The sequence below is a fragment of the Lygodium microphyllum genome, chromosome 6 (assembly GCF_053477565.2).
Source record: "Lygodium microphyllum isolate KBCC chromosome 6, Lygodium_microphyllum_v1.1.10, whole genome shotgun sequence".
Lineage (NCBI taxonomy): Eukaryota > Viridiplantae > Streptophyta > Polypodiopsida > Schizaeales > Lygodiaceae > Lygodium > Lygodium microphyllum.
Genome location: NC_141140.1, coordinates 4,467,929 through 4,540,017, shown reverse-complemented (window position 1 = coordinate 4,540,017; position 72,089 = coordinate 4,467,929). Strand labels below are relative to the sequence as shown.

At 41.8% G+C, this 72,089-nt stretch overlaps 1 protein-coding gene across 2 annotated transcripts; it reads left to right on the top strand.

Moving 5' to 3' along the window:
- Positions 1-27,191: 27,191 nt before the first annotated feature.
- Positions 27,192-65,875, top strand: LOC148034249 (THO complex subunit 4A-like). Of its 2 annotated transcripts, XM_087679216.1 has the most exons (6): positions 27,192-27,604; positions 28,162-28,323; positions 28,410-28,478; positions 28,669-28,862; positions 64,618-64,783; positions 64,885-65,875. In XM_087679216.1, exons 1-5 carry the CDS (start codon positions 27,350-27,352, stop codon positions 64,745-64,747), a joined length of 810 nt encoding a protein of 269 aa, XP_087535342.1. In that variant the 5' UTR covers positions 27,192-27,349; the 3' UTR covers positions 64,748-64,783; positions 64,885-65,875. The 2 variants fall into 2 exon arrangements, with proteins under 2 accessions (XP_087535342.1, XP_087535341.1); XM_087679215.1 differs by having other exon boundaries at positions 64,618-65,875.
- Positions 65,876-72,089: the final 6,214 nt, after the last annotated feature.

The following is a 72,089-nucleotide window of genomic DNA, read 5'->3' as shown; positions in this document are numbered from 1 at the left end:
GTATGCCACATGAGTCTATGTCACATAGATGTAACCTCCTTAGTTATGGAGATGGTGACTTTAAGGCCTACAGATTATGGGATTTGGATGCCCAGCAGGTCATATGCACTCGTCATGCTATCTTCTATGAAACGCAGGCACCTCTCAGGCCTCTTGATGAGCGTTCAGTATGCTTTATGGCTAATTTTACAGCAGCTACAGTGCCATTACAGCAAGCTGTTTATGCTGAAAATGAGGCAGTTATTGGCCCAGATGACATAGCTATACATAGCAGTCAAGGTCAGGATGTTGATAGTTAGTTGTTAGACCTATTGCACGCTCATGAGAGCCGTTTTCTTGTAGTTTTGCACACTGAACAGCCATCCATATGTCAATCTTCTGCTTCGCTAAGGCCACATGTAGTCTTGAGACCCTGTTGGATGAGTGCCCGGGATGTTGCCTCTCTTTCAGTGGTTGACTCTGGAGAGTTTGACTGCTCTCCGTTGTCTTGTATGCACTACGGTGATGCTATGCATGACTTTGATGCTTTACAACCATACACTGATGAGTTGTGCTTGCTTCATGAGAAGCATTCTTGGATTGATCCATTGTATGGAGCTGCGGAATCGCTTATCTCTTGGATGTCATGGACTTGGGGATGCTTGACTCTTCTTCTGCAGAGGTTCCCGACACTTCTTGCACACCAACTCACTTTCTGATTGGGTGTTGGGTGAGATGTCATGATTCCTCACCTTGTCTTTTCTTTTCTTTGTTTTCACTCCCCATCCACATTAGCCTTTTAGTGGGAGATTGTTGGGGTAAAAGGCCTCTAGGCTTGCTCGTGTACACTGTGACTGCCCATTCTTTATTCATATATAATATGATAGTGCAATAAGACTATCAGTTCATTTGGACAACACCTACATTATGTGTGCTCTTCTCTCCTGCATCTTCCTCTTCTCCTTCTCCACTGCCATTGCATCCCCTTCACAAGATCGAGATCCTCCTTACAAACCAAGGATCTCTAACCAAAATCTTCATCATCACACAAGACACCTACAATTCCTGTATCACCACAAGGTTATGGGGACTTATGGAAGCCCTCCCCCTCTTTTGTATCAATGAATATGTCAATAGTGCCTACATAAGAAACAACTTCATACATAGCTAAAGAAGCACCCATTATTGAACATCTTTCCATCCCATCTACATACAAGCATATCTTCTATTCAACATTCTAGACACTACTTTTCTGGAATACCTTATATCCCAAATCATGTACTTTTTTCCACATCGGATACAAAATATCTATGTAATCCTCATAATAGCACCACATCTCCCTAACCTCATTGAGACAAAGCTGGTACAATCCTTGAAACCTCACGTATGCCTATTCACTCATGCTAGAACCTACAAGGCAAAAAAAAAGAAGAAACTTTGTAAGAACAATGAGAAGCTTTCCCAAGTGCTAATAACATCATCTAGTACACACTTGATAACTTCTGAGGCATAGCCTTCAAATCTCTGCAACATAGAATAGCAGTGTGAAGTGCTTTCACATAAGCTGAAAACCCCTAAAAAAACATTAGATAGGTAGGATGTTTTTAGATTAGTTGTTTGTGTGTGATTGTTTGTTTTGTTGTTTTGTTGCTATATTTTTTGTATTTGTCTAGATCAAAAATTTGTTTTTGTCTTTTTATTTAGATTTTTTGAGCTTGAAAACTTGATGGCCTTGATCGAGATTGGTATCTTTTTGACAAATTGGAGCACGACTTTGATAGTAGCTACTGAACATCTTGAAACAAGTATATCTTCTTGTCGATATCCTTACACTACACGGGGATTACAGATTCACGAGCACTTCATGTTCCACTTGTCGAATATATTGTACTCAAGGGTCGTCTCCTAATTTTATCAATTATTTCCATGCAAAGGGTTGGGTTGATGCACATTTTGCACCATCATTGAGCACTAGCATAGCATGATGCCCACTGCAGCTATATGCGGTAAATCTTAGATGCACGTGCACTTGAGAGAGCACCTTCATCGTACATGCACAGTCCTTTGCATGCACAAGTGTTGGGATATTCATCACAAAATTAGGAACCACTGGTTGAGTGGGAAAGGTGGTTGGGTGAGTTTGAGGGTCGTGAAGGACGCCTACAATTGTGAGATGTGTTGTGTTACCTAGTCAACATCATGAGCACTGTATTTTTTTGTTGAACAAATGCAAGATTTTGGGAGGGTGGAGCAGAGTATAACATTTATTAATTGTTGAGTGATGAGAGGTGAGGTCACGGATCTAAAATTATCAAGGAATTGTGTTTGCATCTTGCATGATGCACATGCGCTCAGTAGATTAGGTTAGGCACTAATCCTTTAGTGCATACATCTTTTCATGTATTTCATGGATTATATGACTGCATGACATGGGTTCTAACTCTTCAGTTCTTTAAAAACATGGGTGATTGAGCGTTGCGCACATCTTACATAGCATATTTCGATTAGGACATGTTACATAGAATTAATAGTAGGTACATTAGAAATTTGATATTGTTTGGAAGACTTGTTCGGTTGGCACAAAATATTTTTATTGGGGCAGGGTTTTCAGCTTAGCAAGATTTTTGTCTAGTTGGCTAAGATTATATGACTTGCATTAGAAATTCAGAAGGAATACTTAGCACTCCAAAGATGGTGGCTGTGACTTGGGAAACTAGAATGAACGCTTGCTATGCTGGATGAGTAGATGCCATAACAAAGAATTAAGGAGTCACACCAATATAAACAAACTAAGGGATGAAATTGTGAAAGAATCCTAAACTTTGGAGTCAAAGATATCAAAATGAAGTAGATAAAATACAAAAGTTTGTGAGAGTCCTCACATAATGAAGCAACAAAGAAGGTGCACATGCTATTGAAGTCTCTCGATCTTGTAATAGAGAGAATTCACTAAAAGAGTTACAAGTATCTTTAGGGACAATGCAGTGGCAAAACCAAAGGAGATGTGGACTATCTTACATCAATAGTGAGATTTTCCCAACTTGATGAGAAGATTCAAAGCATAGGTTTCAAACACACGCATTGAGCTATATGTGTGACAAGCTAGCCAATAAGCCACATTGCAACAAAAATAGTTGGTGAGGTTTTGCTATGCTTGCATGCATGATCGATTCACTTCTCCAATACCTATATTTACTTGCATTTTTTTTGGCAATGGAGGCTAGTTTTTGGCATATTACTATGATGGTCTGCATTTTTCTTGGGTAGCTCCGAGAGAAGAGAAGAGAAGAGCATACATGTTTTTGAAGCTTTGTAGAATGCATGGACAGAATCGATGGATTTGAGTGGCTTATGTTATTCATCTTGAGCTTGCATATTGGATGGTAGGGAGAATGATGATAGTGATCATTAGAAGTCACTTGGATGTGAAAGTGATAATGATATGCTATGGATGAATAGCCTCAAAAGAAAGTCGGGAAGGAGAAAAAACTTTATCCATGAGCTCATAACACAATGAGGTGGTGGCCTACAACCTGAATAAGTAAAAAGCAATTAAAAACATCAAAGCTTTTCTAAAGCTTAAACGTAATGAAAAGCTTCAAAGCTTTTAAAAAGTTTTGTGTAAGAGAGAAGGAAGACACTATATAAGAAGGGAGAATATTGAAGGAAGGGGCCCTTCTCTTGTTTTTTGTAAATGGCTTAATTGAGAGAAGAGGAGGGTCACATCCAAGCTTTCGAAGTTTAGTTTGTGTTCACTAAACTTCCACAAGCCTAATGCTTAAGGGTCGATGTATCACCACAACCAAAAAGAGGTATGAAGATTGTGTGAAGTTATTTTTTCGAGCTCAAGTTCTTTGCTTTGTTTTTGTTTGAGATTGTAGATGCTCTACATTGTGTGCGTTCTTAGTGTGTTAAAGGCTACAAGAGGCATAGTTATTAAGTTTGGATCGGGTTTGCTAGTGTGTGCTCATGAATGGTCACTGTTTTTAGTTAAGTCAAGCTCCCAAACAAAGTCATTCACTTTACCGGCACTCCTTGTCATCTCATTTTCGGGTTGTGTGAGAGGGTTATTTTTCGTCATTGCTCATGAAATATGGGATTCCTTATGTCCAACTTGCATGCTAGTTTGTGCAGGCCCCACTTCACCTAGGAGAAGTTTTTGTCTTATTTAGGGTAGATCGAGTTGTTGCAAAAACACATTACAATGTGTTTGCACAATAAATCACTAATTATGTGGCAAATAAACAAAAAATCCACAATAATAAATATAATCCCATAAAATCCAATGTGTTGTTTAAGGTAAGGATGAAGTGCAAAAAATATGTACAATGCATAATTTTGGTATGTTTTCCAACTAGAAGGGTGTGAGAGAATCCCAGATTTGAAAATGAAAAATGTGCTTTAGGAATGCTAGGGATAATAATAACATTTATATTGATGTTTGTCAAGTCTCCTTTTGGAATTTGATGCTCATGAAATGTGGTACTTTCAAGGATTTATGATGAGGTGGCATGTGTCATTTGAGGGTAGAATAAAGTAAAACTAAAACATAATAAAAAGGTTCCATGGTGAAAAATGGTGAGCCTCCTTGCCAATATACATATATAGCAAATTCTATAGGGAGTTGGCATCTCTATTACAACTTAAATTGGCTTGGAAAATCTACATTCTTATGCCAAACCTTTAAATGTTATTCATAAATTTACATGTTTATTATCCTTATAGTGGGCTACAAATTCAAAACACTTATGTAGGCATGCCCTTATGATTACATCACCTTGTTTGACTACAATATATTCTTTGTTGATGTGAGAGAGCATTAAGAAAAGTTGCATGTTTATAGAGAATTGATATGCCACAATCCTCTCTCTACCTCTCTCCGAAATCGACATCTCCTTCTAAGCTCATACCTCATTTCAAACAAAACTAGTTTTAGGGCAACCCTCCTCCCTTTCAAGCTATCGATGGATTGAATGCAAACCAACTAGCTAATAGGAGGTCCACACATCACAAACAAATGTATAGCACCTCCGAGTTAGGGGTAAATTTTGAAGAGTACCCTTATTGTTCTTTTAGAAAACTAAAATCAAGCTTGTTCCTCTCTCAAAACCTTACACAATGAACAATCTTTAGGATACATGCCGAAAAAAAGTATTATCATAAATCGAGCTTCCAAGTATTAGCACAAGAGATAACTAGCTAGCAATGAAGATGTTCCTCTCCCTAGCAACCAACAAATTGTGTTACTCAACCAATGAGAGTTCCAAAACAATCTATTTTGCTATTCAAAAAATATACAAATTGGTGGATTTATAACTACAATGCTAGAAAAATTCTAGTCGTTATACATAGGAGTAGTTCACATGAGGAAAACCCCTCTTTCTCATCAAAAACCCCATATGGGGGGATTTGCACCCAAAAACCCATGTCCCAAAATGGCCTATGCTTTTAGGCCCACCTCTCCTCTCCCCAAATTTGAAGCAACTCGAATGTTTGAGTTTGGTGTGTCTTCCCTCCCCTTGGCTGATCTTCACCCTTTTGGGTAGAAGAATTGCTGCATAGGAGCTTTGCGATGGAAACCATGAGTGAACAATGCCAACTCTCCACCATTTGCAAGTAGGTAGTTGTTTGCTCATCCTATTTTAAAAAATCTCTTACAAAGGAAAAGACTACGAAGTGTTTTTATGATAGGAAGACATGGGCTTCCTTGTGAAGAAAATGAATAGAGCCTGCAAGGTCATGTATGCCATCATTTATGTCTATATTATTCTACCTACAAGCCCTTCATTCTCAACTAATGATTGAGCCTATGTCTTTGTATTGCTAGTGTCACATCTAAGGACTCCCTCTAACTAGCTCGGGTGGCCTGTTATGCCTCCCACTCCCATGCTACTCGCGTCTCTTCCATCTCAAAAAGGCACTTCATCATTTGTCTTGTAGTTTCCTCTAGATCCCTTCCTAACATCATTCGATTTGGTTTTGTAATGCCCATCGCCATTTGTCTCATAGGATTGTTTGCATCAAGTTCCTCTTCTATGGGCATGCTCTATATTGCTCTAAATCTCTTGCATTATTGAAGACCCTTTGACATTAATGCACAAGGGAAGGACTTTCAAAATAGCCAAATAGTGAATCCATGGTCAATTGAACTTTTATATGGATGTAAACAATCCCAAATTACATAGGAATATCATGTGAACTTTGTGATTTTCACCTAGAATGCCCAATGACATGTCCACCATGTCATCTCTATGACAAAGCGAAATCACGTGGCAAATTTAGCAAATCAAACATCTCAACTATAAACAACTTTATGACACGCATAATAGAAATTAGTGGAAAAAATGTAACAAATAAAGCATCTTAACTCCCAAAACGGCTCTTGAAGCTTTGAATTCCGATTCGGGATGAGGGAGAAACGAAAAAACTCAATTTTCACCCTCTTTTCCTATTTTGCACGCGATCCTGTTGCTTTTTATAAATAAAGCTAAAAAAGCCTTCTAAAACTTAACCACATTAAGAAAATAGCAAGGTATTCCATAAAGAAAGCTTATTTCAATAAAAGCATATCCTAAATCTCATATTCTAAAATAATCTATATTAAATACAAATAAAGTAATAGTACTAAGGACAATTATGTCATTATTACTAAAGAAGTTTAAACTTATAACTTACAAATAGAGTAATAATTTTAATAATACAATATCATATAAATATATCATATTATATATTATACTTAAAATAACTGATTATAATTATGAAATTTTCGCTTGGGCTTATGCTAATGCCTAGTGCTACCCAAAGCTACTACTACTTGCTCTCACATCAACTGAAGCATTCACAATTGTTAGAAAATAATAAAATTAAACCAACAAAAGTGAATACCTAGCAGTCTTCAATTATAAAATAAATAAATAGGTTGGAACTCTGTCCTAACCTTAATTTAATACGAGTGCACTCTAAACTCATAAACGTCCATTAATTTAAATATGCATTTTGCGGAATTACCCCCTATGGAATCACCCACATGCACATTAAATTAATTTAACACCTGAAAAGGATAGGTGTCCCTGTCAACTTCTCGCACAAGGAATCCACCTTATGTACAAGCCCCAATAAATACATTTAGTTTTACAGAATCCACCGTAAAACCTCAAGGAATCCACCATGGAATATGTCTCTAGTTTTACGGAATCCACCAAAAAACCTCATGGAATCCATCGTGGAATATGCCTCTTGGCATCAGTTTCGTGAGTCCACTACGATGCCCTCCACATTGGCTTTCTATTGCATTGTAAATCTCTAAGTCAAAAGTCACTGGCAACTTCCTTGTCTTCCCTTCCCTACTTATCCTATGCCAATATAATGGATGGCCCAACGGGATCTATCGCTCATACTCAAATATAGACTTCCATTCCCTATTCACTCAATTCTAACAGGTTTTGCATTATTTAGTTGATATATTCACAATTGATCTCGCACCATGTTGTGGAACATATTCCCATCTGCAACGATTTGTTCTTAATTGTGGGTGGGGGGGGGGATCTGCCACTCTCATTCATGTCCTCCAAGTTGAGCTTGGTCTTGATGTGAACCATTGTCACCCTAGCATACCAAGGGTCATTATTCGTGCCCTCATCATCTAGTAGAGGGCAACTGTTATTGCTAGCTAGAGGCACTTCTTCCCACACCTAGTCTTCAAAAGTTGCATTTGCCTCTCCTAGATTATACTCATTATTTTCTATATAAGTTTTCCATTATCCTGATTATTTCGTAGCTTGCTCAGGGGAACTAGACTATGTAATGGAGACCTAGGAATAATGTGTTCATAACCCTAGCTATCTCATCACAAGTCTATGAGTTGATGAATAATGTATTTCTACATTGCTCCAGTTTAGGGCTTTGGCTAGAGGATGAGGATGTCAAAACATTTGCCCTAGCATGTCAGGGGGTGACCAAAGGGGCATGATGACATGGTGATGAGAAAGCCATTTTTGACACCCCACAAATGTTTGCATCATTTAACCAATGGCAGGAGGATCTCTCTAAATTTGCTGGGTTATAATGGTGTGGGAAGTAATGTTGATTATGCATTGCCAAGGCACAGGCCTGAGCTAGACGAATGATAGAGAATGCGATGTTGCTATTCTACATGGCCACAAGACACAAAGAGTGATGCATCTTGTATGTGGATCTTAGAATGGTAGTATTCAAATCTTAATTACATTGAGAGGATGGAAGGAAAGAATCATCCAATCCATCTAAATCATCTATTTGGGACCATTCATGTGAAGACATGTTAAGACAATTCTAAGACATCCAACACATAAGAAGAATCTATAAAATGTCCACATTCACTCTTGCGTGCATAGGCAATATGCAAACAATGTAGCTCTTTCACTATGCTTCTACACAAGAACATCAAACCTTATTAGAAGAAGTGCATGTAGGTGTGGAGCCCCGAGAGGAACACCAACGAAAATGGGTTTCTACTGCAATAAAATCTATCTTGTAACATCAACAAGCTTTTATTTCATTCTTTTGAGAATCACAACAAGGAAAATAACAAATCTTCATGCAACATCATAGTATATATCTCCCACAGATTTAATAGAATCAACCATAATCTTCAATATCTTCACAAAATCCATCAATAGAACAATGAACACAAAGGAATACACCACTTTTGAATGGAAATCAATCACATAGTATTCATCTTCATTGTCTTCATAGTTCTCTCTCTATCTCTCATAATAGGTACATTGTTTTTAGGCATAGAACTGAGTTTCTCTCCCTTCTCTCTCTCACATACTCTTGCTCTCTCAATAATACATCATAACCTTGCTACAATACTTAATAATGGCACTCAAATCTCCTCTCTTGGTCATGGATACACCACCCAAAAGGTATGTCAGATGTGAAGAGGCACCAGAGACATCATAATGTCCTGTGAGATCTGGCTTCTGTCACTATTCTTCTATAACCTTATGTGAATCTTCAGCAGCTACTTCTTCACTTCAATTAGCTTGAATAGAGCTTCCATTTGTCCTTTCCTAAAACAAAAACACTTCCCAAAACATCCATACATCCAACATAACACTCAACAGAAACGAACAGAACAAACCACAGAGCAACCGAAATATAGAACAACAGAACCATAGAACCTTACAGAAGATCAATATAGACCATAAAAATCATAAAAACCAAACGAAACCCAATTCAATCTTTCATAAACTTTTTAACACAACCTCAATCATCTCTCAAAACATTCATTCAACCATCTCAACTACCAAAACAAAAACAAAACTGAAGAAAATCAGACCTTATAAAACCATATAGAAAAAATTATAGAACCCTACAAAACAATGTATCCTCATTAAAAACCATCATAAACCCTTTAAACATACTCAAACAATTCCAAACACTTCAAAACATATTCAAATTCAAACAATCCATCACAAAAAACGACCATTCAACAACAAAAACAACAAAAAAACAGCCCAAAAAACATATTATTTCAGCATTCAAGATATCCCCACACTTAGAAAGGAAACATTCTCGCGACCTTAGAAAAAAAATGAATAAAAGCTCTAATATCTGCTAAAAAGAATCTTCAATCCAACTGAAATCACCAGCTACTATCACGACCCCAACATATCAGCTTCATAGAACCTATATCTAAAACACATATGAAAGGAAAACCAATAACACCAAAAACCATTCCAATACCATAAAACCAAAATAACTCAAACTATTAAAGGATATAAGAGTTCAACATCCAAATTTTCACTGCAACCATGTTATAACCATTGTCAGCAATCTTCACAGCTTCATCTTCATCAGCTCCTCACAATATAAAAAACAAACAAAACCCAACACAAAAAATACCCATATACAAATATAGTCTACATGGCACAAATTTCCAAAAAATTGAAGAGAAAGAAGAAGTTTACATTAAGAAAGAGAGGATACAATCATGAAAACCCTCCTACTGAGTAGGATGAAGGTATTTCTTCTTAAATTGCATACTAAATTTAAGACAGTCCAAGGCTTTGTTCTCATCTACAAAGTACTGAGGTACATTTTGGAGGAACTGTAGACAACACATCCTTTCGAGTAAAATTATGAACCTGGTAGGGAAGGCCTGTGCAAAGTAATACAGAACATCCATATGAGCAACAACGACATCCTAATTTGGATTAATCAGCAATTGTGGGATACTCTTTCGAGTATTCAGGGTGGACTGCTAATGCATGAAAGCAAGATACCAGCAAAAATGAGCTGCAATGTGAACAGTGGTATCCCCAGAAGTAACATATACTCTAGCAAAATGGAGGTAAGAGTTCGAACATGCTGCAGAGGTATCCTAGGACCCTATAATAAAAGACCAGTTAAACACCGGTCCTGTCACAGAATCATGTAGTGTCTATTGTCGTCAACGAAGTATGCCACTATCATACCCTGGTGTATCGAGCACTGTCTGATGAGAAAGGTTAATGTAATCAGATGGAGAGGGCAATGGAATAAAAGGTAAACATAGTAATGGAGGATATGATAGGTCATAAAAGGAAGGTAAATGAAGGGATAAAGAAGGTGGAAAAGATGGAGAATACATCAAAAAGATATGAAGGGATTCTACTGGAAAAATAGAAGGAATAAGAGGAACGGTAGGTGGAGGTTCAGAAGGAGTAGGAGATAATGTAGAATCAGCAATGAAAGGACATGTAGTAAAAACGGGAATATGAGGAAATCCTGAGGATAAGAGAGGAATGGTGTCAGGACTAGATGAAAGAAGAGAAACATAAAGAGGGAAGCAATAAGATATGAGGGAATAAGAAAGAAGATATGTAGGATCTAAGGGATAAATAGAACAACGAAAATTAAGGTCTTAAAAAAGGACTCAGTAAATAACGGATGATCAACAATAAAGCTCAATAATTGAGATTGTAGAGACTGGATATCAAATTTATGAAAAACATTTCTGAGTTGATGAGGCTCCAAAGCAACATCCTCCAAAGGTGGATACCAAGCATGCCCTTTACAACAAAATGTCTGCTCATGATAGATTTGCAAACTCCCTGCTAGCAGAATCTCAACCGAGTGCACATACGTGAGTTCACATACATCAAATATCTGCAAATGGCCTGTAAGATACATGAAAGATAGCAACTGGACCTCATGGGAAATCAGCTCATCCACAAAGTGATCAAAAACAGCTCTCAAGAGATCCGTAGGCCAGAGACTTAACCATCCACCCTTTGGAGGCTCCAAATCCACATTGCTTAAGGATAAATATAAAGCAAATCTCTACTGGTTATACTTCACCTAAAAGGAAGGAGGAGGTGACACCAATTCAGTATAACAAACAAAATCATTCTGCATGCAATCCATATGCTGCTGAAGGCGTTCAACCTTAGCTGAGAACCCATAACATAATTTAGCTTTTTGTTGCCAACTGATCAAGCTCCTCTTTGGAAGACAAAGAAAAAGATACATGAGCGGGAGGAGAAACAGAAAGAACATCCACTCTTTGGTTAAGTTCTTCAATAAGTTTCTTTTGGGACTCTACAGTTTTTTGAGAGTGCTGCAATTGTTCCTCACTAGTATCAAGTTTACTAGCCAAAGTGACCATTTCCTCAAGGGCAGAATTTTTCTCAATCATCAAAGATGCATTCTCCTCCTCCAATTTAGCAATCTTAGATTCCAGCTCTTGAATAGTTACCTTATGTGAATCCATTAAGGCTGTGGTAGTAGTCATTTGGTTATGGATATCACTAAGTGTAGCCCTTTCGTAAGACAGATCCTCCAGTGCCTTACTCAACTGACTGGTTAAGAAATCCACCTTGTCTTGCATGGAAGTGTAAACACTTCTGTATAGTGTCTAAAGACAAGAAGTGAGGGAGGTTTCCAGAGTAGACTGGACATTTGAAACCATATGTAGAAGCATGGGTCTAGATAATATGGTTTGTAAAGATGAAGGAATCTGTAAATCTAAGTGTCCTTCCTTTTGGGCTGCAAATAGATTGGTACAGGAGAGGAATGAAGGAGGGGCATTGCCAGAAACAGTAGGAGTGGATGTTTATACGAGGGAATCTAATACAGGAGGACTAGAAGGACCCTTCGTGCGAAGGCGTTTCTTGTGAGAAAACACAACAGGGGATTCTTCATCTTCTGAATTAGGTTGCATAGGCCGAGGAGAAGGAATTGAAGATGGAGGCTACATTGATAGAGGAGCAGGATCGGGCACTGGAACACCACCAGGAGGAGGTGCAAAAGTGAGGATTCTCTGTAATAAGGCACCATAGGAGACATTACTGTTTTGACCCTTCGGTACTCGCTAGGAATGTTGGTCCATCTTGGATAATAGGAAGCCTGCCCAATTGAACTTAGTACCCTCTAGAATCTTCACAGAAGCTGTGAACAATTCCTTGGACAGATACTTGGATGCAGACTTGCTTGACATAAACTGGTCCTAGAGGAACTGACATAGCTCCTTCCATATGGGAGAAGAGATATGGGCAAACAGATACCCCTGAACTATTAATGAGCTGGTTAAGGAGTAAGGGGGTAGAAGTTTCCTTCTTCATCAGCGTAACAATCTCTTCAGCAGTGAGTAACTGGTTACCACTGGGCACAAATGAAGCAGAAATGGGCAAGCACAGTGCTTCATTGATATTAGCTATAGATAAACAAAAGGTGCGGTTATAAACCAAACCAGACTGGTTTTTGTAAGAAGCCAAGAAGGAGTAACAAAGTTTCTCATCCATAGATGGCAATGAGGGCAACAAATGGGCGGAGGCCTGCACGTCGGATGCAATCCGCCTCTAAAAGGAGGGAATAATCATAGACTGTGAGGGGAATATGCTATACCACAATCGGAGGGGTAGAAATAGGTGCCATTCAGACTATAGTGAAAAACCCACACACATAAAACTAGGAAGACAAAGAGAAAACTTGGCAAAGGTCTGAAACCACGTCCTCCAATATGGAATGCGCAATCCACGCAAATCCACAAAAATGGACAAAAGGTCGACTGACAATAATCGTCCCGGACGCGTGGGTGAACAGTCGCGTGTGAACAACAGCAACTACGCATGCCCACAAACGAGTCCAACATGCGTCCTCCTGCATGAATGCCCGCAAAGACCATGGACTCCACGACCACACACATCGGCATGAGAACAACCGCTACGAAGACTCGCAACCTGCACAAAAAAACTCTGCTACGTGCAAAGGGGGGCTTAAGAGGGGGTGGGGGGAAAGGGGGCTTAATAAGGGGGGCTTGGGTAGGGGGTGGTGGGGGAGGAGTAGGTGGAGGTGGTGGAGAAGGAGGAGGAGGAGGTGGTGGTGGTGGTGGAGGAGAAGGTGGAGGCAGTGGAGGAGGAGGTGGTGGAGGTGGTGGTGGAGGAGAAGGTGGAGGTGGAGAACAAGGTGGAGAAGGGGGATGGGTGGCAGTCGAAGAGGAGGTGGAGGAGGCATAGGGTAGGGCAAAGGAGGACGAAGGCGGGGCGGTAGGAGGCGCAAGAGGTGGAGGTGAAGGAGGACGGGGAGGAGGAGGATGAGGGAGGAGCGACAGGAGGCGGGGGACAAGGAGAAGGTGGAGGCAGACGAAGAGAAGGAGAGGCAGGCGGACGAGGGGAGGAGGTGCAGGTGGACAAGGGAGGACGAGGGCGACGAAGAAGGACAAGGCAAGGCGACACCAGCAGTGGCGGCGTCCACAAATGGGGCAGCGGGGCGGGCAGCACAGCAGGACGCGCTGACCAGGTAAGGAGGGAGGAGGAAGAAGAGGAGGAGAAAGAAGAAGAAGAAGAGAAGAAGGAAGAAGAAGGAGAGGAGGAGGAAGAAGAAGGAGAGGAGAAGGAGGAAGAAGAAAAAATGGTTGGCCGCACACCGGGGGGGGAGGGAGGCGGTTGGGTTTTTTTTTGTTTTTGGTGGGTTTTTTTTTGTGTTTATTTTGTGACTGATAATTATTTTTTTAATAATGAATTTTTATTTTTGTTTTGTTTGTGTGTTTGTTTTTGGTTGGTGGCTTTCTTGGTTTTAATTATAGTTAATTGAAAAAAAACTTTTTTTTCTTGGAAAATTAAAATAATGATTAAGGGAGATAATGAATGTAAAGAGAGGGGAAAATAAATTAAAGTAATAAAAGTCTGAAAAAGGAAAGCGCGTCCCCATCCCGAGCATAAACACCGGGTGGGGGTTAAAAAATTTGCATTGACAGGATTGGCAGCGAAGAGAAAAGGATGGAAAAGTACGATAGGATGTTCGGGGCAAGAGCACGGTGTGCACATAGAAAAATATGAAAAACGACTGCGATAACACATTTGGGGATTAATTTTGAAAAATTCGCTCGTCAAAATGAAGCGTTGGAAGAAGGAAAAATGTGCAGAATAATGTGCCCAATAACGCTACACGTCAAAACAAGGTTCCGACTGAGATAGGACATGTTCACATGGGAAAACCCAAAAATCTGATCCAAAAATGGACTCGAAAATTAGTACGAAAAGAACCATTTGGTGGAATGAAGGGCAGCAAAAAGGAAAAATGCCCGAGGAAAATGGAGTCATAGGGCTGTCACATCAACACACAAGTCCAAGGGAATTAGGAGGGTTCACATGCAAAAAACACAAAAAATACACTTGAAAACACTTGGAAATTTTAATAACTAAAACTCCAGCGGTCGGAATAGGGGAGAGAAAAAATGAAAAAATGGGAGAAAAGGTTGGCTAGACACTACTGTCAAATGAAACTCAAAGTCCGGTGCAAACAGGGCATGTGCACATTGAAAAAATGTCGAAATTACGCACGAAATTGTCTCGAAAACCCGTAAAAATTAATATCATACCAACCGTGCATCGGAATGACACGGAGTAAAAATAAAAAATATCAAGGAGAATGTGGTTGTTAGGGCTGCTATGTTAAATCACGGTTCCAATGCAATAAAGATGCGTTCACATGGAAAATTATCTAATTATGCGAAAATATATAAAAATTTAATATCTCAAGAACTGTGTGTCAAAATAGGGGTTGGTAAAAAGAAAAAATGGGCAATTGAAAGGGAAAAATAGGGTTATAAGGTTGGATTTGGATTTCGGTGAATGTAGGATGCGTTCACATGCAAAACGTCAAAACAAGGGACAAATGGAAATAGTGAAGAAACGGCCCCAAGAGTGGGGTAAAGGTAGACAGGTGGGTGGAAAAGGGACCCCGAGAGGGTAAAAATAGGTCATGGTATATATGCATGATCAACTTGAGGCATATGCAGGGAGCATACATCATAGACGCGTAGGGATGCGTCCCCACACTTAAAACCTTAATGGGCAGAGTAAAATGCATCAAGATAACCTAAGACTTGTCAATCGTCTACACTCTAATGTCCCCACACTTAAAACATTATATACACTTGCAATCATAAAGATAGGGTTAGAAAAACTTTGCCCATTTTGTCAAGCATTGCAATTGATGGTGGATGTCACATCCTGTGTCGCAGTTGGCTCTGCAGGAGGTACCAAGGTGTCTTCACAGCATACATCCAACGTGGCAAGGACCACGCAACAACACTCGGGCAGGTAGATGATTGATAAAGCCCGCTTGGTAGGTGTCGTCCACGAAGGATACACTCAGATGGGAATGAACAAACAGTCACTCGCCCCATTACTGACATCACTCGACATAGTATGGATGGTAACCCAGATCTCACACCCGGTTTAAAAATCGACAATGAGAATGGTATAGAGGGAGTATGCCAGGGTGCACAGTTGATGGTGCATTAGTGTGTCCAACCTTGTCTAGCAGCAGCAAGTGCAAGCAGGAAGGCCAGGGAGCCTTGTAGTGCAGTGTACAGAATCGGGTGACATGTCCTATGATAGCGACAGAGACTCATCTTATGTGTGCATAGGGAAATGGAAACGTACCTGACTCCAATTGTTGCAACATTCCTCAATCTCACCTCTCGGAATTGATTAAGAAGAAACACCAGTCACACTCAGCCCACCCTCTGTCTCACACTCTATTGAAAGATACAGAGGACAACCCATTCCTGAAACCCATTGATGTAATCCTCACATTCACTTGTGTAGAGGTTATATGCCTTGTGCGCATTTGACGGTGCAACAGTGTATCCCGCCCTGTACCGACATGTAGTGCAAGAAGGAAGGCGAGGGAGCCTTATGGTGCAGTGCACATGAACAGATCATGTGTTGTGCATTGAGAAGCCCATCCCATGCATACAACACTCCATTCACACATCTCACCTCTCATTTGATTTGAAGGGAAAGACTAGTCACTCACTCCACCCTCTGTCTCACACTCTTTTGATAGATACAGAGGACAGCCCATACTCATGTCCCCATCTTGTTAGGATGAAAGCTTGCATCACTCAAGGGGTTGGTGATGAACATCACGTCGGCTGTTGTTGTCACCAGTGTGTTGAAGATGATGCGTATCCAAGGAAGTAGTTGACATGTCTGGTACTTCAATGTTTTGTATGAAAGATTGTCTGTTAAGGAGGGCAGATGGACTGATATTGCAGAGAGAGCGCACCAAGGGAGGTGGCTTCAAATTGCTTCTGGAAAGGTTCTATTGGTGAATCAGCTATCCTGAACTGCGGGGTGTTACCGCCTTTTCCATAGTCAACTTCTCACCCAAGTGTGTTTCCACCTTTTCTTGGAACGAGGCCTACTATGAAAGGGAATTTATTCATTTTCTCCCATAACAGTTTTTTTTTCTCTTTTTTTTTGTGTCTTAACCTAATCCTGAGGGTGTCTCCACCTTTTCTCAAAGAAATAGGCCGGCATGGCAGGGACCACTGTCCTTTTCTCCCATAACCGTTATATTTTTTTCCTCTTTTTTTTCTCTCTTTTTTTTTTGCTTTCAAAAATGAAATGGTAGAAACACTAATTAAGAGGATAAGAGATCAGGGGCAGGAGGTGGGGCGAAGGGGATAGAGGGTTGCATGCACCTCTTCAGGAGTGACAGAAGAACGGCTATCAAAAGTAGCATGACAAGAGTTACAATGCCACGCCAATGGGGGAAAGGATGGGGTGATTGTGATTGCCAAGATCCCCAAGGAGAGTACTTCTTCAGGCGATAGCCATTAATCAGGAAGGGATCATCAGAGGCATCAATGATCTGCACCTGAACAGAGCCATTAGGGTTGACAACAAGTACCTTGTACGGCCCCATCCACTGTTATTGAAGCTTGCCAGAAAACTTGCCAAATCTCGAATCATAGGCCAGAACCAGATCACCTTTGATGAACTCCTTGTGTTTGATGAAGCTGTCATGGTAAGCCTTACGTCAAGCTTTCGTGGTTTCCATGCACTGTAGAGCCATCTTGTGAGTCTCATCTAAACATTCCAAGTGCAAGAGGCAGCATTGCAGTGACTCATCATCTCCCAAGCGTTCTTTAATAGCCACTAGCAAAGAGGGCAATTCTAGTTCAATTGGGAAAATAATTTCTGTACCATACACCAGTTTGAAAGGAGTTTGTCCTATAGCAACCTTATGGGAGGTTCTGTACGCCCAGAGGGCCTCTGTAAGTCGATCGTCCCAATCACGAAGATGTGCAGCAATTGTTCTTGTCAAGATCGAACAGAGGATGTGGTTGGTGACTTCAACTTAGCCGTTGGCTCTAGGGTAGTAAGAAGTGGACTTGCGATAGCGAATCTTATATAGCTCTGTTAGCTCTTCTATGATCTTGTTAAGGAAATGAGTACCTTTGTCACTTACCAGCCCGAGGGGACTACCAAAATAGGTGATAATATTCTCGTACATGAACAATGCTATGTTGTTACCATCATCCCACTTCAGAGCTTTAGCTTCACACCACTTTGTGACATAATCCGTACATACCAAGATGTATCTGTTCTGCTTTCGTCTGGTAGGTGGATCAATGGGACCCAGAAATCAATCCCCCACTTCTCGAACAGCTTTAGGGAAAGGATAGGTTGCAGTGGCATGGCACTTGTTTTGGTGGATTTTCTCATTCGCTGACAAGCGTCGTATCTCTTGCAATAGTCATAGGCATCCTTGTGGAGGGTCGACCACCAATATCCCACTAACAGAGCCTTGCTATCTATTGCTTCTCCTACAAAGTTTCCACCACATAGTTCGTCATGGCATGCTTTCAATATTATGTCAATTTCGTCTCCTGCAACACATCTTTGCAATACTTCATCTTTGCCTCTCTTGTACAGTGCACCGCCTAGCAAGGTATAGGGGGTTGATTCTAACAGAAGCTTCTTCTTTTCACGGCTTGAGATGCCAGGAGGATACCATTGAGTTGCCAAGAGGTTGGCGATGTCTGCATACCATGGATTGTGTCGACTAGAAACAAGGAAGCATCAGGAAGGTCTGGATCATCCTGTTCCTCTTATGTAGTTTGAGGGATCCGTGACAGATGATCGGATAGAACATGGGAATTGCCAGGCTTAGTGACCACTTTAAATTCGAACTCCTAGAACAGGAGCAACCATCTCATCAGTCATCCTTTGACATCTGCTTTGTTCATTAGGAAGGACAGGGCTTCATGATCCACGTAGAACTTGAAATGCGTTGATAATAGATAGTGTCGAAACTTCTCCAGTGTGCAAACACCATTGCTAAGCACTCAAGCTCTGTCATTGTGTAGTTCCGCTCTCGGTCAGTTACTTTTTGACTTGCATAATAGATTGGTTGATCTAATTTAGAGGGCCCTTTAGACATAGGACAGCACCTAGCCCTTCAATTGATGCATCTGTGTGCACATGGAACTCCTTCGTGTCTAGTCAGGAGGCTGCAAGATGGGTGCTCTGATGAGGCACTATTTTAGGGTATTAAAGGCTTCTTCGCAATCATCAGTCCAAAGGAAATCTGCATATTTCCTTAGAAGCTTGTGCAGAGAGGCTGCCTTGGTTATAAAATGTGCAATGAATCTTCTGTAATAGCCCACATGGCCAAGAAATCCTCTCAATTGCTTAAGGTTTGTTGGTGCTGTCAAGGCGACAATCTTCTCAATCTTCGCTGGGTCTGTTGCAATCCCTTGTGTAGAGATAATATGGCCTAGAAGAACTCCTAATGAGACACCAAAGATATTTGTCGGGGTTGACAGAAATCCCATACTCTTGGCATCTATCAAAACATTGCTCTAGGTGTCCCCAATACTCATGGATTAGGCTATAGACACAGAAGTCATCGAGATACACCTCAATGAAATCATGCAGATGATTTTGGAAGGTAGCCATTATTACTCATTGGAAGGTGGTAGGAGCATGACAGAGCCCAAATGACATCACTCTATAGGCATAGGTTCCCCGTTCTGTTGTGAAGGTTATTTTGGATTGGTCCTCTTCTACGATTTGGACTTGGTTATATCCGCTAAATCCATCCAAGAGGGAATAGCGCTCATGGCCTGCCACTGTGTCCAACAGTTGTTTTGTGAAAGGGATAGGGAAATGATCCTTTTTCTTCTTTGAGTTCAGCTTTCGAAAGTCCACGCATTTTCGAAGTTTCACGTTCTTCTTGGGTACAACCACAACGGGCAATACCCATTCACTATTGGCCATGGGATAAATGAACTCAATTTCAAGAAGCTTCAATAATTCGGCCTTCACCAGAGCATAATAATTGGGATTCATATGCCTCAGTCTTTGTCTCACTGGTTTGGCATCAGGCTTTAGGTCAATGTGATGTTGGCATACTGTGAGATCAATCCCCTTTAGATCTTTATACGACCAAGCAAACAAGTCTAAGTTCTCCTTCGGTAGGTCTCGCAGAACCACTAGTTCTTCTTCTGGAAGATTTAGATCCACTTTCAGGTGACATTCAACACCGTTAATATCCAAGAACGTCACTTGCCTTTCACCTTTCACTTCGCGGATAAATGTCCCACGGATTACTTCTGGATAAAGGTCTGACTCCTTCAAGGGAGTAATGTCATTGTTTGATGTTTCACTCGAACCAGTATCCTCCTTCTAAACAATTGACTCATTTGTCTGTTAAGATTGCTAAAAGGGTATCAGAGCTTTGTTTGTTTCTATGTTAGTGTTGATTTCTTCAAGACTTAGGGATTCATCTTCAGAGGATGTGTCTAAGAATGTCACATAGCATTGATCTTCTATAAGTAGTGGCTCTGATGGCTTTGGTTTCTGTTGACAAGGGGCATCATCATCATCTTTTCTCCAGAATGAATGGTCAGGGCGATAGGAGCCATCGGTGAACTTAATTTTTATACCTTTGATCCATTGCTTATGCAAATTCTGCATACTTTGTGGTCCATTGGTCAACCCAAATGGAACCATGGTCATTCCATCCAACACCCTGAGATCTTCGGCCTCTGAGGTCTCCATAGGGACATCAACAAGATCGTCCGCTATCAAAGAAACTTCTTCATCTGCACTTTCATAATTTGCTTCATTTTCATCCTCATCATTTTCATCCTCCTCCTTTTATTGCGGCCACTTCCAAATTCACCAAATTGGAAGCAGGTTCTTAGGTCTTCTATTGGGTATCAGAAGTTGATTTCACAAGGGCTACACTTGGACAATCTTTTGCAGTATGGCCTTCTCATTTGCATCGGCTGCATTAGGGCTTGTAATCCACAGATCTTCTAGAGTTTGGACAATTCGGGAAGATATGACCCTTTTCTCCACATCTGTAACATTCCACCTTTGATCTTTGACCATCGCCAGACTGTCGTCCTCTGTAACTTTAAGAGGGAAATCTCCTTGGACCAAAATTAGGACCGAACTCCCTAGGCTTTGGTCTAGTGTCATGTGTTGCCATTTTGGATTCTAACAAGTTGAATCTTGCATTTTCATCTTTCTATCTTCATTAATGCATCTCTTTCAAAGAGTAAATATCCTCTGTATGGTTATTCCTCAAATAGTATGAACAGAAGGCTCTAGGAATGGTTGGTTTTCGGGTACATTCAATGGCTAAATGTCCCACTTGATGGCACTTTCCGCACCATGTATTAGAATGTATTACATCTCTCCCACCTCCCGCGGATATATTGGTGGTATTTACGTTCAATGTCTGTAGCTGCTTTGTAATCGCATCCATAAGCTCTTTCTTGATACTTACGACTTAGTTGGATAAGTAGTCCTTCAAATTTTCACTTCCTGGAGTACTTGCAGCAGGGTTTTGGGAAGCTTCAGTAATTACTGCATATACAGGTTGGGTTAATCTAGAGGGTCCTCTATCCTCGTTCTGATTCAAAGCTCCTGTTGAGACTTGGGGTTGTTAATTCCAATGGGTAGGATTCCATTGTTGTTGAGTCACTATTGGAGGAACTGTTTGAGGCCACTGTTGTTATGTTTGAACCATCATTTGAGACATTATTGCCTGTGGCCACTGTGGATTAGGTGCATTGTACTGCATCACTGTTTGCATATGGAAATAGGGGTAGGGAATTGTCCCTAGGATTGCATTTGGTGGATATACCATTCCTGGCATGGGAGGAGGTAAGTCTCCTCTTCCTGGAGTCATTGACAACATCGCTTCAACTTCGTTATACAATCTTGCACCTTCCACTGCAGCTTGCAAATTGACAAATCTTCTTAATTTCACGAACTTGCGAACTTCTGGTTGTAGGCCTTTGAGGAACACTCCTTTCTGGATACCTTCATCCAAATGATGGTTAGTCCATCTCTTCAGGATGGATTCTATTTGCGAGACATAAGCTTCTACTTTTTCTCCAGAGGACTGACTTAGGTTCATAAACACCTCTTGCATCCGTTCTTCAAAACCTTCACGCCTGAATTTAGTGAGGAAGGCCAACTTCAAGACATCCCATGTGTCAAAAGTTCTTGCTGCTTGTCTCTCATACCATTGAAACGCCGTGCCTTTGAAAGTGGCCGGGAATATCGCTAATCAATGCTCAGGGGTTCTGGCATTGTTAGCCACACATGCTACCATAAATTCTGCTACATAAAGATCGAGGTCTTCATTGTACTCTCCCTTAAAATTTGGCAATGGAACTACATTTGCTAGCCTGTCATCAATATTTCCAGGACAAATCTGACAAGGAAGGGGACATTGAGTCGCCATGGAGACTTCTATAAACAATGCTTTTAGGGCGTCAAAGGAGGCTTTTGCCACAAGCTCATTCTCAGTCTTGATTCTTGCATTCTCTCTTCTCACGTACCTCTAGACTTGTTTTAACTATTGCCTCTTGATTGCGTCATTCATCAGGGGGTTGGCTCCAACCAGTTGGTCTATACTCAACAGAATAGAATCAAAGAGGCGCTTCAGTCTCTAGAGGACTCTCTGGCCAACATCTCTTCTACTTCCTTCTTTTCAACATCTCTAAATTCAGCTTTCAAACCACTACAGAGAGGGAGATATTCCATTCTGAAAGTATAAAAATTCATTCTTCTTAGGATCGTTGTTGTGCCATCATTATAATAATACCAGCTTCTGATGGTTTCAACAGTGTATGTTGTGAAAAACACTCTGTCTACCAACTTCCAATGGGTTGCTAATTGGACAAACAGAAGATTGTCAAAACACCAAGCATCCCATGCATCTTGCTGTTGAGCATCCATGAACAAAATTCAACTCTTTTCTTTCTTGTTTTCGTGAACCTCCACTGACCACGACTCTTGAAGCTTCTTCACGATCTCCCACTTGATGATGTCTAGAAACTTCTCAATGAATGGTCATTCCCAACAATTTGCCACCAAGATGCATGTCTATGTTGCTTCAACAGGAAGAGGAAATAGTCCACCACATAGAGCCTGCATCATGATGGTAATATGTTTCCGCCATTGTGGGATGAACTTCTTGTAGAAAGTGGATTTGGCAATAAGAATCTCCAACTCTTCAATGGAAGAATGAACTTTGCAAACATCCATTGAATTCTTCTCATCTTGGCAATGCCATTTCTTTCATTTTCAACCTATTATGATGCTTGTTGATTGCAAGTTTCCCCGGCTACGCACCAAAAACATGGAGCCCTAGGAGGAACACCAATGAAAAGGGGTTTCTACTATAAGAAAATCTATATTGTAACATCAACAAGCTTTTATTTCATTCTTTTAAGAACCACAACAAGGAAAATAACAAATCTTCACGCAGCATCATAGTAGATAACTCCCATAGATTTAATAGAATCAACCATAATCTTCAATATCTTCATAGAATCCATCAATATAACAATTAACACAAAGGAATACACCACTTTTGAATGGAAATCAATCACATAGTATTCATCTTCATTGTCTTCATAGTTCTCTCTCTATCTCTCATAATAGATACATTGTTTTTAGGCATAGAACTGAGTTTCTCTTCCTTCTCTCTCTCACATACTCTTGCTCTCTCAATAATACATCGTAACCTCACTACAATACTTAAGAATGGCACTTAATTCTCCTCTCTTGGTTGTGGATACACAACCCAAAAGGTATGTCAGATGCGAAGAGGCACCAAAGACATCATAATGTCTTGTGAAATCTGGCTTCTATTATTGTTCTTTTATAACCTTATGTGAATCTTCAACAGCTACTTCTTCACTTCAATTAGCTTGAATAGAGCTTCCATTCATCCTTTCCTAAAACAAAAACACTTCCCAAAACATCCATATATCCAACATAACACTCAACAGAAATGAACAGAACATATCACAGAGCAACCGAGATACAAAACAACAGAACCACAAAACCTTACAGAAGATCAACAGAGACCATAAAAATCATAAAAACCAAACCAAAACCAATTCAATCTTTCATAAACCTTTTAACACAACCTCAAACATCTCTCAAAACATTCATTCAACCATTTCAACTACCAAAACAGAAACAAAACTGAAGAAAATCACACCTCACAAAACCAAACAGAAAAAATTACAGAACCCTACAAAACAACGTATCCTCATCAAAAACCATCATAAACCCTTTAAACATACTCAAACCATTCCAAACACTTCAAAACATCTTCAATTTCAAACAATCCATCACAAAAAATGACCATTCAACAACAAAAACAGCAAAAAATCAGCCCAAAAAACATATTATTTCAGCACTCAACGAGGTGACCTTGTGATGACAATACATTTAAACTATCTATGTTATCAAGAATCAAAGAACGATTTGAAAACATATTATCATGGGATTGGAAATGCTATGTACTTAGAGAAAGTCAACATGTTATCTCTGGCCTCATTTCCTATTAAAAATAAGTGAAAAATAAAATTTCTTTAATAAATCATTGCATTTTTGGCAATACAAGAAATGCCTTATTATGACAATTTAGGCCTGAAACATCCTTATCTCTCTTCCTCTTGCAAATTGAGAGTAGTCAGAGATATTATGAAGTCCTGATTGTCAAGACATCAAGGTCTACAATCATTTGGATATTTTTTACAAGATTTGCTCATCTCAATAAGTTGAATGTCAAGATGGCATAAGATGGGCTACCTTACAATATATGACAAAGAGAAAGGTCTAAAAAACTCCTTACAACCATGTAGTATGCGGGTAGAAAGTGGGTAGTAGACTTGATTAGTTGACTGATCAATGCCACATTAGGCACCATTAGGTGAAATCCTTGAATAAGTATGGATACTTCTTATCACACTTTACAAGCTTGAATGCATGAAAGAAGAGCTCAAAACTAAAATCCTTTTTAAAAATATTCAACAAATATATAAGAAAGGTTGCATTAGAATGGATGGGATGGTGATAAACCAAAAAGTCCCAAAAAGCATGCACCAAATGGATACAACAACATAGTATGTTCTTGAAGCTAAGATTGTAAAAGAGGTTTATCCTGCAACATAGAATCCAGAAAGGAGAGAGGTTTTGCTTAGAAACAATCCACTAAACAATAAAGAAATGGAAATGGCATGGCATGCTTTCAACTGGTGAAATGATATATATTTTAAATAACTTAGGGAGATCCATGAATGTTCAAGATTGTTCAAATAATATATTTGTAAGAACATGCAAGAAAATGGACATTTGAAGATATAATAGGGGAATGGCTCTATTGATTCAAATTCCAAATACAAGTAGAACATGCAGGAAACACAATGAAAGCATGAGATCAACAAGATTGAATATTCGATGTATAGGAAGATCTCTTGCACCTCAACAAATCACACTTGCATGCAACAAATGGCCTCGTGAGGGATGCCATCATGTTGCATGCAATAAATGGCCTCGTGCGGGATGCCATCATGTTGCATGCTTGATGGATCATTGGTGTAGATAAATTCCTACTAGAAATGGTAGAGAGAGTGTGTGTATGAGTGCACGAGAGAGAGAGAGAGAGAGAGAGAGAGAGAGAGAGAGAGAGAGAGAGAGAGAGAGAGAGAGAGAGAGAGAGAGAGAGAGAGAGAGAGAGAGAGAATGAATTGCGAACCAATTCCATAATCATCCCAAGTGCATAAATTGCAAAGAAAGCTTGCTAGATATCTATTGTGAGAACAATTTTTATGTTTTGATGTTATCATGCGTGAGCATCTAATCGATATTTGATAGTTCACGTGGTGCACCTTTCTAATTGTAGGAATACGAAGAATAACAAATCAACATCTGATGAAGTGTATGTGCGTGCAATAATGTTGCAATCAATACTCTAATAGTGACACACCGCCATCTTGAGAGGAACATGAAGAATAGGAAGGAGGGTTTTGCTAAAAACATCACACTCGATGCAAACAAAATTTATGTTGATGTTCTTAAGTTCAACACCAAAGCTATTTTGGTATTTTTTTACGGGGAAGCCTTTGACGCTTGTAGAAGTAGCTACTTGGTTTAATAAGATGCTTAAGAGGGAAGTCATGGTCGATCGAACATACTATGGGGGCAAGGGGTTCTTTGAGGTGGTCTCTGACAAGCACAAGGTTGCATAGAAGGTGCAAAAGTAGAGCAGAAGCTTGACTTCATTGACATCAATGTTCCATATGTTGGGAAGCTCTAGTAGTTGGAGCAAGTTTGTGGGGTTCTGTTATCAATGTGACCAATGGGGCCATTATTATAAAGAGTGCATGTCTTTATAGGAGGAAGACAACGTTGAGCCTGCAACAACAAATAAAGATAGGTCATACATTGTTGTGGCTAAGGAAGGCAAAAGCAAGGACTTGGCAAAAGGGGGAAGTAACAATGAGAGGGATGGAGAATGGCATTTGGTTGGAAGCAAAAGGAATAGATCTAATGCAAGGAAGCAAAGGACAAACATGAGACCATCGTAGATTACAAATTTTTGGTCCAAAGCTATGATAGCATGGGGAAGTCGTGCCCAGGCTAATGCTTTTACTAACATCCACAAAGCTCCATTGCAACATTTGGAGCAAGAGTATCTAGGTTTGGATGCTAAAATTCACAATGCATTTGATCCTCACGGCATCAAATGACAATATCCCAATTGGTTTATGGCTCACATTGGCAGTAAACAAGCCATTTTGGGAGCATCTACAAGTACATGGTTCAATGACTAGGCAAATTGGGAGAAAGGTGAGAAGGGTTTTGATAGAGCTTAGAATACACAAAATCTCTTTGATGATGACCCAGGAAAGCATTAGGACGGCAACTTTTAATGTTAAGGAAATAAATGGTGCAACCAAAAAGGGGTTTTTTGGAAATGGGTGCATAAACTAAACCTTAATGCATTTCTAATACAGGAACACAAGCTGCATACCAAGAGTGGTGTGGTTTGCTCGCATGGTAATTATACTTGCTGCTATGGAGGGAGCTTGAGGGGAGAGTCAGGATGTGGTACTTTTGTGAAGATTGAGAAAGTGACCTCTTTGAAATATAATTCTCAAAGCGGCATGGCTTTGGTGGTGAGCATAACCTGAAACAATGAATTATTGGATATTATCAATATTTATGGGCCAAATAATGCAAGGGAGAGAAGTGATTTGTGGCATGAGTTGTCTAGTTTGGAAGTGTTCAACACGGTGCTTAATGAAGTAGATGCTTCATCACAGGCAGCTAGAATCCATAGGGTGGAGTTAGAAGCCCGGGGCATTTTTTGCCGATTAACTAGGTTTAGTGGACTTGAAAGATTTCTTACCTAATGGTGACAATCTGCAAACCCCCATGTGACCTCGGACACGATGGGGGAGCCGGTTTCCGTTGGGAAAACGATTTCCCATTGAAAACCGGTATGAGAACTGCTCCATGCACTAAAATGCTGTTGTCTACGAGCACCGGCAGCTGTGCGAATCAAATCGCATGTGAATCGGGGCGAATTTCGAAACACTTGAAATTGATGATCGGTTAAGGCTTCTGTCTTCTTTTTTGGGGTCTCCCAAGAGCTTTCTGTTTCGTTAATTCTCCTGCCTGCCTGCCTTCCTGACTCACTGTGCTCTTGATAATCACAAAGACATTTCCTCTTCCGTTCTCTCTGTCAGTCCCTCACCTCAGTTCCTCACCTGCGCACCATCATGACGAGCGCCTTGGATATGCCGCTCGATGATCTTATCAAGGCCAACAAGCAGCAGCAGGGAGGACGGGGTGGTGGCGGCAGCGGCAGCGGCAGCGGCAGCAGTCGGGGCCGCGGGAGAGCAGGCTACAGCAACAGCAGCAGCGGACGTGGAGGAGGAAGAGGAGCAGATAGCTTTAACGGATCAGCTGCAGGGCCGATCCGCAGAGGGGCCACACTCTCAAGCTTCAGACCCTCGCCGTATGGTTCTTTCAAGGTAAGGCATAAGCAGCATCCTCGGTCTGTTTTTATCCGACTGTGCAAGCTTTTTATGTGGAGTAGCCAATGGTGCTTCAACTATGTGAAGTAGAATGACGCCGTGTTCTTGGGCACACAAGTCTTCTGTTTTAGGTCAATACTGCAAATAGCTAGGGGGACAGTTGGGGTGTTTTGGCCTTCTATTTTTCTTTTGAAGGGGTGCTTTGATGTCTGCCAGGTCTATTAGTCCTAAGCGTGTTCTTGTAGATGCAGGCAATTCATTCACATCTGAATTGAGCAGTTTCATGGACATTTAATTGGCAGTTGCAAGGCTGAAAATTTGTGGATAGGCAACTTGATTTTCTGCTGAAAAGGTTTCTGTGACAAAGGCAGCAATTTACATAATGTTGAATAACAAGGAGTATAAAAATCATGCCCCTCTCAATATTATAGAGGTTTTGTGTGACAACATGGTGGGTTTGGGCATATTTTTGTGATATCACTGTCAGGTTGTGTTGGCATCAGTAGCATGGGTTTATGATACAAAGTTAATTTCCTTTATTTCATGTACAACAGCCTGCACCAAGAGCAGAGGATGGTCCCTGGCAACATGATCTCTTTGAAGAGGCTGCAGGTGGTGGCCTCACTCGTCGGCCCTTGTCTGCAATGGGGATCGAAACTGGCACAAAACTTTTTATTTCCAATCTGGACTATGGTGTTTCGAATGAAGACATCAAGGTGATCATGCTGATAATCCTGTTTGTATTTGCTGCTGCAGTGAATATCAATCAGTGGAGTTTTAAAAAGTTTGCTTTTTGCATCAGGAACTGTTTGCAGAGGTTGGTGATTTGAAGCGATCATTTGTCCATTTTGACAAGAGTGGTCGTTCTCAGGTAGTAAGAGTTTCATATGCACTCATTTGTGGGATCATTGGTTCTTATTTGATCTGATCTGATTGGTGTACTGAACCATGCCAGACTTTTGTTCAATGCCATCGGGCCTCATTCTAAGTTCTGCCTGTCGTTTCTGACATCTGTGCGTCATGCAAGTAGTGGTTTAAACTGCTGTTGCAAAATTTTGTAGGGAACTGCAGAGGTTCTGTACTCCCGAAGGGCAGATGCTGTAGCAGCCATGAAGCGTTATAATAATGTTCAACTTGATGGCAAGCCAATGAAAATTGAGCTCGTAGGAACAAATTTATCGATACCAGCCCCTCCTGGACGCACAATGAATGGCACTGCACCTGCTGGGAGAGCAGCACGAGGTGCAGCAGCAAGGTATTCTGATGGTCTTTTTGTGTGTAAACACTTTTTTTCATGATGTCTGGTTATAGTTTTGTATAGGCACAGACTGAAGTTATCTTTAAGGAACATTAGCCTGGTGATTCCTGTAGGCTAATTGCTTATTTCAGATTTTGTTTGTTTAGGGTCAGTTGTACAAAGATGTGTCAACAATAGTTCATACTGACTTTGGCATTTGGCAACTCACTTGGTGTCATTGAGCTCAATTGCTTTTCTTAGATATTCTATATAGGGTCTTTTGTAAACTTGTGGTGGTCTCTGGCTTTTGAGCTGTATCATGGAGTTTTTTGGGGCAATAGGAGCTCTGTTCATTTTGACCTCTTTGGATTGAGTTTAGATATGTTTGGCAACTTGTTGTGTAGTTTGTGCATTAGCTGTTATGGGCATATCACCTGCCAGCAGCAATTGGGCCACGGTAATGTGATTCTGTAGGTAGGAGTGTCAAGATCTCACATGTCTAGTGCTTGCCATCAAACAGTAAGTTGATTCATACTTGGAACCCACTGGAAGGATTCCAAAGTTAATTATTATTACACTCAACGGTGAGTTGGAATTCCCTTGTCTAGTCTTAGACCTTGGTCTTGAAGAGTACTGCTGCTGCAGTATGTTCTAGCCAAGTGGGCTGTTGTGTTTAAGTTGGCTGCTGCCAGTTCTGCTATTGGCAGTTGGCTGTGAACATTTGTGTTTTGATTTTTGTAAGGGCTTTGTTCCAAATGGCTGTTCTTTGTTAATTCTTTATGCTCACACCTGTTATTCTTTTACTGGGGTCAGCCTTGCTAGTGACCATCTTGTCATGCTGCTGCGTATTGGAAAAGCCGTGCATTTCTGCCCTGAGTAGCCTTTTGATGCTAGATGACCCTGTGGCTGCTTTCGTCTGAGAATGCTACCACCGCCTGCTGCCCCAAAGTTTGGTGGATTTTCTAACAATCCGAAGAAGCAAATATTCATTTGGAAAGGTGGGCCATTGTTACGTTTAGGATTCTACAGAGTCTTTGAGTTTTCTCGTCTTTCCTCTTGCGTATTTTTGGCTTTGTTTAAGTTCTCTAGAAGCTCGTCATAAGCAACATTTCATCTCTCAGATTAGTATTGAGGCTTGAAGGCTCGAGAAGTTGATCTCAGGGAACTTTGAAAACCATGAACAAGGCAGCCATTTCTTTTATTATTTGGTGGTTTTGTCATAAATACAAGTGCTGTCCCCCTTTTCTACTTAAGAGTAGGCAAACCTAGGTATAGATGGAGCAATTTATTGAGATAATGTAGAAGAAGAGAGATGAGAACAAAATAAGAGCTTTATTAGTTTTGTTGTTTGAGAAGGCTTACCACTAGAATCACTAGTTGAGGTGGAATAAGAGCTTCAAAACTAGAGAGGAGCCTAGGATAGGGTTGGGAAAATATTGCTAAGAGAAAGTTGAGCAGCAAGAGTGTATTTGCTTATAAACGAAGGTTAAACACAAGGGCATCAAACCAATTAGAGTAAGGTCTACAAATGACAAAGGTGTTAGAAGAGCAACACACCAAAGTGTTAGAAGAACAATATATGAATTGTAAGATAGTGAAGGAGATGTTTCACCCTTGAAGCGTTGCATTTGAAACATTCCACCCTTGGTTGGGTCCTAAGTGAAATGCCACAAGAAATGGTAGAATAGCACGTTTAAGATACATATATTTGCAAAGCTTTTAATTGAAAATTTGTTTCCCCTTTGAGTGGAAGGCGTAAGTGAAATGTTGCATATTGAAACGTTTCATTAGTGAAACGTGTTTCAGGTTTCACACCTGATGAGATGCATTTCATGGTATTATGCCTTGAATTAGGGCTTTAGTGCTCGAGAACTCTTTGCCAATTAGTTTTGTGTCTACTTTCACACACTTAGAGCTTACCTTCTAAGATTTAGTTAAACCTTTTTGTTTGCCTATTTGTTTTGTTGATCATCCACTGTAGTCATGGTAAGTTTAGTATCTAGCCTTTTGAATGTAGCTCTCCAAGAGTAACTACTAGACTTTTTGTCTTGATTTGAAACTATATTTGCCAAAAGACCATACATTTGTTATTGGTTATTTGTGAGCAATCTAGTCAATTTAAGAGTTGTTATATCAAATGAGGTTGGAATTAACCTAGGCAACTTGGTTGATCTAACCACAATTTATAACATAGAGTTGTGTTACTCATGGAGAGACTCTTCCATTTCTAAAAAGATTTTTCTAAATGGTGTATAAATTCTCTATTGACTTTGCATTTATTACATTTGGTTCTTAGTTCAAGACACCCTTATATATCCTAGGCCAATAAAATTGGCTCTTAACAAGGCTAAAAGTCTCATTAACTTCTAGATATCTTGCATTAGGACATCATGACAATCTGAGAGTATTAAACATGTTATTTGATAGTTCGGGACACATTCTCGACCCTTGTAGAGTAAGTAGTTATCATTTGTGACAAAATTTGTCCACTTATACCAAGGCTGGACATTCTTTAATGTTTCTTCTTCATTGATTTGGATCCTTATGTTTAATTGTCTTCCATATTTTAGATACATAGGATTAACTTCGACATTTTTTCTTGAATCATTCATGTGAATCGTTGATGATTCATCTTGGATACTCCTTGACATTTTTTCTTTAGTACTTTGGATCCATTTGCTCAATGGTTTTCCATATTTTGGAATACATAGGATTGACTTGACTCTTATTTGCACAAGTTTTAACCAGAAGGGGTTTGTTAGGATTCACTAAATTCAAAATTGGAGTCGAAGCAATAGCTATCTTCGACTTTCCAAAGCTTTCATATTGATTTATTGTCCATAAAAAGTCTTTTCCCTTTCCTTTATGTTGGTAGGTCATGGGAACAACTGTCTCGGAAGAATCATGAAAGAAGCATTGCTAAATATATCTAAGATCTTCAACCCTTTTGAATGCTGTGGAGGTAGCCACTCTAAGATAGCATGTACATCTAAAGATCCATTAAAATCACTAGAAATGGTATAGCCAAGATATTAGATTGCTTTTGCAAAGGATTACACTCATATTATTTAGTGATAAGGGAGTGGACTCTTAATGTTTAAAATACTTCTAGAGAATGTTCTTCTAGATTAAAATAACATCAAAGAACACTATAACAAAGTGATCTAGATAGGGTCATAAGATGCTAGTCACAAGCTTCATGAATGTGGTGAATGCATTTTTATTGCCAAAACTTGTAGTGTCCATGCTTGGTTTTAATATTATTTTAGTAACATCCTCGGCCTTGATTTGGATTTGATGATAGCATTGTCTAAGATCTATCTTTGTGAAGAATTTTGCCTCTTATAATTGATTAAAAAAGATTCTCAATTGTAGGCATTTGAAACATATTCATCATCTAATGTTGTTAAGATTTGCCTTTCTTTTTCACCATACAAAGATTTATGAAGGTAGGATTGCATGATGGAGAGGTTGGAAACCCTTGATCAAAATATCGGCATGTTTACACAAATTGAAGAGGTATACATTAATAGATGCAATATGTTTGTCTCTCCAATGCATGTAATTGTCAGCTTGCTCTATTTAGTCATGTTAGTCTGTCATGTCGTGGTTGTGAGCTCCTATCAGAGTTTGACGGAGACATTGGAGATCTAATAGTTTAGTGTGCATTTCTATGCATTTCCTCCATTTTGGGCACATTTTTTGTGCATTTTCTATGTCTATCAATTGGATTCCACCCTGAGAGTGTACAAGTGGGGTCTCCTAGAACCTGTCTATCGTTTGCTCATCTTTCATAACAGGCCCCATCTGAAATGAAGGCTCCATGTGATGTGAAGATGCCTTCTTTGATACCCTCTATTTAGGTTTCCATTCTTTCTTCCTTATCCAAAGAAGATAAACTCGACGGTACTTACTACTCATTGTGGTCTTGCAAGGTAGAGAGTATCCTTGACACCTTTGATCTTTGGGAGCTCGTTTTCGAGTCTATTTCCCGCCCTCAGGAGGATCCAGCTGAAGCTAGCCCGTTGGACCGTTTTGCCTTGCGGGATCAGCTCAACTCTCGAGCCCGATCCTTTCTTTTTATGAGTGTTCAAGACTTTTCCCTAGTTTATGTTCGCAGATTGAAGACCGTGACGGAGGTGTGGTGCAAGCTTTGGTCTTTGTATGAGCACAAGACTTTTGTCCACAAGACTTCCCTTGAGAAGAAATTGCGGATGCTCAGTCTTGATGACTCTTCTTCTATGAAGGAGCACATCACGTAGATGGAGGGCTTGAGAGGCGAGCTTGCCTCTCTTGGACGGAAGATATCCTCCAAGGATATGGCTATGATCCTATTGATGTAGTTGCCATCTCTTAGGCTCGATGTTTTCTACACTAGTCTCATCACATGGAGGACTTGCGAGAGACTCTGATGGGAGGAGCTTTCATTGCTTGTCTTGGAGCATGACTAGCGACTCAGAGAGGTAGGGGCTAGTGGTTCTGGCTCCTCCAAGGCTTTTATTGCAAGTAAGGGTGGTGGGAAGAAGGAGAAGGCCATGGACAAGAAGCACGAGAAGAAGCCCAAGGGTCCACATTTTGGGAAGGGCACTCATTCCGAGAAGTGCTAGCAGAAGTACTCCCATTTGAACCCAAAGGAGAAGGATTCAAAGGATTCAAAAGCTGCACCTAGTGGTGCATGACAAAGTTTGTCTTCGTGTATGTCTTTGTCAAGCAAGATGTAGCCTTTGCTTCTTCCACTCAAGAGAAGCCGTGGCTCGTGGATAGTGGAGCTTCTTCTCACATGACATTTTGGCAAGATTGGATTTAAGACTTGAGTTTTTGAGGGGGCACTTTCACCATTGGTGACAATGCTATGGTTCCAATTGGTGGAGTGGGGACCATTCCCCTATTAACGGATAGGCAATCTTCCTCTGCCAAAGGTCTTTATGTACTTGAGTTGGGCTTTAACCTTTTGCCTGTCTATAGCCTTACCCAACTAGGTATACATGTGACCAGAGATGCAGTTATTGTGGAGGATGAGTCTACAGGTGTAGATCTTTGGACAGGTACACATGAGGGTGGGCTTTATACGCTCACAGCCTTAGGCACGAGGTCTTCCCATGAGCTTGGGCTACTTTGGCATGCTTGGTATGGTCATTTGAACATGGATGCGATCCAACAAGCTTCTCAGAGGAAGATGGTGGAGGGACTTTTAGATTTCCCTCTTGTTCACACCCTTTGCCCTAGTTGCTTGATGGGCAAGCATCATCGGCGGCCATATCTAGAGGTTGCCACTCAGAGAGCTACACTACTGGAGTTGGTTCACATTGACCTTTGTGAACCTTTGGGAATGGCCTCCCTTGGGAAGGCCAAGTACTTGATGTTGATTGTTGACGACTTTAGTCATTATGTGTGGTTGTACTTCTTGGAGTACAAGAGCAAGGCGTACTCCCGTTCTTGTGGGTGAAAGGTGTTTGTTGAGAAGCAAACGACATTCAAAGTCGAGCTGATCATGGTGGAGAGTTTACTTCTTACCTCTTTTCTCAGTTTTGTAGGGATCACAGCATTTGGGTGGAGTATACCCATCCGAACACACCATCCGAGAATGGCGTGTTGGAGCGTATGAATTGGACCATGGTGGAGATGGCTTGATTGACGTTGGAGCATCAAGGATTACCTCATTCCCTTTGGAGTGAGGCGGTGGCGATTGTGGTTCACATCCACAACCGTTCTCCTACCTCAGCTTTGCAGGACATGACTCCATGTGAGGCTTTCTTTGGATGAAAGCCTTCTGTATCTTACTTTCGCATCTTTGGTTGCGATGCATTTGTCCTTGTGGACAAGAAGAAGAGGAAGACCAAGCTCGACTTTAAGTTGAGAAAGCTCCTCTTGTGGGGTACAACACTACCACGAAGGGATATTGGCTCTATGATCCTACAACATGGAAGATTGAGACGGGCAGGTATGCGATCTTTGATGAGGTTGGAGCCTCTGAGAATCCAATTGATGGTTCTAGTGTAGGGATTCTTCTTCATCGACTGCCATTCCCCCGCCCTCCACACCTCTCCTTTCCTTGAGGTTGCCTCTTCGCATCCCTCTGTCGTCATCAATTCCTCCCTCTCCACCACCTCCTCCTTCTCCTTCTACTCTAGCTTCTTTACCACTAGTGACGGGTTTCTCTACTCCTTCAAAGAGTATCCCTACCCTTTTGGGGATGCATAGCCATCAGTTGAGAGCCTCATTCGGGGCAGGAGGATGTACCTTCACTTAGTGAGGGGGAATCCTTTCCCAGACAAGTGATTTGTGGGTATCGGAGGCTCCACAACCTCGCAGCACGATGAGCCTATCGCCATTTCTCAGTGGTATCGGCGGCTCATGGAGGATGCATGTGTCATCCATTTTCTTGCTACTCTTACATGTCCATGTAGATCAGCTCATTTACAGGTGAAGTGGGATAGTTCACTTTGTGTGAACTATGCTCTTATGACCTAGATTCTCCATGACAGTGAGCCTACTTCAGTTGATGGGGCTCTTGTACAAAATATTTGGAGACAGGCTATGTAAGATGAGCTCGACTCTATCTAGCGAAATCAGACTTGGGAGTTGGTTCTGTGTTCTCGGTAGCAGAAGGTGATTGGTGTGCAATGGGTCTATAAGACCAAGTATCTTGCAAATGGTTCCTTGGACAAGTCACAAGCATAAGGCTAGGCTTGTTGCCAAAGGTTTTGCACAATGGATTGGTTTGGACTATTTGGCTCTTGTAGCCCACCGCCGTTGGGCGTCAAGTTTGCCTTCTTGAATGGTGTCCTTGATGAGGAGATTTATGTCTCTAAGCCTCTAGGTTTTATTGTGCATAGGAAGGACCATGTCTGCCGATTGCGGAAGGTCCTCTATGGCCTAAAGCAAGCTGTTAGAGATTGGTACTAGAGGATTGATCGCTTCTTTCGTGACAGTGGCTTTCGGAGATCAGCTCATGACCCTAACCTTTAGTATCAAGTTGAGGGTGACAAGTGTGTTTTGATTATCTTATATATGGATGATCTTATTATCATAGGGAGCCCTTCTATAGAGGTTGATTGGACTCAAGATATTCTGAGGCAAGAGGTTGAGATGACGGATCTTGGGATCCTACACTTCTTCCTCGGTTTGGAGATTTATCAGATGGCACAAGGCATCTATATCTTGCAGCACAGGTATATCTTCGAGTTACTTTCGGAGTTTGGTATGGCCGAGTGTCGGCCTATTTCTTGCCCCATGGACCCTGAGTTCAAGCTTGTGGCAGCAGGAGATCCCATTTCAGATGCTACTTGTTACAGGTGACTTGTTGGCTTCCTTATTTGGCTCCTCCACACTCGGTCGGATAATTCTTTTGTGGTGCCTCTGTTGTCTTCTTTTATGAAGACTGCTACACAGGATCGTTGGAGGGCAGCCTTGTGCGTTCTTCGGTTTTTACAAGGGGAATCGATACTACGGGATCATGTATGGAGAGGGGATTAGTCTTTTTGGATGGACTGACTCGAATTGGGTAGGTGATGTGGATTCGAGATGGCCCACTACAAGTTATGCCTTCTCCTTTGGATCGGGAGCTATTGCTTGGAGCAATAAGATTCTAGAAGCAGCCTATTGTGGCCCTTTCTTCTACAGAGGTTGAGTATTGTGCACTATGTTCGACGGCTATGGAGGTAGTTTGGCTTTGTTGTATGTTGGCGGAGATTGCTTTTCGACAGATAGGACCTACAGAGTTGCACATGGACAACCAGAGTGCTCTTGCTTTGGCGAAGCACTTGGTGTTTCATACCCGCGCGAAAGGCGGCGAAACACATCGAGCTTTCAGCATCACTATGTTCGTGAGTGGATCGTGGATTTTGAGCTAGGGGTGGCCTATTGTCCCACAGAGGACAATGCGGCGGATCTCGTCATGAAGCCTTTGCCCAAGGCTTCTATGCTTCACCATATGAGATTGTTGGGTCTTCAAACACTCCCAGGATCTGAGAGGGGGTGTCAGCTTGCCCTATTTAGCCATGTCAGTCTGTCATCTCCTGATTGTGAAATCTTGTTAGAGTCAGATGGAGACATTGGAGATCTGATGGTTAAGTGTGCATTTCTATGCATTTCCTCCATTTTAGGCACATTTCTTGTGCATTTCCTCTGTTTGTTAGTTGGATTCCACCCCTTGACAATGCCTACTTGCTCCACGACTGCTTGGGATATTTTGTCATGATTTTCCTATTTTTGATTTGCAGTCAGACTGCATTTATTGCAGTCGTATCACCTATTTTAGCAGGTCGACCAGATTTAGAGGCCTTTTTAGCAGTCAGCCAGTTTTAGAGGTGTTTGGCTATATATAGCCACGGCCCACACATGGCTGATCACTTCTTGTAGATTTCAGCACACTTTGGCTGCTAGACACTCTCCGACGTGGTGCTGCCATCATCTCAGCCTGATTTGGTGCCCTCACTGACGCCTTGGGCTGCGTGCAGGGACTGATCTGTCCACATCATTGTATTCAGCATTCATCTTCAGTCAGTGCAGTATTTCTTCCTTCATTTTCTGCTTCATCTCTCTCTTTCTCTCTCTGTGTTTGTGTTCCTTCTTCCGTTACACACTCTCACAGCAACAACATATGTATAATGTGCTTGATCTTGAATTTCAAGGCAAGTATGAAGAGAGGGACATTGAGGTAGCCAAGGCTTGTAATGTCGTACTTGGAAGGTTGATTCTTGGTTATTAAGATGTATGGGAAGATTAAAGAAATGGTATGTGTGGTGCTCAATGTGAGAACATGATAGAGATTGTGGGGCTACTTTATGGTAGGAGGATTACAGGGTAGAAACTCTAGAGCTATAGAGTTTGGCTATTTATATTCAAAGTCAAATAGTTAGTTCTTCTTGTTAGAGTGGCTATGGAGCTCTTTTAAGTTTTAACCATATTCACTCAAATAAAAAAATTTGTCTTGGTTCAATGAAGACAAATGTATTAGTTTATGTTAGTTCCTATCTTTATTACTAGCTCGTTCATCAACTAATCCTTTTGTGCAGTGAGATATTAGATGAGGATTTTGTTGGGCATAATGAAGAAGAGTACCTAGGTGGTTTGAGTGTTGATGTGCTAGTATCTACTTGTATCTTTAGTGCACATTTTGCGGCTTTTTCTGCACATCTTTCCAATTATGGCTGATTATCGCTTATGGTTGATTATGACTGATTAGTTTGTTTCAACATTTGGATTATCGTTAACTAGCGTGTTTCCTCTTTCCTTGGATTGTGGCTGATTTTGGAATCAAAATGGTAAAGTGTTAGTGGCTGATATATGGCTGATCTACGTGTATATGGCTGATCTACGTGTATATGGCTGATTTTGAAATTAAAATATTAAAGTCTAAAGTTTCAGTAATTGACATATGGTTGATTTACATGTCTTTTCAATTCTTTATATCTCCTAAGTTTTAAGCGTCTTTTTCTCTCTGTGTGTGTGTGTTGTTCTTGTTCCTCCATTCCTGTTCCCTGATCCTGGGGTTTCCTTTACTTCCATTCCTGTTCATTGTTTTAGGTGACCCTGGTGTTGACTACCCATTCCACCGTTTTCCAATGTGGGGAAGGTGTATAGTGGTGCAGGTCTTTGGTATTGAATTTCTTTTTCTACTAATGTTAGAACCCTAATCATTTGTGTTTTCAGTATATCCAAAACATGCATTCGTTTTCCATCCTATGTACGTGAGCCCTCAACAAATAATGTTGTTTGCAAGTAGTGATCTCATCTTCGGAATCAGTCCTGGATCAGTCCATTAGATTTCCATTCTATCTATGTGAGTTGTCAACAATAATTTTACTTGAGTAGTGATCTTATCTTTCAACCAGTTTTGGACCAGCCATCGGCTGATCCCCTCAACGTTATGCTATCAAAATGTTCTTTTCTGCAGGTCTTATCATTCTAAATAGTGTCATTCAGTTGAATAATGAAAAGAAACATTCAACCTCAAATTGCACAAATTACACACAAATTGTTCTTTTCTAAAGGTCTCTATTAAATTATTGTGCCACTGTCTTCTACCGACTCTTGACTGTCTTCTTGAAGCACGAGAGGTATGTCCTCGTTTTTTTCCACCCAACCATGCTTAGGAGAATTTAGGAACCGTGCGTGTCTAGCATGTTGCCAGTTGTCAAATTCTTAGGAGTTATACTAATTAATAAGTCCCTTTCGAATTGCCTTGTTCCTATTTTCGTTCCTAAGCCCCTTGAACCATGTACGGGCGCTCAAGGATCCCGGACGGTCATCTCTCGTGCTATTTCCCCATAAGTTACATTTATTAATGTAACATTTCCTCCCCCTTAAGAATCGGTTTCATCCTCGAAAACGATACTTGGGAGGTCCAATTGTAAATTGGGAAACCTTTTTCTTAAAGTTCTTACTCGCTTCCATGTTGAGCTTTCTTTTGAATAATCTTTGCATTTTACCAGATATTCTTGATAAATAGTATTTCTTGTTCGTCTGTACGAACATTTAAAATTCTTTCTGGTTCATGTGGAATAGATTGGTCACCTAATAGCTCCTCAGTGTTATCGTTTAAGATTAGATTATCCATATCACCCAGTTTTTTTCTTAGCTTGCTTACATGGAAAACTAGATGTGTTTTACTACCAGCAGGTAGTTGGAGCTTGTAAGCGTGTTTCCCCACCCTCTTAAGTATTGTGAAAGGACCACAATACCTAGGTGAAAGCTTTGGACATCTTCCAGTTTTCATGGTTTTAGTTTGTTCAGGCACCTTAAGATAGACCAATTCCCCTTCCTCAAAGGAGATGTCTCTTCGGTGAGGATCTGCATAAGCTCTAGCTCGATCTTGAGCTTTCTTAATATTTTCTTGAGCAAATTTTAACATACTATTCATATCCTCCAAAAAATCCTTTACTGCTTGAACCCTTTCCTTATGCAGTCCTACTGCATGAGGAGCTCTGGGCTGAAACCCATACATGAGCATAAATGGACTATATCGAGTGGAAGAGTGTTTGGCACTATTATATGCAAACTCTGCTATCGGTAAATACTCTTCCCAATTAGTTTACTTTTTACTTACATATGCTCTCAACATATCTTCAAGGATTTGGTTAACCCTTTCAGTTTGTGAGTGCTCCGTCGTGCTCATGCTAAGTTTAGTATCCAATGTCCTAAATACAGCATGCAAAAATTGACTATCAAATTTTCTATCCCGATCAAAAACTATATCTATATCTGTTGGAAGGCCGTACAATCGGTATATGTTCTCTATGAACAATCTAGCTAATTTTGGTGTTTTAACATCAGTTGAAGTTGGAATAAACCTAGCGATTTTGGTTAACCTATCTACAATCACCCATACAGAGTCTTGCCCCCTCTGTGTTCTGCGTAATGCGACAATAAAGTCCATGGAGATACTCTCCCATTTTCCTGAAGGAATCTCTAATGGGTGGAGAAGTCCTTCGATGTTCAATCTTTCAGCTTTATTAACCTGGCATTTATTACATTTGACCACATGGTCAAGAACGCCCTTATTCATTCCAGGCCAATAGAACTGCCTTTTAATATGACTATAAGTCTTATTAACTCCTGGATGTCCCGCACTAGGGGTATCATGACACTCAAAGAGTATCTGGTGCCTCATTTCATCATCTTTCGGGACACATATCCTACCCTTATAGAGTAAATAACCATTATCAATGGTAAAATTCTTCCACTTGAATCCCATTTGAGCAGCCCTTGATGCTCCATTTCCTTGTTGAACATCCTTAGATGTTCCTTCCTCAGTGGCGGCTCTTCCATTTGGATCCCCATTTTCTATTGCTTCCCATATGTTGGAATATGCCGGATTAACTTGGCATTTCCCTTTTAAGGATTCAAGCAAATCAGAAGTGAACTGAGTAAAACTCAATTCATTTATGATGGGCATTCTGTTGAGCGCATCAGCCAGTATATTGTACTTTCCTTTTCTATATCTTATCTCATAGTCGAACTCTTGGAGGAGTTCAGCCCATTTGGCTTTACGTCCTTGTAGATCTGGTTGGTCATTAAGCCACTTAATGCTTTCATGATCCGACAAGATCAAAAGTTTGGCACCGTACAAATAGTGCCTTCATTTTTTCATTGCATGTACTATTGTATACAACTCCCTCTCATAAACGGAATAAGTCCGTTTTGCACGGTCTAATTTTTTGCTTTCAAAAGCAACTTGTCGACCTTCTTGTAATAAGACTGCGCCTACTACCCTATCACTGGCATCAGCTTCAACTACGGATGGTTTATTGGGATCCACAATTAATAATACTGGAGTTGTAGCAGTAGCTACCTTAAGTTTTTTAAAACTTTCGTTTTGGTTTGTCCCTCAATTAAAGCTTTTTCCTTTTCCTTTAAGTTGGTCCGTCATTGGAACAACTATCTTGGCATAATCTCGAATGAATCTACGATATAATCCGGATAAACCTAGGAAGATCTATAGCTCTTCCAGGTACCTTGGAGATGGCCATTCAATAATTGCCCTCACTTTTTTTGGATCCATCTTGATTCCCTCTTTCGAGATAATATGTCCCAAATATTTGATCTCTTGTGTGAAGATCCACTTTTAGTTTTCTTCGCAAAAAGGAAATGGGTTCTTAGCAATTGAAATACTAACCATAAGTGTTCCAAATGTTCTTCTCTTGATTTACTAAAGATCAAGATATCATCCAAGAAGACTACTACAAGATGTCCTAGATAGGGCCATAACACACTATTCATTAGCTTCATAAAAGTAACTGGTGCATTAGTGAGGCCAAAAGGCATCACCAAAAAATCATAATGCTCGTATCTAATACGAAATGCCGTCTTAGGAACATCCTGGGCCTTAATTCTTACTTGGTGATAGCGTGATCGTAAATCAATCTTTGTGAAGAATTTTGCCCCTTGTAATTGATCAAAAAGATCTTCCATTCTGGACATAGGAAATTTATTCTTCACCGTTATTTTATTAAGTGTTTTATAATCAACACAAAGTCGCATAGAACCATCTTTTTTCTTCACCAATAAAATTGGCGAAGCCCAAGGTGAATTGTTGGGTTGTATAAACCCCTTATCAAGGTAATCCTTGATTTGTCTTTCGACTTCTTGGTGCTGTGTTTCACTTAGCTTGTAAGGTGGTTTAGAAATAGGGCGTGTATCCCTATCTATATCAATTGGGTAGGTCACTAGGTATGTCAGATGGAAACACATCTTTAAATTCATCTAACAAACCACTTAATTCATTATTTACGTTCAACTCAAACATAAGAAAATTATTGCTTTATATTACAAGAAGTAAAAATGTCTTGTACAGAAAGGGACCGTAACATATATACCTCACAAGCTTCCTTTTTTATCAGCTTCTGAACTTCAAAGGAACACATCAAAGGGTTATTAGATACTTCATGTTCACCTTGAATCACAAAAGTCTTACCATCCCTTTCAAATTCGAGTGTATTATGATGATAACTATGCTTTAAGGATGGTTACAATCCCCATAGCCACTCCCTCCCTAAAGCAATATCGGCTCTTTCCATATTCATAATCTAGAAATCAAGCTTATCTTTATATCCTTAGATCTCGATTTTCAAATTGGATACCATTGTATCCCATATTTTGTTATCTTGTCCTTGCATCATGCGAACAATGTATTGATGCTCACTCTTTTGTTGGGGAAGTTTCAACTTTTTGACAAGTGTATAACGTATGAAGTTGTGGGTGGCAGAGTCATCAATCATGACTCTAACCCTCTTCCCACCTACTGATCCATGCACTTCAACTAAATCATGTGGCCCGAAGGTAGGTTGCCTCATAGAAGTTGACATACAATACCTGTGTTGTACGTCCTTGTACAGGACCTCTAAAGATTTATACTTTTCATGCCCCTTTAATTCCAAGGTCTGTACTACATGGATTTGTTTCTCTTTTCCCTTGCCCTTGTCCTTATTGTTTCCTTTATCTTCCCCCTTTTTCCTTTGAGGGCAATTCCAAGCAGCATGGTTAGGAGATAAGGCAATTGAAACACAACCTTTCTTTTTTGGCTTTATTAAAGTCATTTTGACTTAACTTCAGCCTTACATATTGTTTTTTTTCAAAGGGTTGTTTCTTACCCTTAAGGAATGGTATTTTCCTTTTGGATTTGCCTACAAATTTTGAGGTCTCAAATTCCTTAGTTTTGGGCTCCGTATTAGTGAGACTAGTGAGTGTACCTGGACGCATATTATCTTTGTTGATTAATGCAAATTTAATTGCCTCTTCAAGCATCTTAAGTGAACTCCTTTTCACTTCCTTTTTACAGGCCTTATCTAGTCCCCTTATGAATCCTCGTCTTTTGAAATTCATATATTCCTTCCAATTTGAGGATTATCTTACGATATGTCAGCAAAGGTCTTTCCTTTTGTTTGACAAAATCCCAATCTTCCCAATTTCTTTCCATTTTATTTTCATGAAGGAGTTCTTTCAAAAAGACCGATTCAAATTGAGCCCAAGTTTCAGGTATTTTATTTGCCTCCTTTGAAGTTCTTCACCATTTATATGCTTTTGGCCCCAAGGTTAGACTGGCCTCCAGTGCTTGGAGATGTGGTGGAGTATTCTTAAGTTTGTGCAAATCCTCCCATTTTTGGAGGAAGTTAAAGATAGTATCTTTATTTCTATCTTTTTCCTTCCCATGGAACTGAGGGGGTTTCATATCTTTTAACACTGGGTTATCCCTCAGCTTTTGATGGGGTTCCCTAGGATCTCGCATAGTCATATCTATATCTTTTGATGAAGATGGAATATCTGAGGTCTCTACCTTACCTTTATCCCTTTCTAATAATAAGGCTAATTGGGATTTTATTTCGGTGAGTGCTTGAGTTAGCAACTCCATTTGGACCCCCTGTGCTTGCACACGAGCAATTAAATCATCAAATTGTTCTCGTGTAGCAAAAAATTCTTCCCAGGGTTCTTCTTGCATTTCAAATTCATGGGGTTCCACCATAGGGTGGTCCCCAGGACTAGAGCCTTCTGTTACCCCCTCTCTCTCTTTCCCCTCCATCTATACATTGGAATTGGAATTGGAAAGAAATTGTAAAAAATTTGGAAACAAAGGATGGGACACTTCCTTGTATTTCGTCCACCTAATTTCTGTTGGGCAGTGTGACAATAAATGGGCCGTGGAAGATGAGGTGGAGTTTTTGTGTGGGCTGCCTTGTCACGCTGGATGCGGAAAAAGACTTACTACCAAGAGAGAAAAATGCTACTGGCCATGTTTTTACAGGGTCGCTTGAAGAGAAGACGGGCGAAATGCTAAAAATGCCACTTGCCACATTTTAAAACGCTACTGGCTAGATTTACGGGATCGCCTGAAGAGAAGACGGGCGAGGGCCCAGACAAATTACGGGCCTGACTTCAAATCGCGAGCCGTGAACCCAAACTTTCCGTGCGTTGCGCTGCTGGGCGAGAGGTGGCCAAGTGGTAGTTGACGTGGCCCGGCTTCAGATCGCGTAGCTCTGATACCAGTATTAAATTATTGCGCCACTGTCTTCTGCCGACTCCCGACTGTCTTCTTGAAGTACGAGAGGTATGTCCTCGTTTTTTTCCACCCAGCCACGCTTAGGAGAATTCAGGAACCGTGCGTGTCTAGCATGTTGCCAGCTGTCAAATTCTTAGGAGTTATACTAATCAATAAATGTCTTTTGAATTGCCTTGTTCTTACTTTTGTTCCTAAGCCCCCGAACCCTGTACGGGCGCCCAAGGCTCCCGGACGGTCATCTCTCGTGCTGTTTCCCCATAAGTTACATTCATTAATGTAACAGTCTCATCCTTTGGAAGATTATCATTCAGTTTGGATAATAAAAAGAAACATAACCATATTTCAAAAAGTGACAAAATGTGGTACAAATTCTTAGTTCCCTGAATGTTCATGTTGCTATCTTCAAATTCAGCACATTGCTGGGTTCTCTTGAATGCTCAAATAATCACATGAATGGTAAATGCACACTCCATAACTCGTCTGCTGAAGCCTGAATTAATACTTTGCTGCTGTTTGGAGAATATTCAAGGTTGACTTGGCTTGAATCAGAACTGAATCACTTCAGAAAATTAAATTCAGTGATGATGATGATGTGGCTATTGCTGTACTAATTTCCTGCATGGCCGATTCTCTGTTCAGCAGTTTTCAGGATTGCTAGAGGCTGGTTTGTGCATTTAATGCAGTTGTGACAGGCTAGGATGCAGTCATGGCTGCTGTGTGTTGACGTGGCAGGTTGAAGCTAGTCATGGCTGCAGCTAGAGCACTAATTTGCTGTCATTTCACTGCCCATAATATGTGCTTGACTACATCGTCCTCCGATGGTATCTTTGCATTTGTGAACTCTATACAAATGCCATGCTGTGTACTAAAATAGTCAAACTCGTGAGAGGTGACCTCTCCACCAAGATTAGTCGGACTTTTAAAACCTTGAATATTGATGGAGTCTCCACAAATATCCTTTACTGACACTAATCTGTATGGACAAGCTCCAAGAATATGGAAGCGTGTTGAGTAGATGCCTTAGGAATGGGCGCTCAATGTTGTTTGCCCCTCAAATTGGTAGGGCCAACAGATGGGAATTTAGAAGGGAATGCCAAAATAATGTGGAGCAATGGATGCAAAAAGATAAAGTTGCTGTAAACACAAAGAATTGAACAAAAGAACAATAACACATGGTCTTAAAAAAAAGAACTCAGGAAATGGAATCCAAATACCAAAGCACAAGAGGGTACATAAAGGCACGGGCTGTGGGCAACCACAATGGAGTGCTCTTAGCCTCCTCCACAATAGGATGCAGTTGCATAGATTGAATGAATGAGAGATGGAGGACAAACAACCTTTATATAGGCTGAAATAATATGAAGTAATAAACAGGTCAGCCCTCATTGAATGAGGCCATTAATGCAGTTTGGCCAGCCATAAATATGGCTTTTGCTAAATAATGCAATGCGCTAAAATATTATGCCCAGATAGCCATGATGTTTACATTGCTAACATCCCTCTCCTAGGTCATGGGCGATAAGAACAATATAATAAAATATAGAATGATGAAAGACCCACCATAATGTTGAGAAACCCTTCACCCTCCACCCGCAGTTTGTGTTTTTGCATTTTTGCGTTTTGCGTTTAGGGTTTGCAGCCCCAAAACCTAGATTGATTGTGCCTATTTATAGGCCACTCTCTCATTCATTCCTTACGGCTGATTCATTCAGTCCGTCACCTCTTCTCTCTAGCCTCTCCACTGCCCTCACATCCCTTCAGGAGGACATTGCGGTTCGTGGTTCGTGGTTGTCCTCATCATCTTCCTTGTGCTACGGCACCCTTGTTCCCTTGTATCACATTCACTCCATGATTTAGAACTTCATCATTCCATTCATCAAAGTTTATTCTCTCTTCTCTTCTCTTCTCCATGTTTGCTGAGTTCACTTCGTGTTCCTCCTCACAAATCCTATTGTCTTGTTGGTATGTCATCTTTTGACATGGTATTAGAGCTGGATCTGCTCAAACAGTGGCAAAGATCCTCCACTCCAGTGAAGGCAAAGACCGGTGGCGGGTTTGGCATCCATTTCTCTTCTTCTTCTACTGTTGCATTCTACTGTGGCGTTTTATTGCTGTGTTCTACTGCGGCGTTTTATTGCCGCGTTCTACTGCGGCGCTCTACTACGACGTTCTACTGTGGCGTTTTACTGTAGCGTTGTATTGTGGCGTTCTATTGCCACGTTTTACTACGGCATTCTATTGCTGCGTTTTACTGCGGCGTTTTACTATCGCGTTTTACTACTATGCGTTGGGAGATATCCGTTTTCTTCCTTCCATCCCTATCTAGTTTACCACACCGGTACCACGGCGTCTTCACCAAAAGATTGCCCTTCTACTGGGTGCTACTACTGTGGCACGAATGGTCATCCCACTGAAGACTGTTGACATGGATCTTTGCTCCCCACCCCTCCGGAGTATATGTGATAGATGACGGAGAGTCAGAACCCCCAAAACGATGATAAACACGAGTATCCTTCTCCTCCCAACCACGCCTAGATAAGTGCTGGCCCTCTATCCGGATTCCTTTGCCAGCTGTCAACTTCCTGAAGTCCTACTATTCCTGGACTCCCTTACTCTCTAGGCTCCCCTTAACCCCGTTCGGGCGCCCAAGAGCTCGGACGGTCATTCTCGTGCATGTTCCCCTAGATTTACCTTAATGTGACATTAAATGTCACTTTTAATGTCACATTTCATATTTATGACCTTAATGTGACATTAAATATCACTTTTAATGTCACATTAATGTCACATTTCCTTCCCCTTAAGAATCGGTTTCGTCCTCAAAAACGATATTTGGAAGGTCTAACTGTAAATCGGGAAACCTTTTCTTTAAAGTACTTACTCGCTCCCATGTTGAGCTTTCTTCTGAACAATAAATAGTATTCCTCGTTCTCCTATTACGAACATTTAATATTTTTTCTGGTTCATGTGGATTAGATTGGTCATAGAATAACTCCTCAATATCATCATTTAAGATTAGATTATCCAAATCACCCAGCTTCTTTCTTAATTTGCTTACATGAAAAACTGGATGTATTTTACTACCAGCAGGTAGTTGGAGCTTGTAAGCCAATTCTCCCACCCTTTTAAGTATTATGAAAGGACCACAATACCTTGGTGAAAGCTTTGGACAATGTCCATTTTTCATAGTTTTAGTTTGTTCAGGCACCTTAAGATAGACCAATTCTCCTTCTTTAAAGGAGATGTCTCTTCGGTGAGGATTTTTCTTTTTTGGCCTTATCAAAGTCATCAGGACTTAACTTTGGCCTCATATATGGTTTCTTTTCAAAAGGTTGTTTTTTACCCTTGAAAAATGACATTTTCCTTTTAAATTTGCCCACAAATTTTGAGGTTTCCAATTCCTTAGACTTGGGCTCCGTATCAGTGAGACTACTGAGTGTACCTGGACGCGTACTATCTTCATAAATTAATGCAAATTTAATTGCCTCTTCGAGCGTCTTAGGTAAACTCCGTTTTACTTCCTTTTTACAGGCCTTATCCAGTCCCCTAATGAATCCTCTTGTTTTTTGGAATTCATCAATTCCTTCCAGTTTGAGGATTATCTCACGATATTCCTCCAGATATGTCAGTAGGGGCCGTCCCTTTTGTCTGACATAATCCCAATCTTCCCAATTTCTTTCCATTTCATTTTCAGGAAGAAATTCTTTTAAAAAGACGGATTCAAATTGAGCCCAAGTTTCAGGTATTTTATTCGCCTCCTTTAAAGTTCGCCACCACTTATATGCTTTGGGCCCCAAAGTTAAACTAGCCTCCAGTGCTTGGAGATGTGGTGGGGTATTTTTTAATTTATGTAAATCTTTCCATTTTTGGAGGAAATTAAAGATTGTGTCTTTATTCCTATCTTTTTCCTCCCCGTAAAATTGAGGTGGTTTCATATCCTTTAAAACTGGATTATCCCTCAATTTATGGTAAGTTTGGGGTTCCTTAGGATCTCGCATAGTCACATCTAAATCTTTCGATGAAGATGGGACATCCGAGGTTTCTATCTTATTTTTATCTCTTTCCAACAATAAAGTTAATTGAGATTTTATTTCAGTGAGTGTTTGGGTTAAAAATTCCATTTGAACCCCCTGAGTTTGCACACGAGCAGTAAGATCATCGAATTGCTCTCGCGTGGCAAAAAATTCTTCCCATTGTTCTTCTTGTATGTCTGGTTCATGGGGATCTACCATAGGTTGATCCCTGGAACTAGAACTTTCCATTACCCTTTCTTTCCCTTTTTCTGCCATTAATACACTGGAATTGGAAAGCAAAAATAAGAAATTTGCATACAAGATAAAGTACTTCCCTGATTTTTAATGGCAGGCTGTGATTGCTGGTTTGGAAAGAAATCCGAAGAGTAAGAAACAGATTGTATCTTCCCGGATTAGAACAGTGAAGTAATCATGCTGGAAATTCAATTTCCTGACTTCAGTCGTATTTGACATTCTTCTGTCCCTCTCACAGCAGTCGCAGTCATATCCGTCTCAGGAGCAATCGCATTTACCCGTCAGCAGTAATCGTGACAGAATCACGTTTTTTTTATGACCCACGTCTAGTACTGGCGACTCCACGCCTGATCTGGTCCTCGCGACCCACGGATTTATTTTTCTTTTCTCTGCCCATAACGTAACGGGTCACATTAATGTGACGTGGCGCTGCGCTTCTCCGTTTCGCTTTTCTTCACGGCGCCTGGTAGACGTGATGTGACGTGTTTCTTCACGGCGCCTGGTAGACGTGGCGTTTCTCCCTCTCGTTTTTCTTCACGGCCCGTCCCGTCGCGTTTTCACTGCGCCAGGTACTCACGCGACTTCACAAAAGACTGACGGCCTGACTGGCGACTGACAACCTGACGGATTTCTGATAATAGGCGAACGATTAACGATCTGAGACATAGGCTCTGATACCAATGATAGATGATGGAGAGTCAGAACCCCCAAAACGATGATAAACACGAGTATGATAATGTGACATTAATGTGACATTAAAAGTGATATTTAATGTCACATTAATGTCACAATATGCGTCTTCCACCAGGCACTCCTTGTGCCACCTCTCCTTTTTGGGCCACAAAGATTGTTCTACATCGGCTATCAGAGTATTATGCCCAAGGCAATAAGCTGCACCCAACGCGCACTAAGTCCTTTCGAGCACACGGAGGCTCTTAAGACCTTATGAGATGATAAGCCCGCCTGGAGACCACCCCATTATGCAGAGGTTTCTCCCACCTATTCTTGGATACAGTGGCTACTATGGCTTGTGGTTTTGCAATCCGCTCCCTTGAGAGACAGTGATTGTTTGATATCGTCTCCTTGTTAGTCCGCTCCTTCAAGAGACAGTGGCTATTGGACCCCTTTCTCTTCTTCGGCTTCTCGGTCCGCTTCATTGAGAAGCAGCGACGGTTGCCCACTCATTGCTCAATTTGAGCCCCACCCTTCCCTTGCCAACTTAAGTTGGAGAGGCCACCTTTGGGAGTTCTTCTTCCGAGCCCCATATACCTCCTTTGGCACGATTGGTGGCGCTTCCTTCGTCATCAGATGCTTTGCAGTCCGTGAGCCATGAGTGGTTGGATCCCCTTCTCTCTTATGCTCGGGTTCAGACGAGGTTTTCTTACTTCGCCCTTAGAGGGGGTTTCCAATTCTTCTTCGGCTTCACAGGGGGCTTCTACTTCTACTACTCCTGATTCAGAGAGGGATCCTATGTGCCATGAAGTTCTTCTCACACCACCACCTTCCACTTTCGAGGAGTGGCTCTCCTTTGAGAAGTCATTTCCTCTACTCCTATCCAGGATCTAGAGGATCTACCTCGATTGGTGTTGGGAATAAAGGCCCTTGTGCCTTTTAAATGTGCTCGGGTGTGAACACACCCTTAGCTTTTGTACTTTCATATATATATATATCTATCTAAAAACCTAAAGTGGTACACTTGTCATTGTACCCAAAAATCGTGTTCACTCTTCTTCTTATTCTACATTCTATCTCTCTCTCTCTCTGCTGCTAGTATGCACTGTGTGTCTCGATCTTCGTGCCCTCTGGACTCGACAAACTAGTATCAGAGCGTTGGTTACAACGTTCACGTTTCCAAGGAGGGTCAGGTCGCAACACTTGACAAGTGAGCCAGAAGAAGCGTAGACATGCGTGAGCAGACGGTGGAGTGTGACTGCCCACTGGCTGCAGGGCACGCAAAAAATTGATAGAATTCGTGTAGAGGACCAGCGGGGCATTGACTAGCGTGGCGGCGACTTCACGGCATGCGACGGGACCAGCACGTGACTTCACGGGTGCGCGACGGATGGGACTAGTGGGGCACTGACAGTCTGACGGGTCAATGGACCCGTCATCCAAAAAAGTTATTTTCTTCAAAAAATCTTTTTTTTGAAACTCCTCCTAACCAAGGTTTGGCGTGCGCAAGCACAAAAAGGTCAGATTTGTGCAACCTTGGCCGGGAAACTTGAGGCTTCTTTAGACTGAGTATTGTTCATGCAAAATTGAGGCATCTATGTCAGAAATTGCAGACATTGTGCGCATTTGAATTGGGGATTTCACTAAAATTATTGGAACTTTACTAATTTGAGTGAAATTTCTCAACATTGGACCCATTAAATTTGGGGCTTTTATTGTATTGGTGAAATTTTGTTCGGTTGAGCCAGATTGGCTGACATTGGTGCACATTTGGACCTGAAAAATTTGGGGCTTTTGCAAAATTTTGCAAAATTTTGCTAATTTTGCTCATTTTATGCTTTCGAGAACATGTATTAATGCAATCGGGACAGATTGGCCAATGAAATTTGGGGGTTTTATTGAAATTGCTCTATTTTGGCAAAATTGGCCTGTTCTATGCATGTCAGAGACAGTGCAAATGTATGGTTGATGCTTTGAGCACAAAACTTTGGGGTTTTTTGACTGTGCGTGTCAAATTTTATGCCCGTGGGTACATGTACAACAGAAATTGCAGCTAAAATTTGGGACTTCTCATGTAATGTGATGTATTTGCCCTTGGCACAGCTGTAATCAGTTGTGGAATGCTGTAGCACATGGTTTGGTGCTTCTGAAAATTTACTTACAGATCTGAAATTTCTGCTTTTACGTGGTCATTTATTGCTGGTTGGTACTTGTTTGTACCTTGGTCACTTGTGTGACAGTTTAGGCCTGCATTTGCTGAATTTCTGGTCACATTTGGGCTGAAAATCATGGCTAGCAATAGTGACAGCGGTAATCTCATGCACATAAAGAAGCTTGAAGGAGCACATAACTTTGCAGTCTAGCAAAAACACTGCTACAATATCCTGTTGCAGAAGAAGCAGGCAAAGCCAATTAAGACCCAAGGGATAAAGCCCGTAGATGTGGAACAGGAAGATTGGGATGAGTTAAATGAGCTTGCATGCTCAACCATTGAGCTATCGATTTCTGATGCCTTGCTGTTTAACATTGAAGGTTTGGATTCTACGTATGCTATTTGGACTCGATTGGAAGAACTGTATGCAGAGAAGAGTGCTGCAAGTAAATATTGGCTAAAAAAGCTTATGGATTTGCGTATGAAAGAAGGTATAGCAATGTCTACTCACTTGAGTGAGTTTAACTCCGTTTTCAGCCAGCTAGTTGCCTTGAAGTTCTTGATTGATGAAGAATTTAAGGCTACGTTCTTGCTTTGCACTCTTTTAGAGAGTTGGGAAACATTCAGGACTGCTATGAGCAATTCTTGTGCGATCCTTTTGTATGCTGATGTAGAGAGTACTCTACTCATGAAAGAAATGAATTGGTAGAACAATGCATCCAGTAAGTCTTCCAGTGCTTTGCATACTAGGGGCAGATCACAACAGAAAGGCGAATCTGATAGCAAGGGATGTGTGAAGGTACCCTTACCACTTGTACTATCTTATATATATCTATCTAAAAACCTAATGTGATACACTCGTCATTGTATCCAAAAATCATGTTCACTCTCCTTTTTACTGTGCATTCTATCTCTCTCACTTTCTCTGATGTTGGTATGATTGCGTGCCTCAATCTTTGCACCCTTTGGACTCGACAATTGGGGCCCTTGCACCTTCAGCAGTGAGTTGGTGGCTAGGCCTTCGTATTCCTTCCATCATGGAGTCACGAAGCTAGTGGCTTCTCTATCGAGGTTGAGTTTTGGGCTCTTCAGCTCATCCAGTCTCTTGACTATCTTAAAGGTTTCCTTTCAAGTGGTATTCTCATATGACAGGGTGGATCTTTTTCATTCCTTGGTCAGTATGGAGCCACCTCCCGAGATCGAGTATAGGCATATCCTTATGGTTCTCGGCACCACACAAAGTTCGATATTCCTCTTATGCATTGCATGTTTTGATAATCTTTGTACTAGGGACGCTTGGGCAAGTGAACAATTTCCCCACGAGGGAGACTGTCCAAGTGGCACCTGTTGCATGAGCATTCTTCAACATGTAGCATTGCATCTCCACCTCACTCTTCTCTTGTTCCCCTTTTTGGGCCTGAGAGGGGGTGTTGAGAAACCCTTCACGCTTCACCCGCAGTTTGCGTTTTTGCGTTTTTGCATTTTTGTTTAGGGTTTGCAGCCCCCAAAAGGGGCGTCATCCTAGACTGACTGTGTCTATTTATAGGCCACTCTCTTATTCATTCCCTACAATTGATTCATTCAGTCCGTCACCTCCTCTCTCTAGTCCCTCCATTGCCCTCACACCCCTTCAAGAGGACATTGTGGTTCGTGGTTCATGGCTGCCTTCATCATCTTCCTTGTGCTACGGCACCCTTGTTCCCTTGTATTACATTCACTTCAAGATTTAGAACTTCATCATTCCATTCATCAGAGTTTATTCTCTCTTCTCTTCTCTTCTCCATGTTTGTCGAGTTCACTCCGTGTTCCTCCCCGCCAACCCTACTCTCGCCAGTATGTCATCTTTTGACACACAGTACATACACTAATGACAATTAGATAGGACTATGGATACCCAATTGGTGGGTGATTAAGCCACCACCTAGGTGCCTAGGAAAAACACTAATATCGATGTTAATTGTACCAATTCTTGACCATAGAGAGTAGAAATAGTTGAATCTCGATGGTTATCATGAATCAGCTTCGTGGAACGCACAATTATGACCATGGATTCCTTGCCTTTGACGAGGTTGCCACTATTGTCGATGTTGATTATATCAATTCTTGGCCATAGAGAGTCGAAATAGTTGAATCTCAATGGTCATCATGAATCAACTTTGTGGAAAGCACAATTGTGACCATGGACACCCCTTTGACGAGATTGCCAAGTGTCTTTATAGGGGAACAAATTAGGAGCAAAGACTATTCTCTATTTCACCTCCCACCATGAACTTGAAAGGCAAACCAACTCTAGGATTTGAATATGTCAGACTCTGTCACTACTTAAAGCTACGCTTAGGCTCCACCACACTTCTATATGGATGCGGCCAACATGCCCTACCACTAGCACTTGCTCATACTCCCTCTTTGGCATTAGAGAGTCACGAGGGGTGATAGCACCACTAGGGCTAGAAGAACGATTCTAGGGCTGTTGTGGTCTTCGTTGCATGGCTAGAATTTGCTTGTTTTTTTGTGTGTCACCCCTCTCTGAAGTAGTCAAAGCACTAGCAAGGGGTCCGTCAGAATGAGTGGAAATCTTCTCTATAATCATAAGGTAGACTCATGCTCAAGTAGTATTGTTGTGATATGTTGGAAGCTAATGGAGGAATTCAATGTCTAAGCTCGTAAAGTGCCTTTAACACCATCAAACTTCAGAGGTAGTTTATAGAGAATAATATACTAGTTGGGCTTTGGGAAGAGTGGATTGCATGTTGCGAATCTGATCTTGGATGTGTGTGATTTGGAGAATGAACAACTTAGTTGTTTCAATTGCCTTGAATCACATATTCGATAGTCATAGCTGATGGAGCCTTGCATATAAATTGGAGCTTCTCCCACATCTTGGGAAATGTTTTGTAGGAGGTGACTCTTGAGACTCTAGAGGACTTCCTTTGAGATGTATAAAAAAAGAATTGAATAGACTTTGGTATTGTCAGTGTCCTAGTTTAGGATGGTCAATGTTCTAGTTTAGGATTGGTTCCTCGTGATTGTCTTTGTCCTAATCAGATAGTCAAACACTTACGTAAGTATAGAATAGGGATAATTCAACAAGCATATATGTATGGATTGACATGGATTTTTCATGCTGAAACACTCTGAAATGATGTACTTTCACTAATACTTGGTGGGCAGCAGCTTTGGTTCCACTTTTTTGCCATTTTTCCTCGATTTTGGTGACTTTTTGGTAATTTTCTGCAGTAAACAGCAAACAGTTTTGAACTGTCTGCAGTCTTCCAACCTGCATTATGGCGAGTTCGTCCACTGATTATGCTATTTTCGACATCACTAAGCTTGATGGTATGAATTACTCTTATTGGAAGAGCCAGATTTGGCAGGTGTTGGTGCAGAAATCGCAGATCAAACCTTTGAGGTTAAGTGGGCATCCACCTGCAACTATGCCAGATAAGGAATGGCTTGAGCTTGATGAGTTATGCAAGTCCACTATTGTATTGTCTCTCACAGAACAGGTTCACTATAATGTCTTTGAGGAAGAAGAGAGTGCATGGCAGTTGTGGAAAAAGATAAAAAATCTTAGAGAGCAATCTGAGCAGGTAGTGAGAATACCAACCTTATATAAGAATTGACAACATCAGATCGTACTCTCTCTTTGTTGCTCTCACTCACCTGCTCACTCCTATTGTAGCACTCTCTCAACAACTGGTATCAGAGTTGACGAACAAGCTGGCAATCACTGCACACATTTTCAAATTTATTGCTTGTATGGCAGCTTGCAGCAGCATTTATTGCTTGTTCAGCTTGGATTTTGATCCGTGTAGTCATTGTTTTTCAGCTTTTGAATATTCTATTGTTGCATTTTCGGCATTTATTACTCTTTGAGATTGGATGGCAACATTTGTTGACATTTGATTGTGTGTTGACTATTTTCAATTTTCTACAATCAAATTTTTGTAATTAGCTTTGAAATATTGCATGTGAACTCTATTTTTTGTGTTGTGAGGGTGGACTTCTTTCTTTGTCTATCTTCTATGTTCTTTTCTTATCCTCTCTACATGGCTCCTTTGTGCACTTCTACAGGTGATAAGTTACATGGACCTCTTACATGGAGTGCTGTGATGAAAGCGTGGTTTGTGTTGAAATAGATCTAATACGTTGTTTGTGGAGCTAATTCACGTCCTTAGTGTCCTTTTTCTCTTCTTGAAGATTTTGATGTATGTGTCTATTCTGCTATTCTTCAACGTATTTGTAAAGAGGTTCTATTGGCGGTTATTTCTTGCAATACATCTCCCGAAGTATAGTCAAAGCTTCAAATGCTGTATGAGGCACCTTTCACCATGTGTGGAGTGACCCTTTATGGAGAGCTTCAACAGATGAAGTTTGAGCCGAATGACATCATTTAATCTTTTTTGCTTTGTGTTACATATGTACATGACCAGCTTTGACACATGCAATCTATCTTTCCAGAGTCTTTGAATTTTTTCTCTGCAGCGTTCTTGCTCATCCCCCAACCATCTCTCAAGTTAACTCAACAATTTCTAGTAGTTTGAGCCATCAGAGGAAGAGATTGCAGCCAATTTTTGATGTAAACCCTAAGTTATACTATAAATTAGGGTTTTAATAGCCGCCTCGGGATTCGTACTTAGAATTCAGAGTCTAGGACTTGAATTCCAATAGTTGAAATCGAGGAATTTTAAGGCGATTCAAGAGGCTAGCCAGGCAATATTAGATTTGGGATTGAATTTGTTTTTCAAGGAGTAGGATGTGTCAAAAGATGACGTAACAGCGAGATAGTAGGGTTGGCGGGGAGGAACACGGAATGAACTTGGCCAATATGGAGAAGAGAAGAGAAGAGAGATGAAACTCTGATGAATGGAATGATGAAGTTCTGAATCATGGAGTGAATGTGATACAAGGAAACAAGGGTGCCGTAGCACAAGGAAGATGATGATGACAGCTACGAACCATGAACCGCAATGTCCTCGTGAAGGGGTGTGAGGGTAGTGGAGAGGCTGGAGAGAAGAGGTGACGGACTGAATGAATCAGCCGTAAGGAATGAATGAGAGAGTGGGCTATAAATAGGCACAGTCAGTCTAGGATGGCGCCCCTTTTTGGGGCTGCAAACGCTAAACGCAAACCCTAACGCGAAACACAGTAACATAAAAATGCAAACTGCGGGTGAAGGATTTCTCAACACCCCCTCTCAGGCCCAAAAAGGGGAACAAGAGAAGAGTGAGGTGGAGATGCAATGCTACATGTTGAAGAATGCTCATGCAGCAGGTGCCACTTGGACAGTGTCCCTCGTGGGGAAGTTGTTCACTTGCCCAAGCGCCCTAGTACAAAGATGATGAAAACATGCAATGCATAGGAGGAATGTCAGACTTTGTGTGGTGCCGAGAACCATAAGGATATGCCTGTACTCGATCTCAGGAGGTGGCTCCATGTTGACCAAGTGACCAAGGCAAGAAGATGTAGAGGAGGAAGAAGATGTAGGGGATTCCTCAGATCCAAGAGTTCCACCTGAAAGGTAACTTGCAGTAAAGAACAATAGACAGAGTGAACTGGCGAACCCGAACTGAACCTCGGGAGAGAAGCCACTAGCTCCGTGCATCCATGCTGGAAGGAATACGAAGGCCTCGTCACCAAGTTGCAGCTGAACCTTCGAGGTCCAATCTAGGTGGTACTTGAAGATCCTGGGAATTAGTAGAAGAGATGACTCGTCGAAGACAGCCACCCCAAGAAAGTAGAGGATGGGTGAAGAACTTCAGGTGGAGTAGGTTACTCCTCTGAGGTGGGAGGTGGAGGGCCCCCCGTTGAAGTCGAAGAAGAAGTAGATGCCTCCTCTGAGGGCAAAGAAATAACATCCCCCTCTGAATCCCCCTCTGAAGTAGATAGGAAATCCAAAAACTCATGGATCATGGACTCGGAAATGTCTGATGACGAAGGAAGTGCCGCCGGTCGTGCCAAAGAAGGTATCTGGGGTGCTGAAGAGCTCCCAGAGGTAGCCTCTCGAACCTGAGTACTCGAGGGTGGGAAAGGGTGGGGCTTAGAATGAGAAAGAGGTGGGCAATAGTCGCTGCCTCTTAGTGGAGCAGACTGGGTAGCCGAAGAAGAGGAAAGAGTTGAGTAGCCATTGTCTCTCGAAGGAGCAGACTGACGAGGAGATGGCATCAAACAATCATTGTCTCTTGATGGAGCGGATTGTAGAACTGCGGGCCGTGGTAGCCACTATACCCGAAAATAGGTGAGAGAAGACTGTCACTAGGCATTGCGACGATCTTCAGGAGGTCATAGTGCCAATCGATCCTCCATGTGCTCGAAAGGACTTAGTGGGCATCGGATGCGCCTTATTGCCTTGAGCATAGTACTCTGATAGCCAATGTAGAACGATCTTTGTGGCGTAGAAAGGAGAGGTGGCACAAGAAGTGCTTGGTGGAAGACACATATACTCTCGGGGGTGTCAGAGATCATAGCCTGTTTCAGGCAGGCAGCAGCAGGCAGCAGCTGCACAGTCCAGCTGCACAGTCGGACTGTGCAGTCGGACTGCCACGTGGCAGTCCGACTGCCTGCAGCTGATTTTTATCAGGCTGTGCCTTATTTTGGCGCCCCATCCTAGGCAGATTTTCGCCTATTTATTGCTGACGTTTTCAGCAGTCTGGCATTTTATTCTCTGTCGCAGATTACAGACCGGTGCCGTGCAGATCTCTGTCTCTGTTCGCAGATTTCTGACAGCAGACAGTGCAGACTGCAGCAGACTTCGAGGTGGACAGCAGGTCGCATCGTCGAGGTGGAGACACGCAGTCCAGCGCACTGCGCCCGTGTATATCTTTGTATTCAGCATTCTTTATACAGCAGATCTTCAGTGTACACTGTCTCTTTCTCTCCCTTCTCTCTCTGCGTTCTCTCTCTCTCAGTCCTACGCTTCCGCACCGCTGCACTCTGACATGGTATCAGAGCAGTGTTTGAGGGCTGACTGAGCGCAGAATCAACCTGAAGAGGAGTTTCCATCGCGACACAAATTTGCGTTTTTTGCGTTTAAGGGCAGACAGGAGAGCTGCGCCTTGGAACAAGGCTGAAACGAGTGTGGGCGCACAGGAAAGGAGTACAGGTGGTGGATTTGCTGCTGTTTACTGCTGTTTGTCGCGGAGAAAGTTTGAGTTTTCAACCTAAAAGTGCAGGTTTTGCTTTTTCATCGCCTCCGGCGGGTGAAGGAGCTTCGGGACGCTGAAGAGCCTTAGCAGGCTGAGTCTACTCAGTCAGAGGGGGCTGCTTTTGCGTTTGAGAAGGCATTGCAGGTAAAGATGTCTACAGAGATGGACTTGGAGTTCCAGGCGATTATGGACCGGAAGGTGCCTGTCCTACCGGCTCTTCCTACAGATCAGAAGCTCGACGGCGACAACTACCGCATTTGGCGCGTTATGATGTTGGCCATTCTGGAGTCCTATGATTTGGCGGAGTTGGTACAGGAAGATATTGACCGGCCCTCGGTAAGAGATGAGTCCAAACTCTCTTCCGATGCTCGTACGGAGTTGGCCAGGGCCCAGTCTCATTGGGACAAACTGAATGCCAGGATTCGATCCTTTCTTTTTCTATCATGCACTACAGCTGTGATCGCTCACATCGAGCACTTGACGGTGGCTCGTGAGATATGGCTGGAGCTTGATCAAATGTACAATCGGATGACCCTGATGAAGAGGGTTTCTTTGGAGGTTCAGATGCGGACCTTGTCCGTCAATAAGTCTTCTTCGCTAAGGGAACACATTAACAAGCTAAGGCAGCTACAGATGCAGGTTCAGAATGCGGGGAAGCCGATCTCCTCCGAAGACATGGCGATTACACTCTTGTCCCAGTTGCCGCCACGATTCGGTACATTTTACTCTGCCCTTATTGCTTCAGGGCGCGAGTCTACTCTTCGATGGGAGGAGTTGGTTCCTATGGTCTTGGACCAAGAGGAACAGTTAAAGGGACAGAATGCTTCCAAGACGGAGGCGTTGACAGGTCAAGCCTCTCAGAAGAAGGGGAAGGACCAAAAGAAGAAGAAGGGGGATAACAAGTCCAAGAAGGACAAGGAGAAGGACAAGGACAAAGACTCCACATGCCATATTTGTGGAAAGACTGGCCATTGGAAGAAGGATTGCCCTGACAAAGACTCGAAGGACACCAAGAAGAAGGACACCAAGGATTCTGGAGCGGTGGCTGCACCCTCATCAGCTGCATTTCTACATTTAGTTGTCATTGAGGACGCTTCTCCGAATGCTTCTGATGCTGCGATGGCGGCTTCCCAATCTCGAGAGTGGATTATTGATAGTGGTGCCTCACGGCACATGACTCCTTCATCAGATGGTGTCGCCCAGCTGCGACCTTCGCGTGGGCAGGTTCTCATTGGAGACAGCTCTTCAGTTTCTATTGCAGGTCGGGGTAAGATGCAGCTTATTCTGGATGGACGAGGTGGCACCCATACTTCAGAGGTTTTGCATGTACCAGGATTGGGGTACCATCTCCTTTCAGTCCATAAGATTTGTTCCCTTGGTCTTCTGGTGGAGTTTGACAGTTCTACAATGCGAGTCCTTGATCGTGAGTCGAGGAAGGTTCTATCATGTGGATATGAGGAGAATGGCATTTACAAACTGAAGTCTTCCACTGCCCTCTCTACTCTTCTTCTTACCTCACAGTCACAGTCTGAATTATGGCATGCTAGGTTTGGTCACCTGAACTATGACTATCTTCGGAAGGCGTCACGGGGACAGCTTGTTCGAGGGTTGCCGGATATAGTGGTGAGCCAGCAGCCATGTGTCTCCTGCATAAGGGGGAAGCAGCATAGGGATGCCATTCCCCACACCGCTTCCCGGCGGTCTACTTCACCGATGGAGTTAGTATCTACGGATCTATGTGGCCCTATGAGGAATGAGTCCCTGCGTGGGAGCTCGTACTTCATGCTGATCGTGGATGACTATAGCAGGATGACATGGGCCTACTTTTTGGCACTAAAATCAGAAGCTTTCTCGCACTTCAAGGATTGGCTTCTCTTTGAGGAGAACCGATCAGGCCGGAAGTTGAAGACCTTGCGATCCGACAAGGGAGGTGAATTTGTCTCTAATGAATTTGCTCGGTTTTGTGCAGATAGAGGAGTTCACCAGGAGTTTGCCAATACGAATACTCCACAAGAAAATGGTATTCTCGAACGGAAGAACCGCAGTGTGATCGAGATGGCGCGCACCATGATGGAGCACCGACAGACCCCCCAGGTTCTGTGGGCCGAGGCTGTGGCTACTGCAGTCCACATCCTTAACCGATCTCCTACTTCGGCCGTGGAAGGGATGACTCCATTTGAGGCGTATTTTGGGTCGAAGCCAGATGTTTCTTACTTTCGGGTCTTTGGGTGTGATGCCTATGTTCACATTCCCAAAGGTCACCGTGACAAATTCGAAGCGGCTTCCCGCAAACAGGTATTTGTTGGCTACAGCTCCCAGTCCCAAGGCTACCGACTCTATGATCCCGTCAAGCGGGATGTATATACTAGCCGTGATGTGCGGTTTGTGGAGGTTCCGGCTTCTTCAACGGGTGAGGAGCATCCCGTTCTTGGAGATCCAGGGGAGAGTTTGGCTCCTACTACAGTTCCACTGGAGCCTGTGCCGTTTGATTATGATTCTGTTTCTGACACAGAGTCTACTGTTCCACCGGATCCTTCTGAGGAGTTACCACCGGTGGACATTCCAGAGTCTTCTACTGATGGAGAACGACGAGGGGAGGTTCGGCCTCCTCCTCGCTGGGCCCGTGACACACTCCGTGATTCAGGGATCGAGGGGGTTCCTGAGGAGTGGGGACCGCAGGATGGTCCGCGGCGGTCACGGAGGCACAAGGCGCATTCTTCGGAGCTTGTTTGCTCCAATTATTGTTTGATGTCCCGAGTTATGCAGGATCGAGAGCCCACCTCCGTGAAGGAGGCTTTACAGTCCGCCCCATGGAAGAAAGCTATGGAAGCTGAGTTGGAGGCTATTGAGAGGAATGGCACTTGGTCACTTGTGCCACGCCCCCCGAAGAAGAAGGTGATTGGAGTCAAGTGGGTCTTCAAGACCAAATATCTCAGTGATGGTACTTTGGATAAGCACAAGGCTCGCCTTGTTGCTAAGGGTTTTGCCCAGCGCCCAGGTATTGACTGTCATGACACCTTTGCCCCTACAGCTCGTATGGCAACCATTAGAGCTGTTCTTGCTTTGGCTGGCCATAGGAGATGGCCTGTTTATCAGCTGGATGTGAAGTCGGCCTTCCTGAATGGTGATTTGAAGGAGGAGATCTACGTTGAGCAGCCTCCTGGCTTTGGTTCTTCCGATGGGAAAGTCTACAGGTTGAAGAAGGCCCTGTATGGTCTCAAGCAGGCCCCGCGAGCTTGGAACGAGAAGATTGATTCGTTCCTCCAGACTCAGTTGGGATATCGGCGGTCCAAGGCCGATCCGCAGCTGTATGTTCACACTTCCGAGGATGGTTGTGTGCTGTTTGTATTATATGTTGATGATTTGATTGTCACAGGTGATGATGCACAGCAGGTCCAGGAGACAAAGTCAGCTTTACATCGGACGTTCGAGATGACGGATTTGGGGCTACTCCATTTCTTTTTAGGACATGAGATTTTTCAGTCTCAGAGGGGGATCTTTCTCTCCCAACAGAGATATGTACAGGAGCTCTTGGTGTCTTTTGAGATGGATGATTGTCGGGCCCTCTCTACTCCTATGGATCCGAACTGGAAGGCCACTTCCCACTCAGCTTCTCCTTTGGCGGATGCTTCCCGCTATCGACAGTTGATAGGGTCTTTGATTTGGCTTCTCAACACCAGGGTTGATCTATGTTTTGCTGTTGGGCTCTTGGCAGGGTTCATGAGTGAACCTAAGACGGTGCATTGGCAGGCTGCTCAAAGGATACTTCGGTATCTGAGGGGGACGTCTGATTTGGGGATTCATTACCCCGCAGGGACAGATGGGTCAGATCTTGTACTTGCAGGTTGGAGCGACTCGGATTGGGCCGGTGACGTGGACCACAGGCGGTCTACAACAGGTTACTGCTTTACTTTGGGTGCAGGTGTTATTTCTTGGAGTAGCAAGAAGCAGCCCACGGTAGCCCTTTCATCTACTGAGGCGGAGTATCGGGCCGCGTCTTCCACCACATGCGAGGTTGTGTGGCTTCGGAGACTGTTGGAGGAGCTTGGGTGCCCCCAGACTCGTCCTACATTGCTGCGATGTGACAATGAGAGTTGCATTGCCTTGGCGAGGAGTCCTGTTTTTCATGCCCGGACGAAGCACATTGAGATCCAGTACCACTTCATCCGAGAAAAGCTTTTGGATGAGACCATCACTGTGGAGTATTGCAAGACGGAGGATAATCTTGCGGATTTGTTTACGAAGGCGCTTCCTCAGGCTCTACTTCGGCAACATTCCAGATCCCTCAGGCTTCTGCCCTGTCCAGGCTCTGAGAGGGGGTGTCAGAGATCATAGCCTGTTTCAGGCAGGCAGCAGCAGGCAGCAGCTGCACAGTCCAGCTGCACAGTCGGACTGTGCAGTCGGACTGCCACGTGGCAGTCCGACTGCCTGCAGCTGATTTTTATCAGGCTGCGCCTTATTTTGGCGCCCCATCCTAGGCAGATTTTCGCCTATTTATTGCTGACGTTTTCAGCAGTCTGGCATTTTATTCTCTGTCGCAGATTACAGACCGGTGCCGTGCAGATCTCTGTCTCTGTTCGCAGATTTCTGACAGCAGACAGTGCAGACTGCAGCAGACTTCGAGGTGGACAGCAGGTCGCATCGTCGAGGTGGAGACACGCAGTCCAGCGCACTGCGCCCGTGTATATCTTTGTATTCAGCATTCTTTATACAGCAGATCTTCAGTGTACACTGTCTCTTTCTCTCCCTTCTCTCTCTGCGTTCTCTCTCTCTCAGTCCTACGCTTCCGCACCGCTGCACTCTGACAGGGGGGTGGGGAGCAAAGGTCAAAGTCGGCAAGCATCGGTAGTGTGTTCGGTGATGCCACAGTAGGAGCACCCAGTAGTCTGGACATTTGTTGGTAAAGAAGCCATGGGTACCACTGTGCCTTGCTAAAGAAGGAAGAGGGCAACCACGATGAACCACGAACTGCAATGTCCACCTCAAGGGGTGTGAGGGCAGTGTCAAGCACGAACCGCAATGTCCGCCTCAAGGGGTGGGAGGGTAGTGGAAGGGCTGGAAGTGAGCTGCCAGTGGGGGGAGGATGTGACCAGCAGTAAGAGATTGCAACCAGTAGAAAAACGCAGGAAAAAACAGCAGCAGTATTCAATATGCGAGGCAGGTTTTGGTTCCTCAACACACACACACACACACACACACACACACACACACACAGTCTCTCTTTGGGGTGGGACCTTTTGAGGGTGGTACTCTCCCCTTCTTAGGGCAGCTTTTGGGGCTTGAGAGGGGGTGTTAAGTAGAACTAAGGCATAAATTAAACTGAATCTTTTGGCCTATATAACTCTGAAAACAGCCCTAGAAAAGAAAACCTAGTAGAAAAACATGTTTGGTAGGACAAATGTCTTAAAAAGTCTGAACTTTTCATCACAATCTTTTTCTACAGCTTGTCATTGCCAGCCAACACAGCCTGCTGCCCTCAGTGCCATCACCCTCATCCACAGCAGAGGGAGTTGCGGCTGTTTGTGCTGTTTCTGATAGGCACACTGCTCTTTCAGGTTGTGATACTGGTGGTTGAGGCTGCTTGTTGCCTGCATTTTTTGCAGCCTATGCTTGTGGCTTCCTTCTCCATTGGCATGCTGCTGGTTGCTGCCCTTGGAGTGTGCATTTTGCATTCTGGAGGACTGCTGCCATTGTTTCTGCCCTTCAAAGGTTGACACATCACCGACGGTGGACTGCTGCGACTGCTTTTGGGGGATGTCTTGGGTACTAGCCCTGGTCTTGGAGACTTAGAGGCCAGTGGCCCCTTTAAACATTCCCATCATTTCTGTGTACCCTTCTTCTCTTGAGCATTTATCAGACTGTCTTATTGTCCGTTGTGCTCTTTGTGTCTTCTATGTTTGCTCTTGCATTGCCTAACAGTTAAAACCTCCGTTTTCCCGTAATTGTCACACCTACGGACAGAGAGAGAGAGAGAGAGAGAGAGAGAGAGAGAGAGAGAGAGTCTCATTTGCTTATGTATTATCTTTTGTTCCTTTTTCAGTGGAGCTCGAGGGCGTGAAGAAACATCTAGGAGAGGCCGGGGTCGTGGCAGAGGTCGTGAAGTCAAGACTGCAGCAGACTTAGATGCCGAGCTCGATAGCTACCATGCTGAGGCCATGCAAATCTCATAGTTGTTCAAGCTATTCATCTTTAAGAACTTACACAAGGTGCTTATTGCGGTGTGCTTATCATTTGGAAGAAGGTGCCTGCATGTTGTAGTAAAGACTAATCTGAATTCTGCCCTCCACTATGTGCCCTTGTTCTCCAGCATTGACTAAACCGGTATATCTTTATTTCATGGGGCGCTAGCCATGATTTTAAACTTGGGCTCTGCAAAACTCAGAAGTTTCTGTGCTGCAGTCAGCTCCAAGGATTCAATTGAATTATTAGCTTGGCAGGGTGGTGAGGCTGGCCTCTTCTTCTTAGAAGGAACAACTTATGAAGCAACCTGGTAGTTTTGCTGTTGCCCGACTCTTTTCAACATCTTATTAGGCTTATTGGAGATGCCCTTGGTTTTCTTCAGCTAGTATGCTTCAGCAATTAAAGCGCGACTTTTATGTGGGAATCCTGGATGCTGCGTCTGAAATTTTATCCTCCCTCCTACGGCCTGCATCAGGCCTAGCTGGATCTTGATGATCTTAATCAAAACAAGCTGATTTTACCTCGTTGTGATTTGGATTACATGTTCAGGAAAAGACAAACAACAGCTGGTATGGTCTTGGTGGGGTATACTTGACATTGATTGAGCTGGTATCATGCAAGCTTCTACACTTAACCAGCTAAGCAGTTCTTTGTGTTCTACTTGTCACGTCTCAATAAACATGGAAGCTGATGGTTATAAAGTCAATACAGAAAGTTTGCCACCATTTGAGACACTTCACACATCAGCTTTACTTGGTTCTTATTAACGGAAGATGCTTGTTTTCTTGGGAGTATTTGCCTGACATCTCACAAGGAGCCTGGCTTATAAACCTGTGCTAACTGATTAATCTGCACGATTGTTCCAGACAGTTGAGTCTATAATCTGTGGGCTTAGCATTGTGGGAGGCAGCAGCTGGAAGTTCACTTAGGCAGTGTGCAAGTTGAGGTATTGGTGTCATCAGTGAATCAACTCTCAAGGAAGTGGTTAAACAGAAACATTTTGTCTTGGTAGACAACACGATGGATTTCCATGCTTTGATGGAAAGGGAACAACTCGCTTGGAAGGAGTTACATGCATGGCACGTTATCCATATTTTAAAATCAATTCTCTTTGAATGTCATCAGTTTATAGTGGGCTGTACTGCCTTTTTAAAGCTTTGTTGATTCATATAGAGTAAGTAAAACTTATAATTCTGTAGCTATATTGATGGACAATACTGGGTATTTGTAGTCTAAGAAGACCACTAAGGCTATTGATCCTGCTTGAATATGTCAATTAGGACATTGTGTATGAAACTGTTCAGAGGATAGACGGGTAATGTGTGGGTCAGAGGATAGACGACGGGTAATGTGTGGGTGCTTAAGTTTTAGATGTATATGAGCTGCTGATGCCCAGTATCAAAACGGGAAAGTGCAGCTCTATTGTTGATATTTCATTTTATAGCATTACAATTTGTTGCATACAAAATGACCATATTACATAAGTGAACATTTTTTGTAGAGGATTTGAACTGTCCTCCATTGGAATCAGTTGATTCTTTGTACTTTGCATAAAGCAATGTCTGAATACTTCCAACTTCAAAGTGTGTACTCTAGACATGAAGAACCCTTTTGATTAGTTGGGAAATTCCTTACAATACCCCTTTGTTTCTGCTGTCCAAGATGGCATTTGTGTTAGATGTCCCAACAATTCTGTAATTGCCTCAGGCCTGTCACTTTTTAGCCTCTGCTGTGTCAAAATTACCGGAGGGTTTTTGTACTGCAAAAGAATCCATTCCTTTTCCTTTGGTTGGTTAGTATCTCTATGCTTAATTCAGTGAAAACTCGTGTGTGTGGTGATCTATGGCTGAAGCTTTTGCTTATTGGTTCCCATTCAGGAAGTTGTACCTTTTCTTTCTCTCTTTTTTTTTTTGAGAAAGCGGTCCAAGATGGCATTTGTGTTGGATGTCCCAACAATTCTGTAATTGCCTCAGGCCTGTCACTTTTTAGTATCTGCATTGTCAAAATTGCCCCAGGGTTTTTGTACTGCAAAAGAATCCATTCCTTTTCCTTTGGTTGGATAGCATTCTCTATCTATGCTTATTTGAGTGAAAACTTGTGTATATAGTGATCTATGGCTGAAGCTTTTGCTTATCGGCTCCCATTCAGGAAGCTGTGCCTTTTCTTTTTCTCTTTTTTTTTTTTTTGAGAAAGCTTGATATTTCAAAGATGCTAGTTGCCTCTAGGATGTACCCAGGGTTTGAACTCATGCACCCACACACACCCACACTCAAACCACTTGGGCCACACAACCCCATTTGCTTGTGCCTTAAGTTTTATTGTGTTGTCTGTTGAACTTCAAGAAGCTTATCCATATGAATGTCTCTATATTGATTTCCAAATTGTAATGAGCATTAAACGCTCAGGATTAAGTGTCCTGGGATAGTTTCTGCGCCATTTGTCAACCTCTTTATCTGCCCGCTCAATTGGAATGCCCACTGAGGTTGTTTTCCTCCACACGGCAAGGCCAGGCCATGTTGGCATTCGTCTCAAGTGTAGATGCTTGAACATCAGAGCTTAACTGTGTGTGTTTAAGCTTGATCCTTCAGGTTGGTTCTACCAACAATGACTGTTTTGAGTGTTTGAACGGGCAAATGCTTGTCCACACTGCACTTGTATGACAAACCAAATGAATGTGGCCAGACAAGTGATGCACGTCACAACCTTGTGATTTGCAATAACGTCTCAGGACATAACCTTTAATGCCACAATTCCCCAACTTAGAAGGTAGGAATGTTAGACAAAAGCATAAAATGGATATCTTTGGCTTGAAGATGAGGTAGGAGCTATATGAATAGGCCTTTGGGCTTTCTTTATATGATATGCTCACAAGTGGTTAATCAGTGTGTGTGTGTGTGTGTGTGTGTGTGTGGAGAGAGAGAGAGAGAGAGAGAAAAGAAGAAGAAGAAGAAAAAGAGAGAGTAGAAAAAGGAAAGAGAAGAGGAGGAGAGGAGAAAAAGAGAAGAGGAGTAGAAGGAAGGGGAGGGAGGGAGGAGAGGAGAAGAAGAGAAAAGGAGGAGGAGAAGGGAAGGAGAAGAGCAGATGAAGTGGAGAAGAGGGAAGAAGGAGAGGAAGAGAAGGGGAGGTAAGGAGGGGAAGGAGTAGAGGGAGAGGGAGAGACGAAGGATAAGAGAAGAAGAGAGAGAGAGAGAGAGAGAGAGAGAGAGAGAGAGAGAGAGAGAAATTAAGAGAAGGAAAAGATAGAAAGAAGAAGAGGAGGAGAGACCTTATGATCAAGGGTTCGATAGCAAGTTTCACCATTGCAGGTTCTTCCACCGATCCTTTTGCATCAATTGGTCCAACCACCATATTTTGACAAGCGGCATAGTCACTAAGTTGGGTATTCCCTAACTGGAGGGCAGTCCCTTGACCCACATTCATCCTACTATTCCTGCAAATACAAGAGGACATCAAGTCCAACATATTGCAAAGGATTCCAAGTCCCCCCCCCCCCCCCCCCCCCCCCTCCCCCCCCATATTCCTTGCTTTTGGTTATAAAACCAAGTTGAGAATTATGGTCATCATATGATTCTAGTCTAATCTCATAAGTCGTATGTTTAGTATCTAGACCTCTTGCTATTGCATAGAAATGAAGGGTGTTCATAAAATTGAAGCATAAAGAGTCTGTAAAATTGCCTTGTAAAGTACCAACTCATATAGCTAAGTAGTACCAAAGTTGGTCATGCTATAGAGAATTTTAATGACCTGGGGGAAGATAGAATAGATATCGCTCAATACAATAACACAAGGATTGGACATAATAAATTGTTATGAGAGATTTGGGCCTTGGAGAAGACAAGCCATTGTTGCACAATGGTAGCTGAGTGCCATTATGTTGGTAAAGAATCCTCTTTTTCATTTTAAGACCAAGCACATAGAAGTGAAGTATCACTTCATTCATCAAGTGATGGAAGACGAGCCTATTGGGCTTGTCAAAGTTCATACTAATAATAATCCTACAATCTTTCTCACACTCCGTTTGCTCTTTGAAAGTTTGCACGTTGATGAGGGTATCTAACATCTATTTACTTCACATGCTCTTCTATACTTTTCTCCTTCACTAACCCTAAATATACATGTACACACTCATTAATTATTCTGAGTAATAAGACAATAAGGTACTGCCCACAATCGATTCGAGTCAAAGGTAACCTATATTGGGCATTCTAACCACATGATCATTGTGAATGTGGTGTCTTTGTGTGTCTGTGTGTTTTCAGGTCAAAGGTAACCTATATTGGGCATTCTAACCACATCATCATTGTGTGTGTGTGTGTGTGAGATTAGCATGGACCCTCTTAACTATTTACTTATATCTTATGGGATAAAGCTCACATCATGAAGATTGTAAATCTAGATTTTGATTTCAAAGACATCTAGGATTTATATATTTTTTGCTTTAAGAAAAATTTCACCAAAACTCCACTAGGACCTCCTACACAAACAAACCAAAAATGTTCACTTCCCTCTACTTCTAGTATTTGTTCTTGCATTGCTTTTTATGTTTGGTTGTGAACGTGTCTAACATCTCTTTGCTTCACTTTTAAGACCCATTTTTTCAAGTGATATGTATCAATGACAAAATTTATTATGTTTCACCATTGTTGTAAAGTCACTATTTTCAATCCCACCTACAAAATTGACATTGGATCTCACAAATAAAACTAACATAAATATGCAATCCTCATTTCTATCAAATCAAAACTTACGAAGTCCAAGTATGCTTTATTAGTCAAACTTACATTTAACGTCCAAAGGTCTACAAGTCAAAGCATATTTCAACTAATCATAGGAAGGAAGTAGCATATCAAGGCAACAAAGATATGCTTGGAGACAATTGAAATGCACTCACATCATCTAATTACTCTTGTAAATACAAAAGCTAAGCTAGCCAAGATAGACACATCTTAAAGCATCAATTGAGATGCATCCCATAAACACTCCATATATGTGCACATTTGGGTAAAAATTAAATACATCCAAAGAAGATTATTATCACATCTAAAGTAGAACCATTATACATAACAATACACATCATAGACTTTGGCCAAGACTTTCGTTAACTCTCTTACCATTTCATATCAATCTTTTTTTGTAACAATGTCTTTTGCAAGCATCATCCTTCAATGGCAAAGTTCAGATCATCCATAACAAAAGTACATGGTGTTCAAACATGAGACAACTGCTCCAACATCAACTACAAGGGATTTATATACCTTCAAAAACATGCCTAGTTACCATGATAAGACGCCCACACAAGTCCATGAGAAAAGCTAGCTTACCACCTCCTAGCAAAACGGCAATGGCAAAATGTGCATTGTGTACAGGTTCAAGGAAATCTAGCAAAGGTTTCTATTAAGTAGATTCAACAAAGAGTTTAATGGAAGTCGTATCTTATTCCATGGATTCGGGATACAAAGATGTCACATGCAAAGGTAATTGTACTTGGAACACTCTGGCCATAGTCATCATATTAGAATTGGGCAATACCTCAAGTCATGCATAGTTACATGTTCCACAATTATGTCATGGAAATAGATCTCAAGGGCATGCAAGTGTGCATTGTATATTAGAGTTGTTCCCTAAATGGGACTCACCAAATGATTTGTTCATAGATTATGATAATTGTAGGGCCCAATGAGGTAAGCCTACAAGAATGATGTGTTAAAAGTCACAAGGGAAGAGAGAAGTATATGTAAAGGCACATGCATTCAAATAAGCCTTCACTTGTTTTTCTCATCTAAACATAATTTGCAATCTTTAATTTAGTTTTAAAACGATTTTCAATAAGAACTAAAAAGTAAAGCTTGAATTTAGCTTTTAAATAGATTTGTATTCAAATAGAGAATACATAATGCATCAAATCCAATCATAATCTAATATTAAAATTTGAGAACTAAGACTTACAATCTTTCTTCAATTAGGATTTTAAGCCACATTCTCAAATGTATCATTTAAGAAATAAACCCTTGTATTCATACCAACTAGCCAAGCATCTATTTTAGGATCATATTCCTAATAACAATGTTCACTATTCGACATCATTAAAAAAATGGTAAGGCAACAATGTTCAAAACCCTCAACCAAAAAACATAATCCAATTGGCAATTGACCTAGCCATAAGCATCACTTGTACGAGCTTACTACTTGTACAACCAATGTAAGGGCATGTAACAATATGATTTGACCTAAGCATTCTTACACATGTTCACACCAAGATAGCTCAATAAGCAAAAGATTGAGCTCCAAGTTCAAAGAACAATCCCATAAGTCATGCATCTTACATGGTTCAACTCAAGCATAAGATTTATATTTGAAGCATAAGGAATTTGGTAGGGTTGTCAAAAATCAAGATCTTCCTGCATATAAGGGTTTGAGTGGACAAACTCATGGAGGCCTACTTTATTCATTAACGATTTGCTTCTCTAATTTGTGCCACAAGTATTCTCATACAAGCTTGAGGAGCAGATTTAGACTCGAATATCACAAGTCGAACACCGCCTTAGTAAGGTGCTGTCTCTCATATAAGCAACTTGGGAAGGAGATTAAGACTCAAATATGACAATGACCTCTTTAGGGATTTGCATTGCTCAAGTCAATCAATAGTCTATTCTGCAATATCTGCTTGTCACGTATATGTCCCAATTAGTCTCTTCCTCTTGATGATAGTCTCAAGGTCGTTTTTGTGTGGTAATCAAGCAACTCGAAGTGGTGATCAGTCCTAGTGATGACTAAGAGGTCATGGTTGCTCTTAGTTCTTCACCCCTCGTAAGCGCTTATTCCCACACAGGCTCTTGGGAACATCACACCCTTATACCACTAAAGTACCTCAAAATTTCTTTTATTGCTTCCCAATGCTTCTTGCAACCCAAAATAAAAAAAATGTGTGAGAGAAGAAGTCGGTCCAACATAGACGAGAAATATGAACAATGCTCAACACATTATCACTTTACTCTTTGGCCAAGAATAGATGATGATGTGGCTAATTTTGAAAAAAATGTAGAAACACGAATGAGTAATCGTGATGAAACCTATATCGTAGAAGTTTGCACGAAAACTTGTTCAGTACTCCCACTACAAAGGCAATGTCTATGCAAGTGACAATCATAGCATACATGAGATTGCCCACACATGATGAATATGGAACCTCGACCATTTCAGTCCTGTCCTCATTAGATTTGGGACAATCATCAGTACTTAGTTTCATATAGCGAGGCAATGAAGTACTAATTGTCTTCCCCCCTCCATATTGAAATGTTGCAATACTTTGCGAATATAATCCTTTTGGGACAA

Bases quoted from the DNA above. Each gene is read 5' to 3' on its own strand.
- LOC148034249 (XM_087679216.1), top strand. From the start codon at position 27,350: ATGACGAGCGCCTTGGATATGCCGCTCGATGATCTTATCAAGGCCAAC. The intron at 28,324-28,409 runs GTGATCATGCTG...TTTTTGCATCAG, and splicing joins TTTCGAATGAAGACATCAAG to GAACTGTTTGCAGAGGTTGG. The intron at 28,863-64,617 runs GTATTCTGATGG...TTCCTTTTTCAG, and splicing joins GCACGAGGTGCAGCAGCAAG to TGGAGCTCGAGGGCGTGAAG.